At 39.4% G+C, this 72,089-nt stretch overlaps 3 protein-coding genes across 5 annotated transcripts; 2 read left to right on the forward strand and 1 right to left on the reverse strand.

Moving 5' to 3' along the window:
- Positions 1 to 12,071: 12,071 nt before the first annotated feature.
- LOC121853151 (SHC SH2 domain-binding protein 1 homolog B-like) lies at positions 12,072 to 47,553 on the forward strand. Of its 3 annotated transcripts, none has more exons than XM_042347100.1 (14): positions 12,084 to 12,162; positions 12,388 to 12,474; positions 14,327 to 14,518; positions 17,689 to 17,837; positions 22,467 to 22,580; positions 24,144 to 24,238; positions 25,715 to 25,804; positions 29,326 to 29,547; positions 30,331 to 30,493; positions 35,475 to 35,619; positions 36,072 to 36,239; positions 39,219 to 39,391; positions 39,713 to 39,831; positions 43,930 to 47,553. In XM_042347100.1, the coding sequence occupies exons 2-14, from the start codon at positions 12,447 to 12,449 to the stop codon at positions 44,114 to 44,116; spliced, it is 1,845 nt and encodes a 614-aa protein (XP_042203034.1). In that variant the 5' UTR covers positions 12,084 to 12,162; positions 12,388 to 12,446; the 3' UTR covers positions 44,117 to 47,553. The 3 variants fall into 3 exon arrangements, with proteins under 3 accessions (XP_042203036.1, XP_042203034.1, XP_042203035.1); XM_042347101.1 differs by having other exon boundaries at positions 12,104 to 12,162; positions 12,416 to 12,474; XM_042347102.1 differs by lacking the exon at positions 12,388 to 12,474 and having other exon boundaries at positions 12,072 to 12,162.
- A 4,916-nt stretch (positions 47,554 to 52,469) lies between these two features.
- On the forward strand, positions 52,470 to 53,731 carry LOC121853137 (basic proline-rich protein-like). Its single transcript, XM_042347078.1, has 2 exons — positions 52,470 to 52,832; positions 52,979 to 53,731. Exons 1-2 carry the CDS (start codon positions 52,470 to 52,472, stop codon positions 53,729 to 53,731), a joined length of 1,116 nt encoding a protein of 371 aa, XP_042203012.1.
- Positions 53,732 to 65,205: 11,474 nt separating this feature from the next.
- On the reverse strand, positions 65,206 to 70,456 carry LOC121853138 (twisted gastrulation protein homolog 1-A-like). The gene is made up of 5 exons (XM_042347079.1): positions 70,261 to 70,456; positions 68,180 to 68,405; positions 66,726 to 66,926; positions 66,258 to 66,474; positions 65,206 to 65,766 (listed from the first exon to the last, which is right to left on the reverse strand). Exons 2-5 carry the CDS (start codon positions 68,403 to 68,405, stop codon positions 65,625 to 65,627), a joined length of 786 nt encoding a protein of 261 aa, XP_042203013.1. The 5' UTR covers positions 70,261 to 70,456; the 3' UTR covers positions 65,206 to 65,624.
- Positions 70,457 to 72,089: the final 1,633 nt, after the last annotated feature.

Here is a 72,089-nt window from a genome sequence, read left to right on the forward strand (position 1 = left end):
CCTTGATCAACGTTTTGAATTCTCTCCCCATATGCCCTTCTCTTGTCGTTCTCGTTCCTCCTGTGTGCAGCATCGAGAGCTAGGTTACGGTGACATGCGGCCATGGGATAAAAAATCCTGATGTCGAAGAAAGCTCGCTGTCCCCGCGTCCAGAATCCTCGAGCACTGACGTCAACACGGGCTTCATTAGATGTGTTTGAAGTCCTCTGTTAGAAGATCTCACCGTCCAAAGGAAGCGGGGTCGGTTCTACCATGACATCACGGCAGATTTCCTTCAACACATTTGCTGTAAGGTCCCTTACTTCGTCATGCCTCATGTATATGAAGCCCCTTTTCTTGCACACCATGGCGTGATCGACGGCATAGGAAGAGCCACATACGCATCAGGAGGGCAAACCTTCTCCTGGCCAACCGTACCTTAGTAGTAGTAGTAGTAGCAGTAGTAGTAGTAGTAGTAACGTCATTACAAAATATTATGCAGCCAAATATGCAAATTGCTCATACCAAAAAAAAAAGGAATAAAATCAGGATTTCCGGGAACCGCATCACCCATTACCCCCCCTTGACCCCCCTACCACCCCCCCTCCCTCCCCCCTTCCCTGGTAATGCTGATCGCCTGGGTTCTGGGAATAGAAGCGACTGCAAGATACTCCTCTATATAAGCCTTTACATTGCTCCATTTCATGTCATCGAGAGAAATGAAGTTATTTTAACCTGTTCCTTTTGTCTTATGAGATTATATCGGCTGGTGACCCCGCTGATGTGTTGTAGGTTAACTATTTTAGGACGTTGTTTTAGTAACTGGTAGGATAGAGGCCTCGGTAATATGACCCTCAGCAACGACGTCTTGAGGAACACCCACACCCCACCTGAGGAGCATGAACACACGTCAAAGTTAACGTTATGAGGAAGCGTAAGTCAGTGTCAAGTCATCACAGAAACTTAATGAATGAAAAAGATAAATGTTTTTTTTACGTACCGTTGCTAGGTACCGTGCAGTGAGGTACACCAGTAGCCAGGGTGAGCTCAGTGAGAGGTGTGAGTGTCAGGGAGGTTTAGTATAGATTATATTAGTTAACTTTGATCCATTCTCATTTTTCTATGTTATTAAAAACCTAAATTTTTAGTTATAACGAAGCTGGGAGTTAGACCTTCCGAAACGCCAAGAAGACAAGTATTATTTGATGAGGCTATCAGGCAGTCGTTTCCAAAGATAATTATTACTAGTAGTATTAATAGCACCTTTTCGTGGTAGCATTATTACTATTATTCTTACTAGCATTATCATTCTTATCAAGCGATTCAGCCAGTCATTGCCTCGTGACTCCTTTATAAAAAAAATCTTGACACTTTAAATGAAATCTATCTATCTATCTATCTATCTATCTATCTATCTATCTATCTATCTATCTATCTATCTATCTATCTGTCTGTCTGTCTGTCTGTCTGTCTGTCTGTCTGTCTGTCTGTCTGTCTGTCTGTCTGTCTGTCTGTCTGTCTGTCTGTCTGTCTGTCTGTCTGTCTGTCTGTCCGTCCGTCCGTCTGTCTATCTAATTTGCCTATAATTCACCTGCCAATTAATATTCATCAACTCATCGACGAAAATAAGTCAACATTAAATCATTATGTGAGTCTGTTACCCAGGCAATGGAATGGTGTCAACCGGTGTTCACAGGTGTTTACAGGGGCTAGCAGGTGTTGACAGTTGGTTTCCACAGGTAGTCTTCACAGGCTATTGCAAGTGTTAGTAGGTTTTCACAGGTGATATCACATGTTCACAGATGTTAGCAGGTGCTCACAGACGTTAGCAGGTGTTCACGAGTGTTCGTAGGTATTTGCAGGTGTTGACATGGGTCTACAGGTGATAGCACATGTTCACAGGTGGTCTTCATAAATGTTCCAAGGTGTCAGCAGACGTTCACAAGTGTTAGCAGGTGTTCACAGGTGGTCGTCACAGATGTTCACAGGTGTTCGTAGGTGTTCACAGGTGTTAGTAGGTGTTATCAGGTGTTTGCAGGTATTATCAGGTGTTCGCGGGTGTTATCAGATGTTCACAGGTGCTATCAGGTGTTCATGGATGTTATCAGATGTTCATAGGTGTTAGCAGGTGTTCACGGGTGTTTTCAGGTGTTCACTGATGTTATCAGGTTTTCACAGATGTTAGCAGGTGTTCACAGGTGTTAGCATATGTTCACAGGGGTTAGTGGGTGTTCACAAGTGGTCTTGACAGATATTCACAGGTGTTAGCAGGTGTTCACAAGGGTTCACAACCCATGACTCGCCTTTAGTCACACCAACTTCCTAGTACTGTATCAGGAGGCAACCAGGCCCTCGCTCTCAGGGACAGTACGAATATTTTTCACCGCTGTTTCATCATAAAAATAAGTCCTGGAAGCTGGAATCCCTGGAAGTGTGTGCCGGCGTATTGATTTAGTTGACGCGGTCTCCTGGCTGTGTTACTGTGTCTGTCCTCTCACATTTGGACATTCCGTACCCTTGACTTTTAGAGGGACACCCGGGGGCCCTCTTGGCCTTTATATGGATACCCCGGGGCCCTTCTGACCCTTATATGGACACCCTTGGGCCCTTCTGACCCTTATATGGACACCCTTGGGCCCTTCTGTCCCTTATTGGACACCCTTGGGCCCTTCTGTCCCTTATTGGACACCCTTGGGCCCTTCTGACCCTTATTGGACACCCTTGGGCCCTTCTGTCCCTTATTGGACACCCTTGGGCCCTTCTGACCCTTATTGGACACCCTTGGGCCCTTCTGACCCTTATATGGACACCCTTGGGCCCTTCTGACCCTTATATAGACACCTCGGTGGGGCAAATTTGAAATAATTGTCATTAAGGGTGAATGTAATTAATTTCACATATTTATGTAAATGTAATTTACTATTTAACTTTGGTTCAAGTACAGTGACATGATAATGAGGGAATGGTGACAATAAGGGAATAGGAAGAGACATTTAAACTACACACATGTGGAATTTAATATTAAAGGTGGAGAAATACACAACTAACACAACATCCCGGATAAAGATGGAGGCTGCAATGAAACCGTATAATTAAAGACCTGAGCCGAGTTTACTAGACGTTTGATGTACTGACTCGGTAGATGATGCCAGTCTTAGATGTAACAATTTAAATCACTAAAAACAAATGGGAGTTGATATCGACGGTCCTAGCTGATGGTGATGTTCTCGACCGCCACATGTTACGAGAAGTTGGTTAATCCCTTCAGCACTATAGAGGGATAGTAAAGAAAGTCGTGGTGAACAATGACTCTCAATAACCCAACAGAAGCAGGAAATAGTGTCGAGGGTGACATAGTTGTGGAGAATATCCTTAAAATTTTGCCAGATTGTATATGAGCTGTTTTGGTCACACTCAACGTAAACAAAACGCAAACCTGCAGAAGTAGACGCAAGAGAACTCAAGACAAGAGAACTCAAGACAAGAGAACTCAAGACAAGAGAACTCAAGACAAGAGAACTCAAGACAAGAGAGGAGATGAGAACACACAAGCTGAACGCAAAATCAAATTTGTGGTAACAGAACGAAAGAAAGAAATACAAGCCTAGTAATAGAGTTAGAAAAAGGAAAATAACGCCGCCATTTCGACGATTTTCATGCGAACTGTGACGTAAATGGGGGGAAATTCCCAGGGTTCGTACTCTGAGCACCAGTGAGGAGGGAAAGAAAGGAAGAAAGAAAGAAAGAAAGAAAGTGAAAAGTATAATGAAAGTGGGTAGAAACAGAGTGAAAAGAGAAATTGAACGAGAAGAGAGACAGAGAAAAAGGATAAAAGAAAGAAAATATCCCCTTATATTTCGCATCTTAAATGGGTTAATTGTATTATTCTCACATGTGAAGTAAAGTCAAAAATACAACTTAAGAACCTTTCCGAATTCGTATTTGTACCAACGCTTAAGTGAGCCGGAGAGAAGCGTTCACACATCTCTAGCTACGCGAAAATTATCAAACGAAATATGAGGCTTCTAGAATCAGGGAGGCGACACAATTCCTTTTAGTAATTATCACAACAACAGAATCATCGTTGGCAGGTGAGTAAGAAGTAACTGGGATAAATGATTGTGTTCAGGGAAGCTGCGTAAATGGAAAGAGACAATTGGTGAGAGATAGTAAACGAGAAGAGATAACTGAATTAAATAACCTGTTTCGTGTAAAATAAATAAAGAGATTAAGAGAGACAGACATACACAGTAGAGAGATATACAGAAAGAGGAAAAAAAAATCTGGACAAATTCAAACAGAAAACGTTCACTGAAGCTGCTAACACTTAAATGGGAGAAGAGAAAGACACAGATAAATAGAGAAGGGAAGAGAATAACAGCGAGAAATATCTAGACCAAATCATTTATATGTTTTACGTTAGCACAACACTTCCTGGTACGCAGGGAATACACCGGACAGGTAAAGAGAGGGAGAGAGATTAGGAGGGCCGGGTTATACCAGGTGGATGCTTTGTGTGGGAGACAGATTCACCTTTTACTGACCCTTTATGTGAGAGCGCCAACAGTAACGCTAACGGCAGTAAAAATATGACCGTGTTAAAGGAAACTGTTCCACGTATTCTCTCTCTGTGTCAACAACAGGTAAGAGATGAGCAGACCCCCCCCCCTCCCTTCCCCTATCAGTTGTGTTGATGATGGATAACAACAGTTGTTCTGGGAAGCTGGGAACCTGTACGACGGGTGTAGATTCGGGTAAGAGAGATGAGCGGGTCCTTGTCGAAGCTGCCATATTAGAAGCGGCTGAGAGAGAGAGAGAGAGAGAGAGAGAGAGAGAGAGAGAGAGGGAGGAAGAGGAAGGGTGGGGGAGGAAGGGAGGCAGGGAGAAGGGAAACGAAATCGTCAACACTTCAGGTAAAGAGAGGAAGAGTTTACCATGGCAGTGAAAATCAACTGAGAGAGAAGGAAGGAGGTAGAGAAGAATACAAGAGGGATAGGAAAGGGTAGAGGAGAACAAACTGGGAGATAGAAGGAGAGGAAAAAGAAAGAGAAAGAACGAAATAAAGATGAAATGACAGACGATTTAATACAAAAAAAAGAGATGGATAAAGATGACGATACAGAGAAGAGATGTAAAGAATGAATAGCTAAAGACAGAGATATGAAGAGAAATACACACGAAAAAGAGATAGAGAATACAGGCAAAATAGATACAGACAGATAAAAGAGAAAATTTATATATGAATAACTGAGAGAGAAGAAAAATAAAGAGGAGAAAAGATAGTGAGCAAATCAAAAGCAAGAAAGATAGAGAGAGAGGGGGATAAGGTCTGGCCGAGTCACATTATAGGTGCCTCAGGTAAGCGGGTGCCACTACCTGCTGGAGGTTTAGTGGTCAGGTTGATGACGGCAGGACAGTGACAGTGAGTCTAATCATCCTCATACATGGTTAATGAAAGCACCAGGTAGACAGGGTGAGAAATATTTCTGTTTTCTATTGATGTATTTCTGTGTAAAAGTTTAATATATTTATATGTAGTGATTTTTTTTTTTTTTTAGCTTTTTAGCATTAGAGAATTTAGAAAATAATTCCTGATGTTTGTTGTGATATTTCTAACTCATAAAGACGATAAAAACTGGGAAAAATATTGTCTTTCGTAAAATCCGTTCAAATAAAAGTGCGCCAAATAATCCCTCTTCGCTGTGTAGTGAAGAATAATAACAGGACAACGAGAACTTAAGGTGTATTTGGGAAGGTAAACGGTGAATCAAGACACAAATATGAGCATCTACCACCCAAGGAACATAAAAATTATCTACAAGCATTCAGCGAGATTGTGTTTCTGAGAATTAATTAAAAATGTGATAAGTTTGCAGACCGACAGACGACCATAGTAATAGTTGTGAGGGCCAACACACCCATGACTTAGGTAACAGTCGGTATTATAGTCCATGGTGGGCCATCTGGGCCACCTGGGCCATCTTATGCACCTCATTACCAAAATGTCAGTATGAGTTGTTCCATAATTTCCCAGAGCGAAAATTCAATGTTGACAATTATCCTTTTTCTCTTTATTTTATTTTAATATCAATCAATCACTTCAAAGGACCTTTCCATTACCTGAACACAGACTAATTATTGACATTGGTTGTTGTTTCATTATTAAATAGTTAATTTTAAACGGGAACATGTATGTACTACCTAACAAGTTTGTATGTGTAAATAGTACAGTTTCGTTTTGCTTATAATCCAGTTGTTACAAAATCCTGTGTCGAACTATGTAAAATGTGATGATTTTAGTGAGAATAAGTAATGAGGATGAATCTTTATCACTCTTCTATATTATTCTCTATTCTTAACTCTTCTTCTTTACATTATGATCAATTATCTTCTCTACAGGTTTTCATGTGCCATATATTTGTTCTTCTGGCGACTTGTTGTGATGTTACCCCGGAGTAGCAAAGATTGGCCTGAGTCCTCATAAACTGTCTGCCACTGCCACGCTGGGCTGGGCTGGGCTGGGCTGGGGCAAACATTTACCGTCAAACCCAAATTCATGTTAATTATTGGAAATGAACTGATTAAGAAAAGACATCATTTTAAGGCCAGTATCTAGGTTTAGTTCTTAGTGAGAGTTCAATCATGCCTGAAAAGTGTTGATCACTTATTGCAAAAGCTTATACTATATATTTTTCCTTAGTGATGAAGCTTATATAAATTATTTTATTATCTAACTGTTCTGTAGTGTTTTGTGTTTTCGTCATAATACATTTCAAGTTGCAGGGACCTATACTTTGATCCTTGCTGAGTATGTAAGTGGTAAAGGAACACGCATTTGTTCGTTACACTTGTCATTATTAACTTAACTTCAGAACAGGTAAAATATATATAGTGGCGAAGATCTCTCTCTCTCTCTCTCTCTCTCTCTCTCTCTCTCTCTCTCTCTCTCTCTGAGCTAGAGTAGGTGAGACAGGGAGAAGAAAGGGGCTTTCCATCTCTTCCTTTTACGAGCTAAATGTAATACTGCCTCCGCTCATTCTAAAACGTCTCTCAGGAATACAGACACAAAGAAAAAAACGCACATATCTACACACACACGCACACACTCACTCACACACACACTCACACACATTAACAAAAACACACACAAACACACACACACACAGGCAAACACAAGCTGAGTTCGTCATCTTAATGTCCGTGGGATTATATGTCATTATGACCTAGTTATTTCTAGGTCAAGAAGCAAGAGAAGAATGATATCAGGGGAGAAGAGAGTCGGGTTGCAAGGTATAGCTCAGGGCTGACTAAGAATTCATATCATTCAGTGTCAGGATGATCGTCATATTCAATTCCGAGTGACAGCAAAGTTGTAGTAGTAATTTGTGTGTGTGTGTGTGTGTGTGTGTGTGTGTGTGTGTGTGTGTGTGTGTGTGTGTGTGTGTGTGTGTGTAAAGAAGGCGTTTATGGACCAAACATCAGCGTCATTCCACCTTTGACACCCTGAACTAACCAATAAATATGTAAAGAGAAACACTCAGGTGTGATCTATATACATGTTGTTAACTCACCTAACTTTATAATGACACGAATATTACAACATTTCTAAAACAAAAAATGAAAACAAAATTAAGAAGAAAAACAAACAAACAGTTTTAACCCCAATATTTAAAAAGAATTAACAAGCTAGAATATAATGACACCATTAACCAAGAACATAGCATTGCCATTACTGCTAACATGAATTTAAACTCCCTAATAATATTCTGTTAATAGAGAATAAATGTTCGCCTGAAACAAAAATAAGTTTCAATTACTCTTCCGTGAATTATCAAAAAAATAACTAGGTCAATGGAGTGAAAACTGTATAATTTTATGTTCATATTTTTTGTGTCATATATTTTGGTTGACCTCAAATATTTTTGTTTTTTTGTAATATCGTTATGTTTTGTGATAATTACTGTGACGGGACACCTGGAGATGAGGTGATGTCCAGGTGACCTTCATATTGCTCATGTTATAAAACTGAGGGTAGTGTGTGTGTGTGTGTGTGTGTGTAAAGAGTTAGGACAAGAGGAGAGAGCTTCATGTGTTCAAATCCTGCTGTTAGACCTGAAGGTGGCGCTGATGGGGGAAAAAAACGACAAATTAGATTAACTTATCACATACCCCGTCACATTTCCACGTATAGTCCACACCATTTATAAACCACACACACTGGCGGCCTTGCTATCCCTCCGCCACCTCCCGAAAAATACAGTCCAGGTAATTAATCAGTGGTCAGCCAAGGTGTAAAGTGAATGCTTATCCCAGACCACGTTACTATGGATAGGTTTTAGAAACAGAAAGAAAATACACGTATAAAGTTATTTATCCAATGACTGTATGTTTATTTAGCCGAAGTTCATTATGTAACATTACTTATGTGTGTTCTTCCGGCGTCGTGAGTGTTTCTGTCGTTGTTATAATGTTTCCTACTGGTCCCCTGGGTCATAAACGGAGCGTCCTGTTAACAGAGATTAACCCAATCTTGTCCTGTTGACCCTCTCTCACTCCCCCTGCTTCAACCAATCCTCACCTGCTTACCTCACCTGTGACCTTCAACGGTGTGTGCTGAGCCCTTGTTAGCTGAGGCTTACCTGCTCACCAGAAGATTCCTGTAGGTAGGTCGTAATGTAACCTACAGGAAAGAAAGTGCTCATCCACTTGATACAAAATCAAATACTTGAACACCTGGAGGTATTTGAGAGTAAGGGTTGGTGATCACGGTCAGTTTTCACCAACATCTGAGTAAGTTGAATTTTAAGCTTAATGATTCCAATTAAAACACATTATCATTATATTATGTTAAAATCTCTGCAGTGCTTTTATTTGAGAAAACTTGTACGATGTGTCTTACAGAAAGCTGTTAAACACGCTGTGTGTTCGAGAAGCAGCATTATTTCTCTCTCTCTCTCTCTCTCTCTCTCTCTCTCTCTCTCTCTCTCTCTCTCTCTCTCTCTCTCTCTCTCTCTCTCTCTTTCTCTCTCTTTCTTTCTCTCTCTTTCTTTCTTTCTTTCTCTTTCTCTCTCTGTCATCTGGAACGCGGAAGTTCAGAGTAACTTGACTAACAATTCCGTGAACACGATTACCGACGGAGCGTGTGAAGGGATAGCGAACCACAACAGTCTCTCCCTACACCAACAGTTGAAACCGACCACAACCCGCAGCTGCTCCTTCTCATGGGCATACTGCAGGGGCGGATCCAGGGTGTCCTGGGGGTCCGGACCCCTCCTTTTCATCAGAAAATTCCAATTCTTTTTCTTTAATGTAATATTGTACTCAGACATTTTTTTATAGTAAAAAGTAATTACATTTGACATCAGAATATCTCCTAATATCAAGTGTACATGGTCTCCAAATGCCCATGATATTGGTCAGCTGGGTGGGCTCACTGCGCTCGCTAGGTTTTCCCATGTACCTACAAACAATAACTGATTCCTGTGAAATTTGAGAAAGAAAGACTGAGTTTTGTGAATATGGAAGATAAAAAAAAATGTTAATTATCTCTGCTGAAGAAAAGAGAAAACTCAAGAACGACCAAGAACTAGTCAGCAGAGTGAGGCCAATCAAGAAATTATCTGTCAGTTTCCCAACCAGTCACTCGACCAGTCATCCAGTCTTACGGGCTATTATAGAATTCAACATTTAAGGACATAAAAAAAATACACCTGATTATCAAACATTTGTAGAAAACGAGAGGAAATTGGCGGTAAAACTCACTTAATAAAATACATTGTTTATTGCACTTACAAATCTGTAGGCGGGATGTTAATCATATTTCATTTATGTCTCTCTCTTACAGATATCACCTGTCGTAATTGGTTCATCAAGGACAGTAATTGAACCGTATATATCTATTTTCCACGTGCCATTAAGCCAACACCTTTTCAATAGCTGGCTCCACTATTGACCTTCATCTGTGTTAGGTTAGGTTAGATTAGGTTAGATTAGGGTGATTAATCATCTGGGTGAAATAATTTGGATTAATCTTCTTTATATCTTTCTCCTTGATTCATTCTTCTATATTTTATTATCGTATTTGTAGTTAATTTTCTCTTCCACCAACATTACTTTCTGTTTTTCATTCTCCCGTATGTGTTATTCCCTTTCCTTCCTTTTCCACACACACACACACACACACACGCCTCCTAACACCAACAATTTACATTTCTTAATTAATCTCTCCTCCTCCTCTCCTCCTCCTCCTCCTCCTCCTCTATTCCTTATCTTACACTTCCGCTGATAATGTTATCACTGGAGAGCCTGTTGGTGATAAGGAGAGCCGGATGATCATGATTACTTCCACCTCTCCCATGACCGTCCTGACACCGTCCCTTTAAGCTGTTTCTCATGACCCGTGTAAACCCTTCCGGCGTCTCTCTCTCTCTCTCTTTCTCTCTCCTACTGCTGCTTGATAGATAGATAGATAGATAGATAGATAGATAGACAGACAGACAGACGGATAGATAGATAGATAGACAGACAGACAGAGTGACTCATCATGTACAGTCTAAGTATACAAAACACGGTAAACTATTAACCAAATATAGCCTGAGGAAGCCCTTGAGAGTTAATGCCACTGAAATAACTTCGTACTGTTGGGGAGGACCTGATGCGGTCTCTGTTCCTGAGTGCGGACCCACACACCCCTCTTTTCTCCCTCAGGTACTCCCTGCTAATGTCCTGCACCCTGCTGCTGTCGTGGACCCAGCTGCTGTCACGAGCCCTCATCCGCTTCTGCTGACGCAGCCCCTGCTCCTGACCCAGGCCCACACACCCCAGCAGGCGCAGCTGACGACTCTGTACCTGCCGTGAGGGAAGCACAACATTCATCGCCTCCACACACCCTTTTTCTCCCTCTCTTCTCCCACAGATAGTGTGTATTTAGACAGTTGTATCCAGCGACAGGCTCATCCACGCCATCGCCGGTCTCACATGAGGCATGCACCGCCCCTTCTGCCTCACATGTGCTAAGCAACCCTGCAGACAACAAGTCTCCTACACCGCCTGGAGGGAAGGGGGAGTATTGTAGTGGATTTCTCCCCTACAAACGCTGTTTGTCGCTGAGTAGCCGACCCCACCAATTCCCCAGTGTATGCCTCGTGGTCGAGGTCAACCAGCGCCGCCATACATCACGGAGCGGGGGTCAACTACTAAGCCACGCCTACCCCCGCTATTTAAGACCTGACCTGGTGGTGACCTGCCCTCTTTCTACCTACACTAACCAGCCAGCAACACCACACCACCTCCTCCTCCGCCGCTGCCTGGTGGCTCTCGCTCCTCCTCCGCCTGCCTGGCGGTCCTCGCTCCCGCCGGCGAGCATGGCGACCCACAAGCTGTCCTTCTCTGAGCATCCTCACCAACCAGCTCTCTCTACATCACGCTTGTAACCATGCTGCCTTCCCAGCACCAAGCTGCATTGTACATCCAATACAACATGTATATAGAGAGCACATTGTGAGTTTCCTTTCTCCATTCCATCCTGAGTGTGAACCAAACATCTCATACCCCACAGTATGATCTGTTTTGTAAGTCCTCGGTATCTGTCTCCATTACCATCTCCTCACTTTTCTGTTCTGGATTTGATGCCTGCGTTTTGGTTCCTATCTTGTCCGTTGTTTTCTGGCTTGAGTTGGGTGATAAACGTCTGTCCGGCCTCTGCATGCTAAGTGTCCACCGCGGCGACAAAGTGAACAGCCAGAAGACCGAGCTAATGAATAGGGTCATTGACAATTTCGGAAGAGATCCCCGACGGCTCCAATTCCTGTTCCAAGAGTAGTAACCTGCTCTAACTGAATGAACTGTTGAGAAATGTTTGTTATTTTATTCATTTTGTATTTTCCATGTAATTTTTTCAAGTTTTTGATTTTCCAGGGGTGGTCAAATGCCCCCCCCCCCTTGCCCCTCCCTGCGGACGCCCATGATTGTATGGTTGGCTACATTTTTGGCCTTTTTTTTTCACCTTATCGAGCGACTTTTCGGGGTAACTCTCGCTACATTTGGTCAGCATGAGTTGGTAACACTGCACCCGTGCCATTTGGTCAGCATGAGTTGGTAACACTGCACCCCTGCCATTTCAAACAAGGTGGACAGAGAGGACAAGTCTGCTTTATTATTTTACCTCAAACAAAGATTTACCGTGTAAGTATTCAAGGGATCTCTATAAAAGTTAATGTTTGGCTAACCCCACTTATTTTAAGTAGTTATGTGCATCTTGTCACAGGAAATAGAGGAGGATTTTAAACCAGAATTGTATTGTTGTTGCCTTCAGCTGATAGGGGTGTGGTAAAGCCCTGGTGACTACAACTGGGGCTCAGAATATAATCTATGCAATTTGTGTACTAACAATTTGATATTTTGTTACAGGGAATGTATTGTTTTCATGTATTTGTAGTTAATGGATCTGTCGTTGGAGCTGCAAAGAAATGACTGAATTTACTCGGTTTATGGCAAGTAAGTCATTGAGAAAAAAATACTGAATTGTGTCAGATTTCAGCTTGGATATAAAATTGAGAACTGTATATATTATTCATCGCACAAGAACCAGGCATAGTTCAGTAGTAATTGGGGTAAAAGTGGAGCAAACGGTTAACACATGTTCTTTGGGTGATAGTAAGTAATAAAAATGATATGACAATGCAGAGAACCTAATAGAACCTGACCTAACCAATCTTAACCAAACCTACTGGTTCTTACTTAATCTTACCTGTCATCCTAGCCAGGGTTCTTGCAAATTAAACATACTACAGTATTGTACATACTTACTTTGACAGCTGGTACCAATGAAAGCAACTTCTTGAAGCAGCATGGTGTAATTTTACATTTTTTGTGGACGTGAGAGTATGCGTTCTAGCTGACCAGCTTGGTTATTGGGCAAACGACAACACGTACCGACAATGGCAGGTTTTTCGGTGGAATATTTATGCTAAATGGGTAAATTTCTTCACGTGCAAAGTACGTAGAGACATCATTTTAGTGTCATGATCAGTGTTTTGTTGCGTTTTACCCCACAATTTCCCGTATCTTTCATACCCTGCCCACTACAGGTGATTTATGATCTTAGATAGAGAAAAACTAAAAAACAACTTACAATTAACATTAAAAGGTTGCCATATAGTTATTATTACTGAGTATCATCCCAAGAACACCTGTGGAGAAATGAGCGTAATTAAACAACTGGTGTTAGCTGTCTGCTCCACTCTTACCATATCTTGGAGGCCACAACCAACTTAATACTTACTAAGTATTGTAAATTTATGGACATTTCTTTCTTCGCAGTACCATTAAATTTGTGGAAATTATCCTTATAAACAAACCATTCTTATCATGAAGTATCTAAAACCATGCCATTAAACTGTGATCCATGAGTTTTGTTAATTGGTCAAAGTTACAGATTGGCTTACTTGTTAATTCATAAGTACGGTACAGTACTGTATATCAATTCAAGGCATTTGTTTTGAAGCTCCAGTAGTGTTTATAGTAAATTTAGCTAAGTACATCTTAACATTTACTGTAGTGTCATACAGGCTACAGCTCTGAACTGCATAATGATACGAGACAATAAATGAATCAAACCTGCACATTTAATATAGGATCGTTAATAGATGTGGCTGGTTGATTCATGTCTGGCTTTCATCAGAGACACAGTCGTGGACATGTGATGCTAATAAGTCTGTATTCAAGTTTTTAGTGTACTACCAGATTTATTTTCTTTAAAACAAGACAAACTTGATACTGAAAATCCCTTAGTAAAGGGCAACCATCTTCTGCACATTCAACTTGTTGTTTTAGGAAATAAGAAAATTTAGATTAATATTTTAGACCAAACTTCAATATTTTGAGCATTGCCTGTAGCACTTGGCACTCATAAGAGCGATACAACTAACAGAATCAAATCATCTTGGTGTAATGAATATATTTACACAGCCACATGGTAGGTTAGAAGGGAGATCACAGATTTTTAAGGATTATAAGATACATCCTCGGGTATTCCTCTTAAAGGTTTGAGTAATATATTGAAGCTATAATATTTTTTCTAAGACAATACCTGTACCTGTATAGCTAATAATACTGTATTCAAGATCGCACCTTGGTATTCAAAGGCCTTTGCCCATTTTTTTATTTACTCTTTCTATTACCCGGTACAGTGTCTAGTTAACTTTTTTCTCTGATGGCTAAATTATAGAAGAATCATATTTCACAAACATCTAAGTACAAACATCTTGAATTTCATGTTATATATTATAAACCTGATTCATTTCTGCAATTTGAAAAATATAATTACTGATGATCATTGCTATTCCAGAGAGGAAGACTTGGAGTGAGAATCCGAGCTCTATGTTGGAACAAGGCACATCATCAGAAAACAAAATGGCCGAGTCGAACATTGAAGCTGGTACATCATCCAGTGTCGACATATCAGGAAAGGCGCCAGATGTATTCCGTGTTTCCTGGCTGCCGGACGATCATGTTGCTGAACTCACTCGCATCCTCCATGGTAATTATGGCTCAGGGTTTTAGGGCGATTTTGGGTATTTATTTTTCACACATAATATGTATTTTGCAGTGTCTAGAATAAAGGTGATGTACTGACCTTTTCATGGAAAATGTCATGAAGCAAAATTATCGGCATTTAACCCTTTAGAGCGCAGGGGTTTCTCTGACCTGAGTAAAATATCTGCCGTTAGCTAGAATAGAATACCCGGTACCTAAGGGCTACGTTGCACCTCTAAAGGATTTAGAACAATGATGACAGCAGATGGAATGAAGTTACACAGTTTGTTTTCCATCAACAGAGTAGAATGCCTTATGTTAATGTGTTGTCCATATATCTGTTAAATTAGGCTAATGTTTTGCACTTCAAAGACACTGAGGTTTTTTTTTCTTATACTTTGGCATATTGAAACTTTTGACAGGTTGTAGAGGTTTAATTTGTACTGTTCTGTGGTTGACGCTAGATCATCAGATAGCTACAAGTTAATACAAAAAGACAATGTTGTCATAAGTTTTTAGTGAGATTTACAGTACAGGTTGTACCCCTCTAGTCCGGCATTCTGTGGTCCGGAAACTCCCGTGATCCGGAACGATTTTAGTTTGTCCAATAAGTAGATAGGCAGGTTTTTTTTTTTTTTTTTTACTTATCTGAATTATTATTATTATTATTATTATTATTATTATTTTTATTATTATTATTATTATTATTATTATTATTATTATTATTATTATTATTATTATTATTACAGGAGTATTAGATTTTTTGCCCCTCAGGCCCCAATGTGGGTCAGTGACCTATGCCCAGGTGGGCTAATCCCCATAAAAAAAGAACAACAAAGCCGCGGGAAATTAAGGTTTGTTTACATCCGGCAGTTCGGCTGCTCTCTCTCTCTGGTTGTCAATACAGAGTAAAAACATTTAACCCTTCAATATATATGAGCAGTAAATAAGTGTTGCTTTCATATTCTTATGTAGAGTAATGACGAAATGTTTTCATATGTGCACACTTACATACGTGCAGTTTCACTTTTTTTCTTTACCATTAATGGTTAGTTACTTATATTGTTCCATTTATTAACATTAAATAACATTACAGGTACTTGTACTTCAAACAACCATATTAATTTTTTTACATTAATCTTACTACAGCTACAATTAGGGTCTTATTTTCTTCAGTTTTATATGTAGAACCAATCAGTCACTGGTTTTGTAAGCTTTAACAAAAACAATGCCGGCAGCCGTCTCGTCTCCGTGTGTTTTAATATTCCACGTATTATTAATAAATTGTATTGTTAATTTTGCACACACAAACATTAATTCAATAAAAACAAATTCAGAAACATTAATTAAAATATATATGAACAGTAAATAAGTGTTGCTTTCATATTCTTATGTACAGTAATGACGATATGTTTTCACGTGTGCGCACTTACATACGCGATCTCTTTTTGTCTTTACCATTATCGTTAGCTACTTCTATTGTTCCATTTATTAACATTAAATAACATTACTTAAAACAACCATATTAATTTTACTACAGCTACAACCAGGGTCTTATTTTCTTCAGTTTTATATGTAGAACCAGTCAGTCACTGGTTTTGTAATCAACGAAAACAATGCTGTCTCATTTCCTCGTGTTTTAATATTCAACGTATTATTAATGAATTGTATTGCTCATTTTGCACACACAAACATTAATGCAATCAAAAAGACTTTCAGTAACAAACAATAATGAATCTTTTGTACATAAGAGAAATAACGCTGTTTACACGATAGTGCACTTTGTCTGAACGTTGGTGGGCCGTTCAAACCCGTCGAAATTCGAGTTTCCGCCGCCAAAATTTTTAATTGTGTTATTTTTTTTTTGTGTGTTCAAATAGAAAACGTCGAATTAAAAACTCGCGAAATTTGAGAAGCTACTGTACGACATTTAACCCTTCAATATGTCTTCAAAGAGACCATGAAGCAGAGAAAGTGGTGTTAGTGCTTCCAAGCGTAAACACAAGTCACTATCTATCCAGGAAAAGGGTGAATTTCCATGGTCCGGTCCCAGTCAGGTCCCGAGGTTGCCGGACTAGAGAGGTACAACCTGTGTATTGCTGTGCCTGCATATTGGTAGCATATTTGGTATTTAAGTAGAAAATTTTGCACGATTGTTGAAAAACCGAGTACAGGTTAATTAGATAAATAATTGGAATAGCTATGAAAGAAAACACCAAAAAAAATGAAAAAAAATCATATGAGACAATGCAATAGTACATATAACTACAGGGTGTCTCAGAAAAATGTATAAACATTGCCTTAATGGTTTTCAAGGTGATCACATAAATGTTTGTACAGTCTCGTTCAAGATTCTTCGAACACTGCTGGAGACAGCTGGCAGCTCAAGGCCGTTTGTTTACTATAGTACGTAGTATAATATAATACGAAACAACAAAGACCAACCATTAACTTAAGCAACGGGGAACTAATTAATCAATCACCGATCACTTTTACATTCATTCATAATTTTTACTACTGTCTCCAGCAGGGTTCGAAGAATCTTGAACGAGACTGTACATGTTTTTTTTTTTTTACGGGAATTAGCCCACCCGGGCACAGGTCAAACGACCCACAATGGAGCCTGGGGGGGGCGAAAAAAAAAGAATGGAAAGAAATTGAAAATATAGAAAAAAAGGTTATACTGTATTAATCTACACCACGAAGATGCCGGAAAACCAGCTTTTTAAAGTGAGACAGATTGTAAGAGCATGGAAACACAGAAGAAGGCAGAGCATTCCACAGTTTGGCTGTGTGAGGAAAGAAGGAGGTACTATAACGGGTTATTCTCGTGTGACCGACATCCACAGAGAAATGGTGGGCACCGCGGGCAAGACTGATACTAAAGCTGGTTGCCCGGTCAGTGCAAGCGAAAACATGTTGAGGTCGGTTCGTAAGAAATTCGTTAACCGAATTGAAGATCCTTATGGAAAGCAGTTCGTTAACCGAGGCGTTCGTTAAACGAGGGGTCACTGTATGTAGTATTCCACATACACGTAAGTATAAAGACAAAGTTTATGTGATGATCGGACAACGTCCATTTCGGTTAACGTCACGTTTCTAAGAACGTATCTAGGACGTTAACCGGCGCATGACTGTATATAAATTTGTTCTAAATTTTGAATTTTTCCTCAGGGGTGACAGCAGACAGAGTGGAGACATGTTTGGTTCAGTATGTGGAAGAAAGCATTGAACCAGCTGGCTGGAGAGCAATATGGAGACCTTCATCTGATCACTCTGAACTGGTCTTCAACTTCAAACAGCCTGTTGATGTATTTGTGGATGTAAGTCTCAAAGAGCATCATTATGTTTAAATTTCGTCCTAATCTAGAGATGTCACCTTTAATACTGGAAGCTCAGGGTTGGCCAATTTAAACTAATGGTTTAAACCAAACAAAATACTGTAATTTTGTTTTTGTTTTTAATCTATGCCTTTTTCCTTGGTTTTAATTAGTTTTTGGTTGGTTTTTATAACTTACAGACAGATGGTTTTAATGGTTTATAGTAGATTTGGAATAAGAGTATGGTAGGATGAACAGAAAAGCATTGTGGAAGGCAAATCCTCGAAAAACATTTGCTTTGTACAAAGAAATGTATATTCCCTGTGTGTTTGCCCTTAGGATAATTATTCCTTTTACCTGTACTGTACAGTATGTGTGTGTGTAGACACACACACATACTGTACAGTATATACAATACAATACAGTGGGGTATGCTATAACGAATCTAATTGGTTCTAGAACCTTGTTCGTTGTAGCATTCGTTCGTTATAGGATTAATCCGTTCCAGGCCCCCAAATACAACCACTTAACACTGAAAAATATACAGTAATATAAAATTGTAAAAAAGTGCATAAATATGCATCTAAACCCCTGAAATAAAGAATATCATTAATACTTGTAATAAAAAAACAATAAATTAGTAAAAAAATAAAATAAATAAAAATAATTTTTTTTTTAAATAATGTTCGTTGTAGGAGTTTCGTCCGTTATAGCATTTTCAATTTTATAGGTAAAACTGTTCGTTATAGGAATATTCGTAGTAGGATCCGTTCGTTATAGCATACCCCACTATTGTACATATATGCAATCATAAAAAATGTATTAAAAATATTGAGTCTACTCTCAAGTTCACTCCATGCTTTGTTACATGGATGTGAACTACAGTGGTCCCTCGGTTAACAAACTCAATTTGTTCCAGAAGGTCGTTCGTTAACCGAAACCATTGTTTCAATGGGATTTTGGGTAATTGGATCCAGCTCACTGAAAATTACATACAAACTAAAAATAAATGCAGTAAAGTACACTTACTTTGAAGTGTGCAAGTAGACGGCTCCTGGTTGATGATGATGATGATGATGGGAATTAGAAGTGGGGGTGGAGGAGAAGGGAGAAGACACAGAGACTGACGCCTGTATGGTGTGGTGACAGGCTGTTTGGGGCGCTAAAAACTAGTTTCCCTGTACTTGAATTATGTTAAATAATTGTTAAAATGACTAAAAAAAATTTAATATAAGACTTAAAATTATTGAATAGTACAAACTTCTTGATATTTACTAAAATAGTAAGGAATTTAAGCCCTAGAACCGATTACTGTATTGGCGGACTAATACGTCAGCTAGTGTGCAAGCGAAAACATGTTGAGGGGCGCTTGTAAGGAATTCATTAATCGAGGGAATGCTCGTTAACTGAAGTTAAGAATCTCATGGAAGGTAATTCGTTAACCGAAATTTCATTAACCGACGGATCACTGTATAGCCAAGTCCTTGGCTAATAACTATGTGACTGACTCGCCAGTCTTGTATATTGTTACTTGTAATGAAACTATAAAAGTTGTTGAAAAATCATTACTACACTCTAATGTGGCTTAGATATGAAAAAAATATATTGTAATATAAAACTATAAAATAAGAATAATGAAGAGCGTGGGTGTGGATTCTGTGGACTATAACTATAGCCGCACTTCCTCCCAATGTGATGTCAAGACATACAGAGCTGCAGTCACATGTCTGTGAGTCAGCTGGTTGATTGCGTGGCTGAAATGGGTCGCATCGCACAGAGGATGGTTTGAGTGTGGAGGGAGTTATTTTATGTACAGGTAGTCCCGACTTACGACTGCTTGGACTTACGTCCAATGGTACTTACGACCTCCTCTGAACCTTACGACCGTCGGGACATACGACCGTGGCAGTCGTGACCAAAAGTATTTTCAAATGACACGCGCATTTTCTATACCGAAACGTTTCTGTCCCGGGCGAGAGCGTGGCGGGCCCGGGGCCGTGTGGGTACACTCACTCAGTGGAACGCTTAGTTGGTATTTGGCTGTCGTATCCTATACTGATCGCGCTGTGAATTTTCGTTATTATCATATTTAATTGACTTTATAATGACTGGAAAGCGTAAAAGTGAGAGTGCTGGTGGTGCTCCAAAGAGAGGGAGACAGGCAATTACTTTTGAGATGAAAATGAAGATAATAACTCAGCATGAGAATGGAAAAACTGTAGCAACAATCTTAAGTGACCTAGGTTTCTCACACTCGACCATATCCACTATTCTGAAGGACAAGGAACGTATTCGTGATGTAGTGAAAGGAACAACACCTATAAAGGGAACTATAATTTCAAAGAAAAGACAAGGTCCTATTCATGATATGGAAAAATTATTGGTGATATGGATAGAAAACCAGATACAGAAGCGTGTACCCTTAAGCCTTCTAACCATACAGGCTAGAGCAAGAAGCCTGTTCCAAAGCCTGAAGGAGCAGGCAGGAGATGAATGTGATCAAACCTTTACAAGAAGTCATGGGTGGTTTGATAGATTTAAAAAATGCTACAGTCTATACAATGTTAAGGTGAGTGGAGAGTCAGCTAATGCCGATGTTGGTGCTGCCGAAGCTTTTAAGGAGGAGTTAGATGTAGTGATTGTGGAAGGGAATTATTTGCCTGATCAAATATTTAATGTGGATGAGACTGGATTATTGTGGAAGCGCATGCCTGAGCGGACATACATCCACAAAGAGGCGAAAACAATGCCAGGATTCAAGGCATTCAAGGACAGAATTACACTTCTGTTGGGGGGGGAATGCTGCTGGTTTCAAGCTAAAGCCCTTCATGATCTATCATTCAGAGAACCCCAGGGCTTTTAAACATGTCAGCAAGCACACACTGCCAGTGTTTTATCACAGTAATAGGAAAGCCTGGATGACTTTAGCACTGTTGAGGATTGGTTCATGACTTGTTTCATTCCACGAGCCAAGGAGTACTGTCTGCAACAACGGATTCCATTCAAGATTTTGCTGATTTTGGATAATGCTCCGGGACACCCACCACACCTGGACGACATGCACCCTGATGTTAAGGTAGTCTACATTCCACCTAACACTACCTCTATCATCCAACCCATGGATCAAGGTGCTATTGCTGCCTTTAAAGCGTATTATTTACGCACGGCCTTCGCTCAGGCTGTTGCTGCTACTGAAGGTGAGAAAACGCTCAGAGTTTTAGGAGGAGTACAACGTTTTGTCACGTATAAAAACATTAGTGCAGCATGGGATCAGGTTACATAACATTGCATGAATGGAATATGGAAGAAAATCCTGAAAAGATATGTGAACAGTTTCAAAGGATTTAATGAAAATTAAGTTATTTCGGATATTTGTAACAAGATAGTGGAGTTAGGTAAACAGCTGGAGTTAGAAATTGATAATGAAGATGTTGGACAGTTGGTTGAAATTGTAGCAGAAGAGCTCAGTAACAAGGATCTTATTGAACTAGATGCACAGAAAATTGCAGAGGAAGAAGAGAGACAAAATGTAGAAGAAGAACTGGCACCCCCCAAAAAGTTTTCAGTGAAACAAATGGCAGAGGCATTTGCTACAATTAATAATGGAATGCAAATGTTTGATGGCATGGATCAAAATTATGAGCATTATGCCAAAGTTGACAGAATGATCCAAGATGCACTTGCTTGCTACAGAGAAATTTATAATGAAAATAAAAAACAAACTGTGCAGTCTAAATTAGACATCTATTTTAAGAAGTCCCCCAGTGCTGTCTCCTCACGCCCCACCAGTGCTGCTTCTTCACTCCCTCAAGATGATCCAATACCTTCAACCAGCAAGTTTCCACAGTACATAAACCTGTCTGAAGAAAGAGACATTGATGACCCACCCAGCCCTGTCTCCTCCTCTGCTTCATCCAATTAATAGTCTCTCCATGTATCCTGGAAATAGAAAATTATGGAGGCCCTGTGTGCATCCAGCTGACTACATTAAAGTTAAGTGCTCAGTCACACTGTATCCATTCCTCATTATTTATTACTTTTACTGTACTGTATCCATTCCTCATTATTTATTAGTTTTACTGTACTGTATTTCATTGTAGATTTTTTATTTTACGACCTGGATTTGGGTCCCTAACCCCGTCGTAAGTCGGGGAGCACCTGTAATACTATTATTAATATTACTGTATTGTTTATCATAGCAATAAATATGGCAGCTCATCCCCATTGCTCATGGTCTTCAAACTTACGGTACTGTACTAGCGATTTTGGAGTAATTTTTATTATTTCATTTTGGTGTCGTTTAGGTGAATCTACTGGTTGCCTGGAAACCAGATAACTGGGGTTCTCCTGTACATATATAATATACAGTATGATGACATGGGGGAGAAGGTTATTTCACTGTAGTTACAGAACGAAAGGAAGATTAGCAAACAATAAATGGACACGATATATATGAGTTGATGATTTTTACAATGGTTGTAATGGGACTGTTCTTGTAGCGATTAGTACAAGGTTTTATGTGTGTGTGTTTGTTTTCCAAACCATGTGTTTATGTATGCCTGGATAATTATCTCTAGATACACTGCACTACAATGAAAAATTCCTTTTGAGTCGCTTTGTTTTTTTTTTCAGGTAGTTAATGTGAGTCGTGAAGAACTGTTAGCTGATGTAGAAATCGTAAAGCCAGTCAAGAATGATCTTCCTGAGGATGATGTCAAGCTATTACAGCAACAAAAAAATGAACAGGTAAGAAGGTTGTCTCCTACCTAATTAATAAATCTGTATTAAAAAGAAAGACTTTAACATTGACAGGATGTTAAAATTTATCATTTAGATATCGTATATACTCGTGTGTAGTTCGAGTTTTTAAGACCAAATTTTTAGGCAAAAAATTGGGGGTCGACCTCTACATGTGTAATAGTTTTGTTAGGTTGAACCCGTGCATGATGGGAAGGGTGAGGAGCAACTTTTAGCTTCAGACATGAAAAATATTTACCATTTACTGCCAGTAAACAATGGAAACGTAAAATATGTACCAATTAGTAATGAAAAGTTGTGCAGTTCCTTCAGTAAATGAAGCTCACCAACTTACAATAGGCTAAATTACCTTACAACGTGCTTTCAGTAGTCTATGTTGAAGTTCTTAGCACAGGCTAACTTATCATATCATATACGGTATCCAGTTCTCATTGATCTACAAAAAATACCGGTAATAAAAACCTTTTCGATATTTCACACTTAAAATAATACCCGGTAATCTACTTCAACCTCCTATTGTTTACAGCGAAGCATCACGCACCACCAGCTGTATCAGCTAGACGGTACACGTGTTTCTCGAATCGTTTTCAGTTAAAAAACTGTTACATCACATGTATATTTTACCTTAACTGTGCCTGAATGAATATATTCTCGGAAATAAATAGCAGTTTTGCTGAAACGTGATAAATTTTAATGTAAAATAGGATAAAATACATGACTAAAACAAAAGATTTTACCTAACCTTCCGATGTTCAAGAGAAGTTACTCGTTTTTTTAATAGTTTTTGGTTAAAATATTGTTATATTACAATGGAATTCTATTCATACTGTGCTTGATATAATGCATTCACGGAAATGTAATATTTTTGCTGAAATGACGTACGTATTACAGTGGAAATTGGGATAAAATCGTGACGAAAACAATGACTTTCGCTTTCCTTCGTTCAAAAGATGTTTATCGTAATCGCTTTTCGAATGGTTTAGTTAAAAAACTGTTGTATTACAATAATATTCCCTCCTAATTGACTTGAATAAATACTTGAATGGAAATATACAATATTTTTGTTGAAGCTACCTGCGTTTCAGTGTAAAGTGTCATAATAATAAATGGTAAACAATTTGCCTTTGGCACTTGGTGTTTCAGGCACGGCGAGCCTCAGTTTATAGGACGTTGAGTGATTTTACTGAAGGTTTTGTTGTTCCATTACCCTCAAAAATGTGGGTCGACCTATAAATGAGGAATATCATAAATTAATGATTTCTTGGTAAAAAAATCAGGGTCGACCTATAAACGAGGGGGGTATAGAGAATAATTTTAGATGGGGAAAATTTAATGAGAAAACCCAGAAGGCAGAGATTGGGATGGATGGATAGATAGATGATTTAAATTAAAGGCTGGGTCCATGGAGTGATACAAATTTTAGGGGGATTGTTAAAGATAGCCTGAAAACATTTGGAGTGATGGACCATGGTAGCCAGTGCTCATACTTAAAGATGGCACTTTATTTAATTGACCGAATTTCCATTTCACACACACACTTTTATTCTTTAGGTTACTGTGCCGCTGATGGAACTGTATCCACTTGCTGAACAAGAAAATGATGTTCTGGATATTACGACCACTGCTGAGATTCTGGACCAGATTAGGTAATGATTACTCAGATCTTCTTCAGTGATAATTCTCTGATGACCATGTGCAAGATGCCTCAGGTGGTGGGATTTACGAGGGAATACAGTATACTGTATGTAAAAAAGAAATTAGGAGAGATTTTAAAGACCATGTATCGTGTAAGCTTTGACATTGGGGTGATTAAACAAGTCACTAGCTTACTTTCCCAACAAAAGAAATAAAGATAGAGAGTACTGTACAGGGTATTTTTATGTTAGATTTTGGGGATGGAGAGACGTGAGAAATAGTAATGGTATAGTATGTGTTGGAAATAGAATAAAGGTTTATTAAATCTTATGGATGAAGAGAGTAATGTCATGAAAACACAGGTGAGGGGTGAAGAAAAAGTCCAGAGTATTTTCTGTTTCCTGGGACAACAAAATGTATGATCATTGTTCGGTAATTGATGATGGAAAATATCCATTTTTTAGGATTTTGAGTGTCCCTGTGTTATGAGGTATGATGGTGAGCTGTAGGCTTTGTGGCTTTTATGGGTCCCAAGACACTGGCATATAGGGAGGCTGTGTGTGTACAGTATATAGTTTTTACAGGCAATGAGTATATTATATTAGGTATGTGATATATACTCATATAATTTTATGATTATATCGTTTTCTGTGAGTTATCATGCACAGTCAACTATTAAAGTCCATTTGCTTTTCCCCTTGAGCCATGAACCCCGAGATTCAGACTCGTGAATCCTAAGCATTTATGGACAGACTAATACAGGGGGCCCCCCAAATTCACGGGGGTTAGGTTCTCAAAATGGCCGCCTTATCGCCAAATCCGCGACTAACGTTTGCGGACCAGGGGGGCTACATTTTTACTTGTGTACAGAGAAATGTTTATTCCTTTTATGTGTTTGGCCTTAGGACAATTATTTATTTTACCTGTAGAATTGTATTTGTGTGTGTGTGTGTGTATAGTCACACACACACACACACACAAAAAACACATACAATTAAATAATAATTGGAAAATCCTTTCACAGATAATCAGAAACTAATTTATAAAAAATTTGACATTCTACCCTCAAGTTCATGCTCTATTAATAAAGTAATAGTGCACGGACTTGAGGGTAGACTCACATTTTTAATAAATTTGCTTCTGATTATTTGTGAGAGGATTTTCCAATTATTATTTATTTGTATGTGTGTGTGTGTGTCTACACACACACACACACATATTTATAATACAGGTAAAGGAAATTACAGTCTCTAGAATGAATGGCTCCCTGTCCCAGCCGCAAAAATGCTGGCAACTTAAAAACTACCCACAGGCATTCTTGGGTACATCCAGGGTGTCATCCGCGAATAACCGAGAACCGAGAACTTGGAGGGCATACTGTATATCAGTCTACTGCTTCGGGTTCATGAGTCTGAATTTTGAGGTTCATGGTTCAGGAGGAGAGGTGAACGGACTTTAGTTGTTGACTGTATTTGTGTATATTTCAGGTTTTTTTACGAGCACATTTGGCAGGCCTGGGATCTAGAAGAAGAAAACTGCTGCTATGACCACTACCTTATCACTACTCGTCTGAAATTGTATGTTTATGGGAATTATAAACTGATCTATAATGTCACCGATAGTGTATACAGTAATTCATGTTGTCTTATTATTACTGTACAGTAATATTCCTGATAGCCAGAACAATTGGTGCAAAACATTTTGGGTATTGACACAAATTTTCTTATCCGTGGAAAAATATGCAAATTTACAGAATTTTTCCAGGCATTTGTGAATATTTCCAAGTCTAAATTATGCATCTGGCATGGAGCACCATTGCTACAGAGGCTTAACTGCAGTTGGACAGACACAGAGCTGTAGTGTTTACTTATGCAAACACTACTATATACACATACAGTACAGTATGTTGTAAAACGTAGTATACCGTACTACTGGATACACTATACATTACTGTACTACACTATGATCACCTACAGATACTGTCGTCTTGAGTTTGTGATGCAGAAGGTGTTGCTATCTGTCACACTCCTCTTCCTCCATGAAGGAAGGACTGTATACTATACATATACTGTCCACTCTGCTGTGTACAGTACAGTATACATAACTGTATTAACTTTTTCTGCCTTAACAGTATTCTTGGCTAATTGTATTCTGTTACAATAATGTAAAGTACTGCACAACACATGTGAAAACAACAGCAAGTGAGTGAACAAGTTTGTACAGTTGAAGTCCAAAAATCCGGACTGCTTGGGGATTGGGTCGGTCCGGATTTTCTGGATTCTCAGGCAGTACTTTTAAAATTCAAATTTAAGGAGGAATAAAGAAGAGATGAACAGGTACATTTTGATAGTTTATTCATTAGCAAATATTGCATGCTTCATTTATCAAAACGAGCAATTTTAATGAAAAAGCTGTGAATTTAGAATTTTATTCTTTGCCTTTTTTATATCATAAATTGTAGACTTTCCAATGTCGTATGTTTCCATTAGAACAGTATTACTCACACCACGTTCTAGTTTCTTAATTATTTCAAGTTTGTCACTCAATTTCAACGTGTTCTTCTTTCTCTTCACACAACGAAGTTTATCTACTTTAGGAGCCATTTTTATGGGCTTGTACAGTACTCTGTAAATGGAAAGAGTAGGACTCAAAGTATTGTTTTATTACAATGGTATTCTATTCATACTGTGCTTGATATAATGCATTCAATGAAATGTATTATTTTTGCTGAAATGACGTACGTATTACAGTGGAAAGTGGGATAAAATCGTGACGAAAACAATGACTTTCGCTTTCTTTCGTTCAAAAGATGTTACCGTAATCGCTTTTCGAATGGTTTAGTTAAAAACTGGTTTATTACAATAATATTCCCTCCTAATTGACTTGAATAAATACTTGAATGGAAATATACAATATTTTTGTTGAAACTACCCGCGTTTCAGTGTAGTGTCGTAATAATAAATGGTAAACAATTTGCCTTCGGCACTCGTGTTTCAGGCACGGCGAGCCTCAGTTTATAGGACGTAGAGCGTTTTTACTGAAAGTTTTGTTGTTCCATTACCCTCAAAAACGTGGGTCGAATTATGAATGAGGAATATCATAAATTAACTATTTCTTGGGTAAAAAAATCAGGGTCGACCTATAAACGAGGGGGGTATAGACGAGTATATACGGTATGTTGTCACAGTTTGAATGCTCGTTTTAAAGTGGCAACCACGTGGTCGCTTGTTGTTGCTGTGCAGCTGTGGCGCTCATGCATGCGCACATGCACACAAAAGCCCGCTAAATAAAAAAAAAAGCTTTCGAAAAGTCCGGATTCTCGGGTGGTCCGGATTTCTGGCATCCTGATTTTTGGACTTTTACTGTACAATGGCAGCAGACAGTGAACTAGGCACATCATTATACTAGAGTTTCAGGTGATAGACTGTAAAAAGCATCAGCTAATCATATGCATCATCTGCAGTCACATGACAGTACAGTATTAGCCAATCGCAGTGCATGATCACTCTAAGCCTACCCACTCGTGTGCTCAGCACACATCGACTCATGATGCAATAACTCTGAAATTCATTTGAAGGCTGGAACAGAGTGATTTTACTTGGAATACTAAATTTTATTTCTCGGGTACGTATTAGAAAGTTCCGGGGAGCGAAGATTCTGGCTATCGGGGATATTAATGTATCTGGAAGCTCAATGTTAATAAAATTGCATGTGTTAACATGTACAGTACAGTATATGCATAAAGAAATTCTGCAATGCCAATGCAGTTTCTTCAACCTGTCTCTGCTTATGTAGACCCAACACAGGTGTTTTTATCTCACAATATCTATCATAATTTTCCTTGTATCCAGTTAGTGACGTACATGTTCATTTCAGTATTCTTAATCATCACTCTCATTTTCCAGAATGTGTGAGGCATTTACTTTTCTCGACCATATTATATATGTATAGTACAGTAAGGTCTTAAAGTATGCGAGTGTTGCATTCCTGGAATCCCTGCATAAGTGCGTATTTGGCTCCCCCTGTATGTATACATATAACCCCTTTTTTATACTAGGGTAACTGGCGCACAACTTCAGAGTTCGATATACCACTCCTTGACAAGTCCACTACAGGGGGGAGGGTGTATCTTGACTTTTTCTTCAAAAGTTCTCACAATATGTGCTTTTTTTGTTCAATACAGAATGCGACGCCTATCTTTATACCTAGGTACAGTATGTTAATGCCTAGCAATAACTCGCCAGGACAACATACAGGCAATTAAAACATCTAATAATTACTTAATACGTAATATTAGGAGGACACGTTGCTACCTGGCATTTAATTGCAATTCTCAAAACCTCCTCTCGCACCCTCCATCACATGCATTGCTACCGTCATCTCTTGCCCTAGAGCGAGCAGTAAACAAATGTTCACTCTCGAGGGGTGGAGATGGGTGTGATGTCGACGTCGCATTCTGGACTATACAGGTTTAACCTCTCTAGTCCGGCATTCTGTGGTCCGGAAACTCCCGTGGTTCGGAATGATTTCATTTTGTCCAATAGATAGATAGGCAGCTTTTTTTTTTTTTTTTTTTATTACTTTTCTGCATTATTATTATTATTATTATTATTATTATTATTATTATTATTATTATTACTATTACTATTATTATTATTATTATTATTATTATTATTATTACAGGAGTATTAAATTTTTGTCCCTCAGGCCCCAATGTGGGTCAGTGACCTATGCCCGGGTGGGCTAATCCCCATAAAAAAAAAAACCGCCCCGGGAAATTAAGGTTTGTTTACATCCGGCAGTTCGGCTGCACTCTCTCTCTCTGGTTGTCTATACAGAGTACAACATTTAACCCTTCAATATATATGATCAGTAAATAAGTGTTGCTTTCATATTCTTATGTAGAGTAATGACGATATGTTTTCACATGTGCGCACTTACATATGAGCAGTCTCACTTTTTTTCTTTACCATTAATGGTTAGCTACTTTATCAAACAGCTTCATTAGATACTTTATATTGTACCACTGCAATCATTAGCATTTGTTTTAGAGATTTTTAAACAACATTTCATTGCAGTGTTTCTCATTTTTTACCAGGTACCAGGATATAGAGATGGGTCACATTCCTTCAGCTGCTGGCACAGAGATTAGAAATCTTGTCAAGCAAGCCAGCATTGTAGAGAATGAGATTAAGATGATAGAGTCTTTCAATGAAGGGGAAGAGGTTGACCAGGTTGATGTTACCCGTCTCATCCAGCTACACAAGCAGATGGAGCAACTTAAAGCTCGATATGAAATACTTCAGGATCCAGTTTTTAGGTTAGAAACTACCAGAAAGTCTTTTGAAGATAAATGATAGAAACGATGTAATGAGAATTGGGTAACGAGACGACTCTCAAAGCCCCCCAAAAAATCCCTCATCCCTAGAATTTTCCGGGTAACAGAAAAATGTTCTCGGAAGTTCCAGAAATTGCTCATTACAACCTCTCTCAAACCCGGAAAAATGTCCCCTATCCTCGGAATTTTTCGGGTATCTGAGAAATTTTCTTGGAATTTCCAAAAATGCACCAGATTTTTATTTCTCAAATTCGGAGGGAAAAAAAATGCCCTGTCCCCAGAATTTTTCGGCTATCGGGAATATTTTCCGGAAAATGTGCCCCTCGGAAAATTTCAATTTCGGTTATCGGAGAGCTCCAGGTTTGAGGGATTCCGGCTAACGGAGATAGTACTCTATTGTATATAATTTATCAATCTGTATGCAAGATGATGTCTTCTACTATCTGTGAGGGTGAACCTTACAGTTTCATGTCAGTACTTAATACATTCTTATCTACTCTTCAAAATAACAACTTTAATCAGCCTTAGAGAATTTAAAATAGAATTTGTCAGAGGTGTTGATTAGCATTGTTAACACCAGATGGGTACATTTTTCTTGCTGATATAAAAGAAAAATAATGGTTCTTACTGCTTTAAATCTTTCTTGCAATCCATAAAGCCTTCACTTAACCTCCTCCATGTCTGCATTTCCATTGGTTTACTATATGACCGCCTCATGTGTCTGCTGATATAGATGACCTTTGTTGTGCAATATTTCTTTGTCAGAGAACTGTCAAACTACGAGCAACAAATAGAGCGGTGCAGGATGGTGAGCCTGAAGGCAGGGGCCAGAATTGCTAAGTTGAAGGTGGTGGTTGACTCCCTACCCATTGGAGAGTTGGCACTGCACATGGCTAAATTGCCTGACCTCATTAAATGTCTCCCACAGGTGAAGGATTTATTACTTTGTTTATGCCAACTTTTTTTTTCATTGATTAATATCAAGATTATAAATGAATAGAGATAAAACTGGTTTTTCTAATTTTTTGGTATATTTAACATAAAGGATGCCATCAAGTGGCTTTGGTGATGGTGTTATTGGTGGATGATGATAAAATGTGTAGAGTGACAAGGATAAACCAAATGTAATTTTCTAGCTGACTGGCTGAGAAGTGTGATTGTGAATCCTATACATACAGGGAACTTAAAGGGGTCTGAAGCATAGATCAGGTTATGATAGTTATGTAAAGAATGTTTGAGAAATAAATAAGGGAGAGAGTATGCATTAATGAAATGCATTTTGGGTTTATATTTAGCCTGATGACTACAGAGGCAATATTTATGGCTAGTCAATTACATGAGAAATATCGAGAGAAAAAGAGCAAGCTTTACTTTGTATTTTGTAGACTTAAAGAAGGCCTTTGACATGGTACCATTTATGGGAGTGCAGTGAGCAATGAGAGAGTTGTAGGTCGAGGAGTGCCGAGTTTGAGAACTGATGTGAGAGTAAGTGGTCTAGAATATGAGGTGAAAGTAGGGGTCCATCAAGGGTTTGTCTGAAGACCCATTTTATGTGTTTATCGTGATGTTAGGGATCTGTTGTCTGCAATTTGACATCTGTATAATACTGTAGACAAGTTGTCGGTCAGAATTTGTTCATAAGATGGCAGGTCAATGGGTAAAGAAAATGCTTAAATTCACTATAGTAATGATATTTTTAAATAAATTGGGCCAAAAGGTATAAAAAAAAAATTAGGGTAAAATTCGCTAAAAAGTCACATGACTGAGAAAAGCTATGTGATTGGTTGTGACGTCACAGGTTGATTCGAGCCGCCCAGCAGGAGCCTGGAGGCAGCCAACTGTGGTGTATGTGTTGTTACCAGTAGGAATACAGGACTTGTGGCCAAATACAATGTTGATATACACAGGCATACCTGTTCAAGTAGCATCGTGTGTATTTACTTCTGGGTGCCAAAAGGATGCAAAAGACCGATAACTCCAACATGGAAGTTTTCATCACTGTTCTCTATTTCATGTCTGGAAAATGTAATTTTTGTCACTGATGTCTATATTTAATTTTGAGGAAGGACTAGGGACGACCATGGCCAGGGGATGGGCTTAAGATGTAATTTAACATGCTTCAAAGCTGCATGGTGGAGTTCTTGATAATACTCTACAATCGTACAGACATTGAGGTAAATTTCTTTCATCTGCCTTGATAACCCTGGAAGTAGTTGTCCAACCTTCTCAGCTGATCGGCTCTGTAAATAAATATTATTAGATAATTAATTGTGCTTTACTGTGCAACACAGTAATGCTATATTGAATATACGTACAGGTATAAATATTATGAAGCACATTAACTCATTCAATGGTTTTGGTCATCTGGGGAACCTTAAGATTCTAACAATGGGATTAAGTACTTTAAACAATAAGACACATTATCTCTTCGGGATTTCTGTCGCAAAACATTTTTCGATCGCATAAGAAAATACAGGTCATATGTTAGGTTAGGGTATGATGAGTTATATTATAAGTTATAAGGTTAACTAAACATACAACGGTAAGGGGGAGGGGGGGTAGTAACTCAAAACTAGTGATTTCCGATAGAAATGAAGGTATAAATCGTTCATAACACATAGCAAACCATCAGAAAAAACATAGTCTGCATGTGTAAGTACAGTACAGGGATGACCAAAACTTAAAATTTACCCAATACAGTGGTCCCTCGATTAACAAACGGTTCAATTTACGAAATTTTGGTTTACGAATTAGCTCCCATAAGGATTTTCAGTTCCATTAATAAACAAAACTTTGATTAACGAAAGCCTTAGGAGAAACATGCTTTGTTGTGCACATCAACCAATCAGCTGATCAGCTAGTCAGCCAATATAGTAATTGGTTCTATGTTTACATTCGTTTTCAGTGGAGTAAACATCAAGAAAGTTGTGCTCTTGAATATTTTTGCATTTTTTATATTAAAATTATTGGTCACTCTGAAATTTAGTTACATATTGATAATGTGTACAGTACAGGGAACAGTTTTTGTTGCCTTTCAGCTGATCGAATCACCCACCAACGCTTCTCAGTTTAACTTTGTTTACAGTGGAGTAAACATCGAGTTTGTTGGTCTCTTGAATATTTTTGCATTTTTACATTAAAATTATTGGTCATTCTGAAATTTAGTTAACATATTGATAACATACAGTGCAGAAATTATTATGAAACATGAAGAAGGCATTAGAACCAATGCACTCTGTAAAGAATATGGCATGTCATCATCGACTGCCTCTACAATCAGCTGTTTGATATGTAAACAAAGCTGCCGGGAATACGACATACCGTACACACCTCAAAGTAAGTTGAAATACAGTATTCTATTGTTTTTTATTAATTATTGTACAGTATACTGTACAGTACAGTACTGTATTTAGTTTAAATTTAATGTTTTGTTAATTCTATTTCTGGTATACAGTACTTTGTATGTATACTTTCTGTGAGGTGGAACCAATTACTCAATATCCTATTGAAATAATAGTTTCAGTTAACGAAATTTTTGGTTAACAGCCATCTCTGTGGAACCAATTGTGTTAATTAATCGAGGGACCACTGTATAGCCTTTCTCGAATACTTATGGTAGTTAAAGTAACATTTTACCCATTAATTAATATAATTGATGAAATCTCCCAATGCATTCTCAAAACAAAGTCCAGACAATGTCATTACTTCTAAATTGACTCATATCTCATCTAGTACTTATATACTCTGTAAATGCACTGGAAAAAAAAAAGAGAGTCTACCGGATAAGAACACATGGCAGCTGAGCTGGTGTGAACATGGGAGCTTTTTATGTCCATAAGCTGCTCTTCATGGCACATTTCTTCACTTACGAAATGTCCATGACTTAGACCATAAATAACACCCTTAAAACTTAGCTGAACGTGGCATTTAGGGTCTGAAGAGGCCATCCTTTGTACTAACCACTGGCTGCAGCGGTGAGTTTGTTGGAGAACGTCGTCTGCTGGGAAACTGGTTATGTCATTGCCAGTGGTGGGCACAGCTAAGCGAAAAGTTAGCTTCACTAACCGCTAATCCACTAACTAAAAATTTTACTTTGCTACCGCTAAACAGCTAAAAAAATTAGCGGAAGCTAACGCTAACCACTAACTTTTATTATGTGAATTTAGCTTCGTTTTGGGGGGGGGGGGGCTCTAAAACCCTTAAAAACAGACTGAGAGAGCTGAAATTTTCATATGTTGTCTTGTAGCTTAGACATAGAGCTTTCAAAAAAGATATAGCATGCCAAGATCAGATGATGATCAAGGTGTACACAAATAATTAAATGAAGAAATGAAATTAAACTTTATTTTACATTCAAGTTTCAACATACACTTTATAATCTTTATTTACTGTACGAAAAGACACAAAGTATTAAACAAATCCAAAAACTATAGTCCTGTATAGCATAGGTAGCAAATAGCATCATGCCAAGATCAGATGATGATCAACTTATTGAGGTGTACACTGTACACAATTTCACAAATAATTAATTTGCATTCTCATACAACCTATCGGCCTTATTCATTATTCATGTAAATATGCAATACCAACCACATACACATTATACCAGTGCATTTTTATATAACTTATTGTTGGTCTTAGTCATTATACCAGTGCATTTTAATATAACTTATTGTTGGTCTTAGTCATGTAAATAAACAGAAAACTCTAAACTTTAATGAAAAGTAAGTTTTTAGAAAATTTTGTTTGGCGCACACCTTGGATGACATCCTGGTTATGAACTAATGCAGTACTTAGCATAACCAAATATATTGACACAAAAAAATCCTAATTAAATTAACAAATACAGGTAAATGAGAAATGAAATTATACATCAGTTTACATTTATATTCTATGATTCTTTCAACATACACTGACAGTCCTTATATACTGTAAAAAAAAATAGTATTAAACTTTAATAATCAAAAACTTCCATTCACTCCAGCTGCAGTGGCTGGGCCTTCTCCATCGCCTCGACGTGATGCTGGTTGCCCTTCATAAACGTCAGCCTCTCAAAGTTGCCATCTGACAGGGTGGCTCTCTTGGCCCTCAAGATATCTTTGCACGTACTAACACGCAGTTAGCCAAGCGTGCCTGATTGGCTGTTGGAGACACGCGTCGCGGCGTCACACGCTTACAACAGACAGGAACAAACATGTATAAATTTTGTTAGCAGAACTAAATTTAGCGGAAGCTAATTGGTCCGCTAATGGTTTCCACAGTTAGCGAAAACTCTAATCCGCTAACAAAAAAGTTAGCTTCGCTAATTAGCGGAACTGTGCCCACCACTGGTCATTGCAAATGGCGGCCCTGTTTCTAGAGAAATAAACTTATCTCTACTATTATAGCGGGACTTTAAACTTTTATTACAAATTATATATACTGTATCACTCTACGAACGTGGCAGAGTGTATTTCTTGTGTGTAACTACTTAAGTTCAACCAGAATAACACAAACACCAAAAGTTACTCTTTTGGTGGGTGCATGAGATGCACTGGTGTAAATGGTAGATTGCAAGCTATTGCTGACTTGAATGTATGGTACTGCATGTGCAGGTAATCATACATGTAGCCTTAGCAAAACTTGAAAAACTCAACATCAGGAATATATTCATGGACTGTGATGATAAGTTTTACTACCTGGGTGCCACGATCAGTGCTGGAGGTGGTGCTAAACTAGCTCATTTGCAAGAATCAGGAGTAGCTGGAAGAAGTTTAGGAGGCTTTTGCCTTTACTAATGGTGAGAAGACCTTCTATTCATGCAAAAGGAAAGGTACATAGAACAGGTGTGTGATGCATGAATATCTGTCTTAAAGAGGAAAAGTGTTCTTACACAGTGAGAACTTTTATTTGATAACCCATTGTTTCAGTTTCATGATGATGAACCTTGTGAGACATATCCGAGCCTCCAGCTGGCCCTGGACATGACTAAGAAGGAAGATGTTGTAGTGGTGTTACCAGGAATACATTTACTCAGCCACTTGAGACAAATTAGTGAAGGTGGCATGTTAATAGGTAAGCTTTTTTTAAGGGTTCTATGTCCTTATATCCCATTTTTAGCACCTTGTGTATTATAGCACTGTGTCTAGGTATTAAAACCCAAACAAACCCCACAGATTTTTATGAACTGGACTAGAGGTGGTCATGCCAGGGGAAGGAGGCCAATGGCCTGTGTAGGATAAATGGGAATAAACAACTTGTTAACCTGTTATGAAGATATATTGGGAGAATAAGACAAGAAAAATTAAAAAAAAAATGGATGGTAGGAGGGACAGAAAAAAGCTGGTAAGGAGATGAAACGATCTTCTGAGAACTAAAGTGAGGGAGACAAACATCGAGGAAGCAATAGAGCATGTGAGTGATGGGAGAGCATAGCTAAGAATTATTTTTGGCGTTGTCGCAATGATGGGATATGTTATTTTGCATGGACATTGTTATTGATAATAAAGAACAATTAATATTTATAGGTCTTGGAGATGGAGTAGTGATTCAAGGGATGGAGGAAGCCGGAGACATCCTAATGGACACCTCAGGGACATTTTCCTTGCAGAATATAACTGTAAGACCTGCCAGTAATCAAGTGGCAGTTCTTCACCATGAGGGCATCCTAACACTAAACAATGTCACTTTTGAAGGTAATGCCTTATGTGTTACATTTTGTGTGTGTGTGTGTGTCTGTCTTCATGGCTTTAATGTGTAGTGATATTCCATTAGCCAGAACAGTTGGTGCAGAGCACTTCTGTGGATGAGATATTTCTGGGTAACAAGACGACTCTCTCAAACCCGGAAAATATCCCTCATCCCCAGAAATTTTCTGGATACTGGGAAAAGTTTCTCGGAATTTTCCGGAATTTGCACATTATTTCCTCCTTGAAATTTGCTTCCAAACCCGGAAAAAAATTGAGAGTTTCTGGAATTTTCACACAATTTTCCAGAATGACACATTATTTCATCTTCAGAATTTGCTCCCAGACCCAGAAAAAGTGGAGCGAGTTTCCAGAAATCTCAGGAGATGTGCCTGATTTTCAACCTTGGAAAATTATTCATAAACCCGGAATTGAGAAAAAATCCGGAAAAATTTGGAGCAAATTTAGAGTTCTGAGTAATGGAGATATCACTTATCCAGTATTGTATGTTTCACAGTAGCACATATGAATGTATTTTAATTATCGTATCAGTTGTTAGTCTAGTATATACCTCCCTGGATTGTTTAATACTCATGCAAGATAAATGGACCTTCAATCAATTTTGAATGAGTGGTTTCATTTTGGTATTTAAAAAAATTTATACAGTACTATATAACTTTTAATTTTCCAAGACATCAATACCCCCTGTACAGAAAACTTTGATTTAGTTTTCAAATATTTTATATACAGTATAGGATGTCACTGTATCCAAGGATTGGAGAACAAATTCACTATAGTTCTGTAGTATCAAGAGGATGGAACAGCCAGTCTTTTTATTCATAGAGGTGGGTTAGAAATGCAATAGGTTTGCTTGTGTTCTCTCTTTTGGGGAGGGGGGAGGGTGGGTGGCTACATTTTGTAATTACAGTCATGCGCCGGTTAACATCCTAGATACGTTCTTGGAAACGTGATGTTAACCGAAATGGACGTTGTCCGATCATCACATAAACTTTTTATTTATACTTACGTGTATGTGGAATACTATATACGTACATATACACTTTTACTCTTAAATCACTACTGTAATGTGATACATGTGATTAATTTTTATCTCTTGTGCAATATACATGACGTTTATATTAAAATTATTCACTGTTTTACAAGGATTCCAGCAACGCCAGCAGATGGGGGAGAGAGTGGGTGGGAGCGAGCGAGGGGGCGTGGGGGGAGGGGAGGTAGAACGTTTGACAGTTGGCACAGGCCCAGGTCTAACGCCTGGATATTTATCAGTTCTTAGGTGACTAAGCTTTTCTCTTATAAAAAGCCAGTGAAATGACCTGGGTGAATATAATTAACATAGCTGGGATTCTTGTAACATACTGATTAATTTGAATATAAACATGCTATAATTTGCACTAGACAAAACAATTTTAGTACCGTAATCAAATTAGTACATGTGCACTCCAGCTTTGCACTAAGAAATTTATGTAAATCTACCCAAAAATACAGTTGAAAAACTTTTTTATAAAATGTACTACAGTACTGTATGCTAATGTACAACAATTTTTATCTCTTGAGCAAAATATATGACATTTATATTCAAATTATTGGCTGTCTTGCAAGGATTCCAGCAATGCAAATTATAATCTCCTAACTTTAATCTCCTAACTTTAGTCTGAGATATTATATAAGATAAAAACTGTAAGCCTGAAAGCCTGGCTGGGGGGGGGGACTGACGGCTCCGCCACCCAGTGAGGGGGTGGGGGGGTTGAGGTGATAAGTTTGAGGCGAAGGTCTCTGTGTGTTTATTTAACAGTCCTACTAAGCTTCTCTCATTTTAAAATGCCAGTGATATGACCTAGGAAAATATAATTAACATAGCTGGGATTCTTGTAAGATATGATTTATTTGAATATAAACATGTTGTAATTCGCACTAGACATAACAATTTTGGTACCATAATCAAATTAGTACATGTGCAGTCCAGCTTTGCACTAATTTATTTTATGTTTCTTTTAGTATGGTGTGTGAATGTAAATGGGTGAAAATAAATGAAGAAATTTATGTAAATCTACCCAAAAATACAGTTGAAAAACTTTTTATAAAATGTACTACAGTATTGTACACTAATGTACTACATTTTTTATATCTTGAGCAAAATATATGACGTTTATATTCAAATTTATCTCTGTCTTGCAAGAATTTCAGCAATGCAAATTATATTATCCTAAATTTAGTCTGAGATATTATATAATTGAATTTCAATTTCAATTGTTTATTCCTTGATAGAGGAAGCGGGATCCTAGTGCTGTCACTAGGTACCCCTGTACAATGACACCAGAAGCATCTGGCAAGTGTGACAAGTATATACAGTATAAATATTATAAAGGGGCTTACTAAAGCCTAAGGAAGGAAGGATATTCCTTTAACACATAATCAATATTAATTACAAAATATCTGGCCAGTATGGGAAGGATCATTGTGTCTCCGTCAGGGGGTCGTGGAGTGGTGGTCCAGCAGGCGTCACGGAAGCGTTGTGTGTGGGGACATCTTAGGAGGTAATGAATAAGGGTGCGGCTGTCGGGTCTTCTGCATAATGCACAAGAGCGTTGCTCAGGGGATGCGGGCATACCAATCTCCCAAGCAAAGTCATACCCAATGATGATACGGGCAGCAATCACGTCCCCTTTCCGCGACCCTTTCCCGTAGACGTACAAGAGGTCAGGAAGTTTACGGAGGACATCGTACCAGGTGGGCGGGTAGTCCAGGGGGATGGCTGCTTCCCGAGCTTCTCTCTGTTTGCGACGAATTTGGGTCCTAATCTGTAAGAGTGTTCGAGGAACAACGTAGTCAGGTGTGGCCTTGTTGCAGCCAGTCTTGGCAAGGCCATCTGCGCCGGTTAACGTCCAACATTCAGACTCTCTCTCTCTCTCTCTCTTTTCTCTTTTTCTTGTGTGTGCATGTAAGTATCAATGTCTCCATCAACAGGTGGTAGTGGTAGTTTTGTTGGACTTGGAAAGACGAATACCCAGGTTGATGGTGTAATCGCCCGAGGCTGTAGTGGCATAGGGATGGACTTCAGAGAAGGTGCCACAGCTGTTATATCTGGTGCTTCTGTTTATGACTGTGGTATAGGTATTCAACTGAAGGAGGAGGCAAAGGTGAACATGACTTTTTTAAGAAAATTATCTGTTGACACTTTTTGTCATTGGTGTCTTCTAAACTTAAATCATCCATTTGTCTTCTTAATATGAAGGTTGACCACATGCATGTTATTAATTATTGGTTTTAGGTCCATGCTGTAGAATTTCTCTGTATATACAGTACATATTGTACATGTGAACCTATTATGGGTGTCATATTAATTTACATCAGTTGACATATATATTGATTTCAGGTGTCATAAAAGTATTGTTATGTTATATGACCAGTAATTCTGGTATTTTATGAATCTATAAATGTGTCATAATCATGTGTTTCAGGTGTCACTATCAACAAGTACCATTACGAATAACAAGAAACATGGAGTCCTGTTTGTGTGGCCTGTCAGTTCTGATATCTCCAAGTTTAATGACATCCCCAAGGAGGCACTTCTAGAGTGGTAAGTGTTAGAGAAGGCGTCTTCACTTGACCATTAGTCTGTTAAAAAGACAAAACATTAGTTTTTCCTTCATTTCATGTTGTATTATTTTCACTAACTCTTATTGTGTTTATTTTCATAGAATTTTTTCAATATTTTATATACAATATTGTACCTAATTTTATCTAAATTGTTTCACTTAAAATGTTAACAACCATATCACCTGGGTATCTTACTTTTTTATTTTTCTTAAGTTTCATTTTATCTTCCCAGTGTGTATAACTTACACAAATGTGGAAAATGGCTGTAAAACAGTGATGATGATGATTAGTCTAGACTTAGGGATATAGCAGTCATTATGCTTTCTATATGTAATAAACCATAATTATATTTTCTATTTAATTTTATGAAGCTTGGTGCATATAATGTACCCGGGTGCATAAAATGTACCCGATATAATGAATGGCTGATGTGCAGGTTCACATGTCATACCACTCTGATGGTTCCCAGGTCAAGGTAAAGTAAAAAAAAAGCAAACAAACAAACAATTGTGGGAGAGGTAACAGGAATCCTGGTGATCTTGGGTTATTCCTGGCTTTACACATGTGGTGTAACGGGCCGTTTCTTTCTCTATAATTTACCATCCAGATATTCTTTAATGTTAGTATTCTTATTTATTCATATACTTACATGTTCTTTGTAGCATTCTTTTCACTGTGTATCCTGTTTTATATAGTTATCCATCTTCAATTCTTTATATATATATATATATATATATATATATACTTATTCTTATATATTCTTGTTTATATTCTTATATGTCTTTTATCTCTATATACCTTATATTCTTATATATTCTTATATAAGTAACTCTTAAGCTTCTCTGCTTATATTTTCCAAGTCATTGTTCTTCCTTGTCATTTTCTTTCATATACATGTACCATCAATTGTTATGGGATCACTACTCAACCTGTTATTCATCACCAATCATATATTATCACCAATCATATACAACAACAATAATTCTTAGGCCCATTTAACTGTAAGGAGTGCCCCAGGGTAACGCTGGTCTCTCTACAACAAATGAAGATCGCTGTTAGGGGTTGGTTGTAGACCGACACATGCCAAGGGAACTGGTGCCTGATTTGCAGGAAACGGACTTCCCAGTTTAATCCTGTCGAATTAACGGCATCGTTCAACCGGGTTACCGACCCACGGTAGCCGATGAGTATTCAGCTCAACACACTGGAGATACGATGAGGGAGAGTCACGAATGCGTGAATATTTAACTTCAACTATACGAACATACGTCTGGCAACGGTCTAGGCGACACTTACGTTATATTAATCCTTTCGCTGGGTAAATGACAATTTCACTGTTAGAACATGAACACTGATAATCACAAAATTGACTAAGTTAAACTGAATTAATATGGCGGCGTGGAACACTGGTTAACATACCTGGAAAAACGATGAGGGAGAGTCACGAATGCGTGATTCCCTCGTGTAGGGGTATATACGTGCTCCCGCGGGGCAACTCGGGCCCCCACATTCATACCAGAAAGGTTGATCTCACTTACAACAGACCTTCCCTACCATTTTGGATTGCTGTATACTTAATTATGAACTTCAGTGTTCCTCATCAGGGTAATTTCCTATGTCTATTCATATAATCTAATCCGAGATTGAGCTAGCCAGGAAAAAGTGGAAATACACACATTGATAACATTAGTTCTCCCAACATCAGCGAATTTCTAGACAAGGACCCTCTATGGGTATAGGCTGAGATCTTGGAGATAAGAAGTTTGACATGTTCTTTCAGGAGATTAATGGCTTTCTTGAATAGACAACTGACACTAACTAAACTACAAACATCAGATTCTCTGATGTTTGGGCATCAAAATGATCTAATTTCAGTAGTACTCAGAAATGCCTGGCTCTAACCAGGGACAATATCCTTGGATGCTATTCGTACTGGCAGACTCGACACTCACTTACTTAACAAGTGTTACGAACAATAAAGACAGTTAAAGCTTTCAACATCACTCACAAAGGATCTTGTATGCTTTAACTGTAATCAGATATATCTAAGTTGACTCAAAACAATGGTGTTCTCTCTCACCTTCAGATTTACTTTTTAGAGAGGTTGGTTTCAGGAAGCCAGAGAAAATGGGATAACGGCGGACTGAGGCGTTTTGAAGCGATGAGAAAACGGACTCCTCAGATGGAGGAGTCAAACGAAAGCATAGCTACATGTTTTGTGGGCTATTGAGCGTAATATGAATCGTCTGATTTTGGCGTTAACTGACGTGTATGACTGTGGTCATTACAGTGGTACTTCTTATGGTAGGTGGGTAATCTTTGATTACTTCAGGGAGTAGTAATCCTGCCTTGCCAGTTAAGAAGTTGCTTGGAAATCCTACATATAATGCCCATATTAAAGTGGGTTGGCAATCGGTAGGTCATCCAGCTGTAAAATTTTTCAAATTTGCCGGATGGCAACAGGTAATCACAGCTAGCCCACACATTGCAAGATGGCTGTATTACAATGGTGATTATGAAAAAGGAACTGTTGCTTAAATCTATACAATCCTCACAGGAGGGAGAGTCTATGCCATCTTAACATTTTGATGTGCACTAAGAGCCGGGTTAACAGCTGGGAAATGTTTTCAAGCAGGGTAGGAGAGGCATCCACCAGGGAGCAGGTGGGAAGAGGGGGGGAGGGGGGGTATTTTGATATGACAGATGAGAATATAAGCATCATCGGATAAAAGTATTTTGTTTACTCAGAGCAAATATGTGTGCAAAATTATTTATATGAAGGAATATGTCAATGTCTTTAGCTGTTATAAAATTCATACTTACCGGGCCAGAAATATAATTTACATTGCTGGAATTCTTACAATTTGATGATCATTTTGAATATAAACATCATAGATTTTGCATTAGACATACAAATTTTAGATCTACTTTAAGTATTTTGTTTACTGTGAGTAAATATGTTATCTTTTGTGCAAAATATATGACATTTATATTCAAAATATTCCTGGTCTTACAAGGAATCCAGCAATGTCAATTATATTATCCTGACTTTAGTTTGAGGTATTATTTATTACTATACCTTAAAATCTAGTGGTTTTCCCCCAAACATTTCTCAGAGAGGGAAGAGCCAGCGAGTGTGAGAAGAGGGGGAGAGAGTCGAGTCCATTATTTGAATGGACATTAACTTGGCAACTGTATTTCTCTATTTCTCATAAGTATTAATTGTGTGCATGTACCATCATAAATTTAAGATGTTATTTTTACTAGAACATAAGTATTGTGTCGGAAAAAGTGGAGTTTGGGGGTCAACCGGTCTCTATTTCATTTAATCCCATATGTTATGTTGTTCACTTTATGCGTTTCTCGCTTTACGCGGGCCTCCATGGGTTCAATTGACCGCGTAAAGTGAGGGTTCACTGTATATGTATGTACTGATGAAAGAGATAACCAGTAATAACTTTGATAGCCAGAATCCCTCTTTACCGAAATTCTCCGATAGCCGGAATTGAAATTTTCTCGGAAAATTGTTCCCAAAGCTGGAATTTTTGGAAAATTCCAGCTTTGGGAACGTTTTTCCAGGGGGCACATTTCCTGGAAAATTCTGAGAAATTCTCCCAGTACCCAAAAAATTCTGGGACTGGGGGATTTTTATTCTGGGTTTAAGAGGTGAGAATCAGGCATTTCCCAGAAATTCTCGGGATGAGGGATTTTCTTCCGACTTTGAGATATGAAATAATGCATCATTCTGGAAAATTCCAAGAAAATTCCGGGAATGTGGGATTTCTTCCGGCTTTAAGAGAGTCATCTCGTCACCAGGAAATCTCTCATTCCCAGACGTGTTCTGCACCAATTGTTCTGTCTAACAGATATCACTTACATTACTAACTTTCTATCATAAGTCCATAGGCTGACTACATGCTTTGCTAGGAAATAAAGATTTTATAATCACTCCTTCCTTTTCCTCCATTCAGATTCAGGATATTTATTCTGATACCTGTATATAAGTAAAATGACAAGTACAGGTGTTAAATTTATAAGTGGTATTCTGTACTGTTCTTAACTTTTCTCTTCTGATCAGTCTGCTACAAGAGTACATGGGGAGCAGTGTGGAATATAATGCAGAGGATGTAGGTGTGGTAGTGGCCGAGAGCGTCTCCATGGATAATGATCCGCCCTCACCTTCCCTCTCAGATGAATCAAGACCTCGTAGTTCTACTGACTCCATGGACTCGGGCTGTGAATTTATTGAAAACATCGGAGGCTGATTAGTGTTTGTTTTATGCTCACAAACATGTTTAATATATACACTATAGTGTTTTTCCTCAAGACGATTTATAGTTAAAGTAAGTTGAAATAAAATGAATAGTATGTACTGTATATCTGAACAAATGAAATACTGTACATTTATTATTTACATGATATGGTTAATTTTCCTTTGTTGAAAACAATTATGTAATTATGAGTTTTTAATGCAGCCAGATAGAACATATAAAATAGTAATGATAATATTAATACAGTATGATAATAATAGCATTTGTAAAAAAAAAGTATATATTGCTTAAGCTCTTGTACAGTGATGCATGAATAGTTTGTTATTACATAGTGTGTGCACCTTTGTAAACCTGTATGTTGAGGCATGATTGCACTTTTGAGGCTCCAAAATTCTGAAATATTCATTACAGTACTACAGTATCTGTAATTCTCAACTTATATGAATCTCATTCATCTAAATATTCATTTTCCTTCTGTCCCATTTTAACTTCTTTGAACTTTCTTCTTTTCTATCCTCCATTGTGTGTTGAACTCCATGTAAAAGTACAAAAAGTGGCACACTTCCAAGGAAGCTTTATATTTCTTACTCGATAAATTTTAAAGTATAGTACTGTACTGTAATTAAACAGAGATACAGCCCAAGCTTCCAAACCTAAGGTTCACTGTTTCACACCCACAGCATGCCCATTTCACATATCTGTAAGTTATTACCTAATTTTACACTAGTAAATGAAGCAATCAAGTGCATTGCTGGCCACACTGCCTCTTCATGTACTGAAGGATACTGTGTATTATATCCATACTGCCTCAAACAAGCCATCAGGCTAATGGGACCAACTTTTGCTTATCACACTGATTAAGAAGTTGCAGTTTTCATGTTTTTGTTATCCACCCATTTGTAGAGTTTACACCATCTTTTAACGATTGTATTCATTCCTTACTCCTTTTGGTTTTATCTTTTTGTTTTGCCACCTCAATTTAAATTTTTTCTTTGCTTCATTTGCTCCTGTTCCCCACTTGAATACTGAGAGAGACTCCTCCCTTCCTATTTCTCTCACAGTCTCAATGTAGGTATTAGCAGTCTTACCTTACTACAAAGTTAATGTGGAGAATCCTCCTGTCAGTTATTTCCTTGTTTTTAAGTATAGTAATTGGCTTTTGAAGGTGCAGTGATGGGCACATGTTATGGATATGTACATTACTGTATATACAAGGCCAGATTGATTTTATCGTAAGTGCAGTAAAATACCAATTTTATAGAATAGTTCGGGACCAAGTCCATTTTTAAAAATAAATTTTTCTCGAGAATCAATACAAATGAAAGACTTGACTACATTTTGCAAGCTTACATAAGGTTTCACAATGTAATAGCTCCACTTTCTTGTTTGCTGTCAGAGTAAGTCCTCTTATGTTTTGCTGTAAATGATGCTGGGCAATCCATTGATCGTTTTTGGGGGAAGATAATGTTAACACTGAGGTGCAAAACATAGTAATCAAAACACAAGAGTGATGTGAGCTGGCCTGAGTCAACATGTGGGCTGATTCCCACACGGGGAAAGATGGCGGAGGATTTAATTCAACATATCTTCTCAGCAGAACCAAGTGTAGGTAGTGGAACACATCCATTCCCCAAATTTTCCATTTCTATTAAATTACATATACAGTATAAGTTCAGTACAGTACATAAAATTGGTATTTTACTCTTATTGCAGTATTCTGTCCTATGTGGTAGAAGGCAGTTGCCATACAGTATTTTCTCGATATAACAGAATCCGTTAAAGGAATTCCGATTTTAAGAAACGATTTTTTCCATTACTGATTTTCCAATTTAGCGAACTAAATTGAGTAGAATTTCGTTAATTCCACCAAAACGGCTGCAAACAGCACTGCTCGCTTGCTCAGTCTGTGTCCTGTGTGTGTGCTATCTGCCCATTCACTGCTTGTGACTGTTTCTTGCCCTATATGTGCTATGAAATCATGGCAAAAGTGAAGCAAAGGTCTCAGTAAGGAAATGGGTGTGTTTTTTAACGGACTCTACCCAATTTAACGAACTTCCGTTAAATTGGGAAATAATAAATGGAAAAGAATTCACAACTCATTTTAACGGAGAGGAGAGGCTCAAATTAGTTTACTTTAAGATTATTGAATGTTTTATTATATATATTATTGTAAAACAAGGGAAGGATGGTTTATGGTTTTAGATTTTGATTAGACAGCTGAATATTTGGTTGACCATGAATATTTTTTTGTCACGAAGAAAGATAATGAAAAAATAACATGTGACCATCTGCAGTATGTACAAACTCTTGTTATTTGCAGGAGTTAGATTCCAAGGAATGGCATGAATAGGCAAAACTGTGAAGCGCAACTTCTACTACCTTAGTGCACTATGTCAAACAACCGACCAGCTGCGGCAGCCTTCATCCCCACTCTTAACTCTCTTTGTCAGGGTTATATCTGGCTTCTGCCTTTTACATTTTACTCCACTAGCATCACTAGCACTGACACTAGGCAGTGTTTTAGGGGCCATTTCACACAGAAACCCTAAAGTTTTGAGAGTACAACACAAAATGCTGCATGGGGTGACTTGTTGTATTGTGGAAAAAGGCTCGCAGGCTAGCCGCCATAGCCACCATCTGCTTACTGCGAATCGTTGAAACGAATCGAAACCCGCAAATAGCAAGGGTCTACTGCTTTGTTTATTGTATTGGTTTTACATGTTGTCTTAGCTCACCAAAGCCCTTCACTCCATTCTGCTTGGCTGTGTCCTTCCCCACATGATGAATAATAAATAAATAATTAATGGGGGTTTCTGGGGTGAAGTGAGATGATTTTTACTTAGGATTAGGAACTAAGGTATTCTGTCTCCAGAACATTTGCAGAAACAGGAAAATTCTTCCCGATCAGTTTAATTGAATGATTATACAGGATCGTACTTGGCAGAGAAGGAAACTCCCATGTATGCCATTTTATTTTCAAAGAAAGGTAATGAAGTATTGAAACATATTGTAAATTAATTCCTTAGTGTCAGACATTGCTACTCATCTGCCAGTGTTTAGTCTGGAGATGTTCTGTATCCTGTATATTGTTTTTAAAGAATTATTTGTTTCATTCCAATGATTTGAAATGTAACTGAAAGGAGGATATAGACTAAATGCTTGTATATTTTGATCAAGTATTTACAAAATGTTTATTTTTTTGCATTGTTGGTTGTATTTGATTTGTATTTCAATATTGCTTCAATGTGTGTGATTAACATACAGTATACAGTAAATATTTTTTCTTGATGGCTGTGACTATATATGGTAATGAATTAGAAAGGCAAATTGTGATTGAATTAGTTACATATTGGTGAATGAAATTTATGGTAATGTAGTATATATTAGGTTCTTTTCAACACATTCAAGAAAATTATAATATAAACACATTTTTTAGCTTGTTTTAATAGTTATTCCATTGAAGGGTGATGTCTCCATTAGATAATTCATACCTGGCATCAGAATACCTACCATGCAAAAGTAAGTCTGCCCTACAATTTTGCTTCAAAACACAAACAGCATGTACAGTAGCTAAAACAGTATCTGTGAATACTCTGTGTGAAACAATATGAGACCAAGGATGATAGATTGTTCTGCCCACACGTTGGTAGCCCTGTATTCACATGGGTACCGTATATTGATTTGTAGCGACATTTTCCGCCATACTCCTAGTAAGTATATTTGTAATGCCGTCAAATAATTTTTTTCAAGCACTCGGTTACTGATTTAGTTTTGCATAACCATTATACAACAAACATTGTGTAGTGTAAATATATTATTTTTGTGTAGTGTAAATACAGTCATGCGCCGGTTAACGTCCTAGATACATTCTTGGAAACGTGACGTTAACCGAAATGGACGTTGTCCGATCATCACATAAACTTTTTATTTATACTTACGTGTATGTGGAATACTATATACGTACATATACACTTTTACTCTTAAATCACTACTGTAATGTGATACAGGTGATTCATTTTTATCTCTAGTGCAAAATACATGAGTTTATATTAAAATTATTCGCTGTTTTACAAGGATTCCAGCAACGCCAGCAGATGGGGGAGAGAGTGGGTGGGAGCGAGCTAGGGGGCGTGGGGGGAAGGGAGGTAGTACGTTTGACAGTTGGTAGTGAAATGACCTGGGTGAATATAATTAACATAGCTGGGATTCTTGTAACATACTGATAAATTTGAATATAAACATGCTATAATTTGCACAAGACAAAACAATTTTAGTGGTGTAATCAAATTAGTACATGTGCACTCCAGCTTTGCGCAAAGGTCATTTATTTCTATTACGTTTCTTTTAGTATGGTGTGTGCATGTAAATGGATGAAAGTAAATGAAGAAATCTATGTAAATCTACCCTAAAATACAGTTGAAATTTTTTTTATAAAATGTACTACAGTATTGTACATTAATGTACTACATTTTTTATATCTTGAGCAAAATATATGATGCTTATATTCAAATTAATCTCTGTCTTGCAAGGATTTCAGCAATGCAAATTATATTATCCTAACTTTAGTCTGAGATATTATATAATATAAACATAAAGAAATCACCAATCTTTTATTTTGGAACACAGGGTGGTGGGAAGACGGGGGGAGGGAGCGGGAGGTGAGGTGACAGAATGTCTGGCGTTTGTTTGTTTATTTATTTGAGATAAGATTTGACAATTGGCGCTGAAAGCCTGCCTGCGTGTTTATTTATCATTACAGTATTAGCCCGCTTTACGCAGTTTCACTTTCCGCGATTTATCATTTACGCGGTGCCTCGCCAGAACCGGACTTTCACTTTCCGCAGTGCATCTACCCATATACAGTCAGCCCTTAACATACGCGGGGGTTACGTAACAGAGATACCCATGGATGTTAAAAATCTGCGTATATGTCCTGCCCCCCCAAAACCATGGTTCCCCCCATGTCTTTATTTACCGTATATACCTGTGTGTAGTTCAAGTTTGTAAGACCAAATTATTTGGCAAAAAATTGGGGGTCGACCTCTAAACGGGTAATAGTTTCGTTAGGTTGAAAAATTATTTACCAGTAACTACCAGTAAACAATGGAAACGATGCTCCAACGCACCACCAGCTGTGAGTGTCGGTACAGTTGCCAGGGCAGATCTCTTGCGTCATCATAGTAAGCCCAAAGTAACCAAATGCATGGTATGGTAGCACAGGACGATGTAAAACAAAGTATTCATTTATTAAAGTTTTTTATAGATACTGTACATAAATTTTTGTTCATTACATTTGAAACATCAATCTTTGTTAATTAAATTTGAAACAAAAGAAAACTACGATACCTTATTTTCATTAAAATATTACATCACAAGTATATTTTACCTTAACTGTGACTGAATGAATATAGGTATTCTCAGAAATAAATATGGAAATATAATATTTTTGCTGGAATGACGTACATATTACATTGGAAAGACGAAAACAATGACTTTCGCTTTCTTTCGTTATTCAAAAGATTTTACCGTAATTGCTTTTCGAATGGTTTTCAGTTAAAAAACTGTTGTACTCGTACTGTATTACAATAATATTCTATCCTATCATTAGCCTTATAATCCCACAACTGAAAACCATTTGAAAAGCGATTACGTTAACATCTTTTGAACGAAAGAAAGAGAAAGTCATTGCTTTCGTCACAATTTTATCCCACTTTCCACTGTAATACGTACTGTACATCATTTCAGCAAAAATATTACATTTCCATGTTATCAGAAATAAATGGTAGTTTTGTTGAAACGTAATGTACAATATTTAATATTAAAATGCAAAAATAGCTATAAAAACAATTAATACACCCGTAATGTACTGGCTGGCATCTCCACTCGTCCCTGCTCCATCGTCCAAGGTCACCACTCCTCCCAACTCGCTCCCTCCGCTCCTTCCTCACCGTCACTACTGCCGACAACGAACACAAATGTTTTGTGAATAACTGCACCTCCACTTCCTATGTACAGTACTGAACTGTACTGTGCAAGAAAAGCTATTACAAAAAAGAGATAAAAATTTCACTTTACTGTACAGTACCTATCCTCGGCGACAGGACGAGTGTCATCGGGCTCATCGTCACTCAATTCCATAACGGGTGGTGAAGTGGGGGCGACGGTGGATTCAGCTGCTTCCTCACTGCCGCCAGTGATTGATGGTGTTAAATCTCTCCTTCGATGATCAAAGAACATGGTGATGGGGAGTTGTCGTCTCTTTCATTCATTTCTTCCATGATGTTTTTGTATGGAGCGAAAACTTCATCCATCCCTTGCATGAATTTCAGGGCACGCACCATGGAGGGGTCCATACTATAGGCCACGTTTTTCAGTGCCTCAATATTCCTGGTCATCTCCCCCAACTTCTCCAACGTTATTTCTTGGTGCTCTTTCCTCTTCCTCATCCTCTTTCCCTTTTGCCTCCTCTTCCTTGCCTGAGTCTACTAACTCCTGTAGATCCTCCTCGGTCAGCTCAGTGTCGTGCTCTTCAATAAGCTCCCTAATCTCGTCTTCTGCCATGTCCTGGAAGCCTTCAGCAGCCACTTTCCTTGACAGTGCCAGGGTCTTTCTGAATATTTTCATTAAAATCCATCAAAATCATTTTCCTTGTCATCGTCTTAAGAACCAAACAGCTCCTCCCAGTCTTCTCCTTGAACAGGGCTAGAGGGTATGTGTTTTTCGAATCGTTTTCAATTAAAAAAATGTTACATCAAATGTATATTTTACCTAAACTGTGCCTGAATGAATATATTCTCAGAAATAAATAGTAGTTTTGCTGAAACGTGATGTATTTCAATGTAAAATAGGATAAAATACATGACGAAAACAAAAGACTTTACCTAACCTTCCAATGTTCAATTGATGTTACTCGTTTTTTTAATAGTTTTCGGTTAAAATACTGTTATATTACAATGATATTATATTCATACTGTGCTTGATATACTACATTCACGGAAATGTAATATTTTTGCTGAAATGACGTACGTATTACAGAGGAAAGTGACGAAAGCAATGACTCGCTTTCTTTCGTTCAAAAGATGTTACTGTAATCGCTTTTCGAATGGTTTTCAGTTAAAAACACTGTACCATCCGTTAGGCGCAGACGGAAGGTATCAGGACCCACCGACTGGGAAGGGCGTGGAATCCCCCCCCCCTAACCCCCACCCTACTCTCGCCCATCCTGGGAGGTGGAGAATTGTACCATCCGTTAGGCGCCGACGGAAGGTATCAGGACTCACCGACTGGGAAGGGCGTGGAATTGCCCCACTCCCCTCCCATCCCTCACCTAATCCTCGCCTATCCTGGTAGCGCCAAGCCCTTAGGGATCCTAGATGCAGTAGTTTTTGAGATATTTAGAACTCTGGGAGACGTATCGTTTAATATATACACCGCCCATCACAATTCCAGTATCATTGCATTCTGAAGAAGGTAACAGATAATTATATCCAGCAGGAAAACATAAGTTGTGGTGTTGTGTTGACTAACTGCTCTCCTCTCCTATTGGCTGTAATTTGGTTGGTTAAAAGAATAGACCACCAATCATAGTTCAATAAGGAACTCCTAGAACTATGTAATAACGAAACAACGAACAAGCATGCCATAGGGCCCATGGAGACCCTTGGTAGGGTTCCTGAGGGCCCCGAAGTGCCTGGGAAGGACCTTGGGGGCGGCGCTGCACTTGGGAGGGTTCCTGGGGCATCACCCCAGGGAGGGTCCCTGACGGCGGTGCCATCCCCGGGAAGGTCATTAAGAGGCGCCGCCGCCAGTGAGAAAGCCCCTGGGGACACTGCCGCCCCTGGGTGGGTTCCTGGTGGCTCCGCCGCCCCCGGAAGAGTCCCTGGGAGTACAGCCATTCCTGGGGGCGCCGCCACTCCTGGGAGGGTCTCTGGGGATGCTGCCGACCTTGGGAGGGACCTTTGGGGCAGCTTCACCCTTGAGAGGGTCCCTGGAGGCGCAGCCGTCCCTGGGAGAGCTCCTGGGAGAAGCCGCCACCCCTGAGAGGTTCCCTAAAAGCGCTACCTTCTTCGGAATGCGATGATACGTTGCCACTAGGGTTCTTAATAGCGCAAAAACTACTGCACCCATGTTTGGTGCCCCCAGGGGCCTTCCTAGGGGTGGCAGTGACTCCAGGGGTGCTTTCACTGGCGGCGGCGACCCCATGGGCAGCGATGTCCCCACGGGCCCTCCCATGTGAAACAGCGCCTCCAAGGGCCCTCCCAAATGGCGCCCCCACGGACCCTCGTGGCACAACCCAGGGACCATTTCAGGGGCGGCAGAGCCCCCTGGGACCCTTACAGCGGTAAGGATGTGTCCAGGGACTATCCCAGGGGGGGGCGGCGCCCCCAAAAACCCTCACAGGGATGGCAGCGTCCCCAGGTGCCCCTCTCCGGGGCGACGACGCCCTCAGGGATACGCCCAGGGACAACGGAGCTCCCATGGGCTCTTCCAGGGGTGGCAGCGACCCCAGGGGCTCTTTCAATATGGCGGCGCCCCCATAGGTCCTCCCAGTGGTGGTGGCGCCCCCAGTCGCCATCCCAGGGACAGCGGCATCCCCACTACCCAGGGACCCTCACAGGGGTGGCGGAGCCCCAAGGGACTCTCCCAGGGACGGCAGGACCCACAATTACCTTTCCAGGGGCACCGACGCCTCCCGGGACCCTTCCATGGGGTATAGAGTCCCTAGCATCCTCCGAGAGGCGACGGCGCCCCCAGGAACTCTCCAAGGGACGGTGACTCCCCAAGGGACCCTCCCAGGAGCGGCAGAGCCCCCAGCGGCCCTCTTAGGGACGGGTACACCCTCATGGGCGCTCCCAGGGTTGGTGCCCCTCCTACGGCTCTCCCAGGGCTGTTGGCATTCCCAGAGCAATACTCAGGGGTGGCAGCGCACCCAGAGGCCCTACTAGGGATGGTGGCGCCACCATAGGCCAACTCAATGGCGGCGGTACCCCCAGGGAGCCTACCAGAAGCGGTGGTGCCCTCCGGGACACCTTCAAGCAAAGTGGCGCTCCCAAGGACCTTTTCAGGGACCCTCTGAAGGGCGGCGGCGCCCCCAAATACCTTCCCAAGGATGACGTCACCTTCAGGGATCCTCAGCCCACACTCCCAGGGGCCCTATCAAGGGTGGCGACGTCCCCAGGGGCATTCCCAGTGTTCGGTGGCGCCGCCAGGGGCCCTCCCAGGGCAGGTGATGCTCCTAGGTTTCCACTTAGGGGTGGCAGCGCCTTCAAGGGCCCTTTCAGGGGAGTAGCACCCCCAGGGGCCCTCTCGGGGGTGGTGGCGCCAACATGGGCCCACTCAGAGGCGGTGGTGCCCCAACGCACCCTCTCAGATGCGGTGGCGCCCCCAGGGACACTTCAAGGGACAGCAGGACCCCCACGGACATTCCCAGGGACCCTCCCAGGGGCGGCAGTGCCCCCAGAGGCTCTCTCAGGTGTGGTGGCGGCCCCAGGGTCCTTCCAGTCGTGGTGGCGCACCCAGGGATCCTTTCAGGGGCACCGGCGCGCCCAGGGACCCTCACAGGGGCGGCAGCACCCCCAAGGACCCTCCCAGGGAAGGCAGTATCCCTAGGGACCCTTTCCGGGACGGCAACGCCCCCAGGTACACTTCCAGGGACAGTGGCGCTCCCCGGGACCTTTCCAGAGACCCTCCCAAGGTTGGCGGAGCCCCCAGGGACTCTTCCACGGATGCCGACACCTTCTAGGACACTTTTAGGGGCTACGGCGTCCCTTGCATCATCCCAAGAACGTCGGCGCCTCAAGGGACCCTCTTAGGGACGGCGGAGCCCGTGGGGGTCCTCTCAAGAGCGGGAGCACCCCAAGGGGCCCTCCAAGGGATGGTGGCCCCATAAGGGCTCTCCCAGGGGTGGTGGGATTCCCACAGTCCCACTCAGGGGTGTCAGAGCCCCCAGAGGCCCTACCGTCCCTAAAGTCGCCATTTGGGACGGTCCTCAGGGGAGCTGTCGCCCTTGAGAGGGTCCCTGGGAAGGTCCTTGGGAGCACCACTTTCCTTGAAGGTGTCCCTGGGGGCACCACCGCCTATGGAAAGAACCCTAATTTAGCGAAGTAGATTATCATAGAAAACGGGAAATTTGTATCATAAAAAATGGGAAATATCTACTTTCCGGGAAAGTTGGTTATCTACTTTCCCGAAAAGTAGATAGCTTTTCTACTTTTCGGGAAAGTAGATTATCGACTTTTCGGGGAAGCAGATTTTCGAATTTGGGGGGAAATATTACCTAATTTTGCGAAGTAGATTATCATAGAAAACGGGAAATTTGTATCATATTAAATGGGAAATATCTACTATCCGGGAAAGTAGATTATCGACTTTTCGGGGAAGTAGATTTTCGAATTTTGGGGGAAATATTACCTAATTTTGCGAAGTAGATTATCTTAGAAAACGGGAAATTTGTATCATAAAAAATGGGAAATATCTAATTTCCGGGAAAGTTGGTTATCTACTTTCCCGAAAAGTAGATAGATTTTCTACTTTTCGGGAAAGTAGATTATCGACTTTTCGGGGAAGTAGATTTTCGAATTTTGGGGGAAATATTACGTAATTTTGCGAAGTAGATAATCATAGAAAACGGGAAATTTGTATCATAAAAAATGGGAAATATCTACTTTCCGGGAAAGTTGGTTATCTACTTTCCCGAATAGTAGATAGATTTTCTACTTTTCGGGAAAGTAGATTATCGACTTTTCGGGGAAGTAGATTTTCGAATTTTGGGGGAAATATTACCTAATTTTGCGAAGTAGATTATCATAGAAAACGGGAAATTTGTAACATAAAAAATGGGAAATATCTACTTTCCGGGAAAGTTGGTTATCTACTTTCCCGGAAAGTAGATAGATTTTCTACTTTTCGGGAAAGTAGATTATCGACTTTTCGGGGAAGTAGATATTTGAATTTTGGGGGAAATATTACCTAATTTTGCGAAGTAGATTATCATAGAAAACGGGAAATTTGATTCATAAAAAATGGGAAATATCTACTTTCCGGGAAAGTTGGTTATCTACTTTCCCGAAAAGTAGATAGATTTTTCTACTTTTCGGGAAAGTAGATTATCGACTTTTCTCGGAAGTAGATTTTCGAATTTTGGGGGAAATATTACCTAATTTTGCGAAGTAGATTATCATAGAAAACGGGAAATTTGTATCATAAAAAATGGGAAATATCTACTTTCCGGGAAAGTTGGTTATCTACTTTCCCGAAAAGTAGATAGATTTTCTACTTTTCGGGAAAGTAGATTATCGACTTTTCGGGAAATGAATTTTCGAATTTTGGAAATATTACCTAATTTTGCGAAGTAGATTATCATAGAAAACGGGAAATTTGTATCATAAAAAATGGGAAATATCTACTTTCCGGGAAAGTTGGTTATCTACTTTCCGAAAAGTAGATAGATTTTCTACTTTTCGGGAAAGTAGATTATCGACTTTTCGGGGGAAGTAGATTTTCGAATTTTGGGGGAAATATTACCTAATTTTGCGAAGTAGATTATCATAGAAAACGGGAAATTTGTATCATAAAAAATGGGAAATATCTACTTTCCGGGAAAGTTGGTTATCTACTTTCCCGAAAAGTAGATAGATTTTCTACTTTTCGGGAAAGTAGATTATCGACTTTTCGGGGAAGTAGATTTTCGAATTTTGGGGAAATATTACCTAATTTTGCGAAGTAGATTATCATAGAAAACGGGAAATTTGTATCATAAAAAATGGGAAATATCTACTTTCCGGGAAAGTTGGTTATCTACTTTCCCGAAAAGTAGATAGATTTTCTACTTTTCGGGAAAGTAGATTATCGATTTTTCGGGGAAGTAGATTTTCGAATTTTGGGGGAAATATTACCTAATTTAGCGAAGTAGATTATCATAGAAAACGGGAAACTTGTATCATAAAAAATGGGAAATATCTACTTTCCGGGAAAGTTGGTTATCTACTTTCCCGAAAAGTAGAAAATCTGTCTACTTTTCGGGAAAGTAGATCATCGACTTTTCGGGGAAGTAGATGTTCGAATTTTTGGGGAAATATTACGTAATTTTGCGAAGGAGATAATCATAGAAAACGGGAAATTTGTATCATAAAAAATGGGAAATATCTACTTTCCTGGAAAGTTGGTTATCTACTTTCCCGAAAAGTAGATAGATTTTCTACTTTTCGGGAAAGTAGATTATCGACTTTTCGGGGAAGTAGATTTTCGAATTTTGGGGGAAATATTACCTAATTTTGCGAAGTAGATTATCATAGAAAACGGGAAATTTGTATCATAAAAAATGGGAAATATCTACTTTCCGGGAAAGTTGGTTATCTACTTTCCCGAAAAGTAGATAGATTTTCTACTTTTCAGGAAAGTAGATTATCGATTTTTCGGGGGAATAGATTTTCGAATTTTGGGGGAAATATTACCTAATTTTGCGAAGTATATTATCATAGAAAACGGGAAATTTGTATCACAAAAAAAGGAAATATCTACTTTCCGGGAAAGTTGGTAATATTTCCCAAAAACGAAAATCTACTTCCCGAAAAGTCGATAATCTACTTTCCCGAAAGTAGATAAGATTTTCTTTTCGGGAAAGTAGATAACCAACTCCCGGAAAGTAGATATTTCCCATTTTTATGATACAAATTTCGATTTCTGTGATAATCTGCAAAATTAAATATTTCCAAAAATTTCGGAAGTAGATAATCAACTTTCGAAATAGACACTTTATCTGGAATTGAAAACTCAGGAAATGAATACTTTCAGGAAAGTAGATGCTTACTTTTTGTGCTAATTCCGTTTTTCTATGATACTTCCGAAAGTCGATCTACCAAATAAATCTACCTTTCGGAAAACAACCAACCCTACAATTCCATAATATTTCCCCGAAAATTCGAAAATCTACTTTCCCAAAAAGTCGATAAGCCTACTTTCCCGAAAAGTAGAAAATCTATCTACTTTTTGGGAAAGTAGATAACCAACTTTCCCGGAAAGTAGATATTTCCCATTTTTTATGATACAAATTTCCCGTTTTCTATGATAATCTACTTCGCAAAATTAGGTAATATTTCCCCCAAAATTCGAAAATCTACTTCCCCGAAAAGTCGATAATCTACTTTCCCGAAAAGTAGAAAATCTATCTACTTTTCGAGAAAGTAGATAACCAACTTTCCCGGAAAGTAGATATTTCCCATTTTTTATGATACAAATTTCCCGTTTTCTATGATAATCTACTTCGCAAAATTAGGTAATATTTCCCCCAAAATTCGAAAATCTACTTCCCCGAAAAGTCGATAATCTACTTTCCCGAAAAGTAGAAAATCTATCTACTTTTCGGGAAAGTAGATAACCAACTTTCCCGGAAAGTAGATATTTCCCGTTTTTTATGATACAAATTTCCCGTTTTCTATGATAATCTACTTCGCAAAATTAGGTAATATTTCCCCCAAAATTCGAAAATCTACTTCCCGAAAAGTCGATAATCTACTTTCCCGAAAAGTAGAAAATCTATCTACTTTTTGGGAAAATAGATAACCAACTTTCCCGGAAAGTAGATATTTCCCATTTTTTATGATACAAATTTCCCGTTTTCTATGATAATCTACTTCGCAAAATTAGGTAACATTTCCCCCCAAATTCGAAAATCTGCTTCCCCGAAAAGTCGATAATCTACTTTCCCGAAAAGTAGAAAATCTATCTACTTTTAGGGAAAGTAGATAACCAACTTTCCCGGAAAGTAGATATTTCCCCATTTTTAATGATACAAATTTCCCGTTTTTCTATGATAAATCTGCTTCATAAAGTGGGTATTTCCCCAAAATTCGAAAATCTACTTCCCCGAAAGTCGATAATCTCTACTTTCACGAAAAGTGAAAATCATATCTACTTTTCAGGAAAATCAAACTAACTCCTTTCCCGGAAAGTAGATATTTCTCATTTTTTATGATACAAATTTCACGTTTTCTATGATAATCTACTTCTCAAAATTAGGTAATATTTCCCCCAAAAGTTGAAAATCTACTTCCCCGAAAAGTCGATAATCTACTTTCCCGAGAAGTAGAAAATCTATCTACTTTTCGGGAAAGTATATAACCAACTTTCCCGGAAAGTAGATATTTCCCATTTTTTATGATACAAGTTTCACGTTTTCTATGATAATCTACTTCGCAAAATTAGGTAATATTTCCCCCAAAATTCGAAAATCTACTTCCCTGAAAAGTCGATAATCTGCTTTCCCGAAAAGTAGAAAAATCTATCTACTTTTCGGGAAAGTGAATATCCAACTTTCGAAACAGATATTTTCCGTTTTTTATGATACAAATTTCCCGTTTCTATGATAATCTACTTCGCAAAATTAGGTAATATTTCCCCAAAATCGAAAATCTACTTCCCCGAAGTCGATAATCTACTTTCCCGAAAAGTAGAAAATCTATCTACTTTTCGGGAAAGTAGATAACCAACTTTCCCGGAAAGTAGATATTTCCCATTTTTATGATACAAATTTCCCGTTTTCTATGATAATCTACTTCGCAAAATTAGGTAATATTTCCCCAAAATTCGAAAATCTACTTCCCCGAAAAGTCGACAATCTACTTTCGAAAAGTAGAAAAATCTATCTACTTTTCGGGAAAGTAGATAACCAACTTTCCCGGAAAGTAGATATTTCCCGTTTTTTATGATACAAATTTCCCGTTTTCTATGATAATCTACTTCGCAAAATTAGGTAATATTTCCCCAAAATTCGAAAATCTACTTCCCCGAAAAGTCGATAATCTACTTTCCCGAAAAGTAGAAAATCTATCTACTTTTTGGGAAAGTAGATAACCAACTTTCCCGGAAAGTAGATATTTCCCATTTCTTATGATACAAATTTCCCGTTTTCTATGATAATCTACTTCGCAAAATTAGGTAATATTTCCCCCAAAATTCGAAAATCTACTTCCCCGAAAAGTCGATAATCTACTTTCCCGAAAAGTAGAAAATCTATCTACTTTTCGGGAAAGTAGATAACCAACTTTCCCGGAAAGTAGATATTTCCCGTTTTTTATGATACAAATTTCCCGTTTTCTAAGATAATCTACTTCGCAAAATTAGGTAATATTTCCCCCAAAATTCGAAAATCTACTTCCCCGAAAAGTCGATAATCTACTTTCCCGAAAAGTAGAAAATCTATCTACTTTTCGGGAAAGTAGATAACCAACTTTCCCGGACAGTAGATATTTCCCGTTTTTTATTATACAAATTTCCCGTTTTCTATGATAATCTACTTCGCAAAATTAGGTAATATTTCCCCCAAAATTCGAAAATCTACTTCCCCGAAAAGTCGATAATCTACTTTCCCGAAAAGTAGAAAACAACTAGTTAGGCGGAGGTAGAGTCTCAGTCCTTTTCTTCCACCATCATCAAACTTTGTTGCTGTTTCTTCACTTTGTCTTCTTTGCATCTTGAGGTAAAGTGACATAAAAATACTACTCATCTGTGTCGACTACAACACAACACAGACCTTGTTAGTAGAACTGATCCCAAAAGCTGAACATTTTACTGTAATAAGCCTCAGTGTTTCTCACTGCCTGAAGTTGGCACCGTTATACGTTTCCAGCACTGGCGGGGCAGGTGTTAGTACACTACAGAGAACATCTAATATCCTCCCCTGACACATCAAGGCTCACGGGTCAACAAATCACAAATATGTGGTTTACGGACCTGTAATACTCTAGAAACATAAGAACATAAGAAAGTGGGATACTGGAGGAGGCCGACTGGCCCATACAGGGCAGATCCCTTTCACACCCATCCCAGCACTTCCATGTGCCTATCCAACTTCGTCTTGAAGCTCCCTAGCGTCCCCGATCCTACTATAGCACTCGGTAGCCTATTCCACATATCCACAACTCTATTACCAAACCAGTGCTTGCCTATATCCTTTCTGAATCGGAATTTATCTAATTTAAAGCCATTTGTTCTAGTTATTTCGTTATTACTGAGCTTCAGAACATCTTCCATTTTACCCTTGTTTATCCCACTTACCCACTTGTACACCTCTATCATATCTCCCCTAACTCTACGCCTCTCTAATGAATGTAAGCCTAAGCTTTTCAGTCTTTCTTCATATGGAAGGTTTCTAATATTATGGATCATTTTTGTCATTCTTCTTTGTACTCTCTCCAAAGAATCTATGTCCATTCTATAATAAGGACACTAGAACTGAACCGCATAATCCATGTGTGGCCTCACTAATGCTAGGTAAAGTTTCAAGATAACGTCAGCAGTTCTGTTACTCACAGACCTAGATATGAACCCAAGAATCCTGTTTGCCTTGTTGCGAACGCTAATACATTGTTTTCTAGGTTTCAAGTCGTTGCTAACAAATACACCTAGATCTTTTTCATAAACTGAGTTTTCTATTTCCGTGTTACCTAGTTTATACTTAACGTTTGTATTCGTCTTCCCTATCTGTAGTACCTTGCATTTATCAGTATTAAAATTCATTTGCCAGTCTACTGACCACTCATGTAAGGTATCTAGATCTCTTTGAAGGTGTTCAAAGTCACTGTCTGAATTTATCACTCTCCCCATTTTGGTATCATCTGCAAATTTACTAATCCTACTAGTTATGCCTAAATCAAGATCATTAATGAATATAACAAACAGCAGAGGGCCTAATACAGATCCCTGGGGAACTCCGCTTTTGACCGCACCCCATTCTGACTTTAATCCATTTATGCTGACTCTTTGTTTCCTACCAGTTAACCATGACCTAATCCATTTTAATACTGATCCACCTATTCCATGTGCTTCTACCTTCCTTATCAATCTCTCATGAGGGACTCTATCGAATGCTTTACTGAAATCTAAATATGTTATATCATATGACTTATCATTATCTACCGCTTCATATACTTCTGAGAAAAAGCTAACAAATTTGTGAGACAAGAACGTCCCTGGGTGAACCCGTGCTGAGAAGAATGAATTAAGTTGAATGTTTCAAGGTGGCTTCTGATTTTTGTAGCAATAATTGACTCTAGCAACTTGCCTATGATTGACGTGAGACTAATGGGACGGTAATTTGATGCTATTGATTTATCACTCTTTTTGAAAATCGGAACTACATTTGCAAGTTTCCAAGCTTCTGGCACTAGGCCCGATTCTAATGACTTATTAAATAAAACTGCTAATGGATTACTCAACTCATCTCTACATTCTTTTAATATTCTAGCATATACCTCGTCTGGACCAGGCGATTTATGAGGCTTCAGTTTGTTAATTACTTTAAGCACATCGTTACTAGTAATATTGATATTCATCAACATATTTTCTATACTTTCTATTTGTTGCGTTGTTCCTTATGTTGTTTCTTAATTTTTCGAGTTAATACTTACTTGATTGTTGCTGTTTTGACTCGATCGTGTTGAAATTTGGCGGGAAAACAATTAGATCGAACACATGCAAGGAAATACTCGTCATTGTGTCTATTTTTTAATTTCAAGTCATAAGGAGGAAGAATATATTTACAGAGATAGTGTTCTTTAAAGCTGGGTGGGGACGACCCAAAAAATACAACTTGTTCTTGTCTGCCATTGGTCCGCCACCAGCCCCATGATTAATAGAAACAACTTAGATATTATTCTGATAGTTTATTCTTAAACTCACGTGATATAAGACAGGTGGAGCACGTATAAACTTGGTCACACAATTTAAAATACCAATAACACCTGCAAAAGAGCTTCACATGGACACTGTATCACCTAAAAATGGAGAGAAAATTGTGTACATAGTTTAAGTTCACTTTTTAATATACTAATTCACCTAATGTTTACACCGGGGTTATCAGGAGGCACGTGACCCTCCAGAACTCACAACAAAGTTAATATTCCCGCAGGACGAGACACCAGGAAACACACTTATTCATATGATACACATCACTCATATGTATACAACAATACTCTAGTGTTAGTTGGACACAATAAGCCATGGCACTTGTACAGGAATTAATAAACCACAAAACAATATTAGAAAAGATAATATGAAGGACCAAGAATATATTGTTTATTTACAAGTGATAACAATGTCCAACATTGTGCAAACAATGGTTGGGCATTCATTGATAGCTGGCAACGCTTCTATGGCAACGACTACCTGTACAGTCGCGAAGGAGTACACTTGTCTCGTGAGGGGGCAAAGACGTTGTCTGCATCCCCGGAGCGTGAAATTGTCACTCCGAAGGGGGGGGGAGGGGGTTCGCCAGTAGAGAGAGGTCGGGGAAAGTGGGAGTCAAAAAACAAGCTGGTCCTGGGAAGTAAAATTAGTTGCTCAGGACAAGGGGTAAAACAGGACCAGGGAAGGGTAGGTTTAAATGTATATTATACAAACAGTAGGGGCGTTAGAAATAAGACTTCCTGAGAGCGGTTGTATGTACCGAGAATGTAGACGTCATAGCAATCACCGAAACTTGGATGAATCTGGCGAGCAAAATTTTTTTAACAGACTACCACATGGAAGGGTACAACCTTTTTCACAAGGACAGGGAAGGTAGGAAGGGGGGAGGGGTCGCACTCTTCGTCAAGGATACATTAAAATGTTGTACTAATAATTCAATAAAGGGTGAAATAGGAACCGAGTCTGTGTGGGTAGAAATCATGGAAGGAAGAGAAAAACTAATTATGGGAGTGATTTACAGGCCCCCAAGTCTTGGCAAAGAAGCAGCTCAGCCCATATGGCAGGAAATGAGTAGGGCAGCAAAATATAACAACATATGCATTATGGGGGATTTCAACTTCAGAAATATTGACTGGGACAACATTGTAGGTGACTATGAATCTGAAGACTTCCTAGATGCAGTACAGGACAATTTTTTGAAGAAAATATTATCAGAGATATCACAGTAGGGGAAGAACTAGGTAACAGTGATCACAGAGAAATCAGGTTCACCCTAAATTGGGAAACGAAAAACAATGACAATATGGTCAGAGTCCCAAACTTTCGGTTGGCGGATTATCAGGGGTTAAGAAGGTACCTAGGTGAGGTCACCTGGGAACAGTCACGTCAGTCCCCAGTAGGAAGGGGTGAGGTCATAGATGACACAACAATTGATCATGACTATAATATATCCACTAGTATACTACATAAAGCACAAGAACAAAATATACCATACAGAAAAATTAGGTCAAATAAGAATGAGCCAAGGTGGATGGCCAGAAAACTTAAACATGACATAGGAATAAAGAAAGGAATATATAAGAAATTAAAGGGAGGGGAGGAACAGCTCAGAAAAAGGTATAATGAACTATCTAGGAATGTTAAGAAAAATGTAAGGAAAGCAAAGAGAGACTATGAAATCAAAATAGCAAGAGAATCCAAGGCGAATCCCAAGGGATTTTTCCAGGTATATAGGACAAAGGTCAAGGACAAAGTTGGGCCTTTAAAGTCAGGGAGGGGAGAAGTGATAAATGGCAGTGTAGAAATAAGCAAAGCATTGAACAGCTACTTCTTATCAGTTTTCACAGAAGAAATTTGAGATGAAATTCCAGAGGTGGAACTGATATTTAAGGGAAAGGAAGAAGAGAAATTAAAGAATATCACTATCAGAAAAGAGGATGTTCTTAAGAAGATAAATAAACTAAAGAAAACAAAATCCCCAGGGCCAGATGAAATTTTCCCTCGAGTCTTGAAAGAGTGTAGTGAACAGATTAGCGGACCCCTCGTAAACTTATTTACAAAATCATTAGACACTGGAGTTGTGCCAGACTTGTGGAAACAGGCAAATGTAGAACCCATATTCAAAAAGGGAGACAGAGCATCAGCGTCAAATTACCGGCCGATCAGTTTGACGTCAGTAGTGGGAAATTTTTTGAATCAATTATAGCAGATAGCATCCGATCGCATCTAGAGAAAAGCAAATTAATCTACGACTCTCAACATGGGTTTTCAAAGGGAAAATCTTGTCTAAAAAATCTGCTAACGTTTTTTAGGAAAGTCTTCGAGGTAGTAGATAATGACGAAAATTACGATGTTAATTACTTAGACTTTAGCAAAGCATTTGACAGAGTACAGCATCAGAGGCTTCTGAGAAAAATTAAGGCTCATGGTATCGAGGGGAAAGTTTTAAATTGGATAAAATCATGGCTCACCGATAGAACGCAGAGGGTCAGCATAGATGGTGTTAAATCTGAGTGGGGCCGTGTAACCAGTGAGGTTCCCCAGGGGTCAGTACTAGGCCCACTCTTGTTCATAATCTACATACACGATCTAGATACTGGGATCAGCAGTGACATAAGCAAGTTTGCGGATGACACCAAAATAGGGCGGCAAATTAATTCAGGGCAGGATACAAATGCATTACAGGAGGATCTAAATAAACTGCAGGGGTGGTCTGGAAAATGGCAAATGAAATTCAACATCAGCAAGTGCAGCGTACTAAATATTGGAAGAACAAATACTTATAATGTATACAGCCTTAACAACATCAACCTAGAGAAGTCGACTTGTGAAAGAGACCTAGGGGTACTTGTAAGCCCGGACCTACGGCCTAGAAAACAGTGCGTTAATGGTCGAAATAAGGCAAACAGAGTATTGGGTTTTATATCTAGAAGTGTAAGTAACAAGAGTGCAGAGGTCTTATTGCAACTATATCCTGCGCTAGTCAGGCCGCAGCTCGATTATGCGGTTCAGTTCTGGTGCCCCTATTATAGAATGGATATAAATTCACTAAAGTCGGTGCAGCGACGAATGACAAAAATGATTCCGGGACTTAGAAACCTTCCATATCAGGATTGGTTAAAGAAACTTAACTTGCATTCCCTAGAAAGACGAAGAGTGCGGGGAGATATGATAGAAGTATTTAAGTGAGTGAAAGGAATCAATAAAAGGGATATAGATAAAGTTCTATTTTATCCGAGCAGGATAGGACTCGGAGCAACGGATTCAAGTTGGATAAGTTTAGGTTTAGGAGGGAGATAGGAAGAAACTGGCTCACAAATAGGGTGGTGGACGAGTGAAACAAGCTTAGCAACTTTGTAGTAAGTGTGAGAACTCTGGAAAGTTTCAAAAAGAGGCTAGATAGATTCATGGATGATAGAGAGTGGTAGTAACTCTCGACAGGAGCTGCCATGCACAGGCCAACCGGCCTATTGCAGACTCCTTATTTTCTTATGTTCTTAATGTGTTGAGAGCCGCCAGGTATGTTCCGTCTCCCGCGCGTTACAAGTTGTGTTTACCTGGCAGGTGTGAACCACCTCTGGGTTTTGTGTTATTTCCATTTACTTTATGTAATTCATAATTGGTTGATGTTAGCATAAAGAGGATACTTTACGTGGGTCGTGGCAGGTTAGATGACGACTTCAAGGTGGGGGTCGTTATCGGATTCGGCCTTGCCCTCATTGACGACAAGCTGATTGAATTGTGCCAGGTAAACGACCTCTATATGATGGGGTCGTTGTCAGTAACGATGTCTTACTGAACGCTACCTTGTCGACGACGACTACAATGCCGGGTCGTTTTCAGAGATGATGTCCCTTTGGGCGGCCACTTCGTCGAAGTTATCAGCGGAGTTACCAGCCAGGTACTGATCGGTGAGGACCTCGTCGTATTCGTCCTCATCCACCATGGGGCATTGGATGCACCTATGGGGATCAAGAAAATCATTAATGGGGTCCGGTGGCATAAGGAGCGTTAATCGGGGGTCCTGTGGTACATGGGGACATGCTAATGGTGAGTTCTTGAACATGGGGTCACCGGATGCATCTGTAGACATGGGAAGGGGGCATAAATAATGGGATTCTGGGGCATGAAGGTACGTGATGCACCTGTTGGTGTAGGGGAGGCATAAAATGGGGTTCTTGGACATGGAAGTGAGATTATTTGGAATTCTTATGCAATGAACACCACCATGGAGGGCATAATATGATATAAATAGGGTCTGTGTCACGGGGAAGGCAAAAATGGGTATTACTAGGTGACGAGAAAAGTGTGAAGTATTCTTGGTTGATAGAAACACTTGTGAGTTGTTTCTACATGTCTGGATAAGTGTTCCAGGCTGTTACTAGCATGTGTGGAGGAATTCCAGTGTGTGTGTGTGTGTGTGTGTGTGTGTGTGTGTGTGTGTGGGACTAACCTGCTTTCGTTGACACCGTAGTTGATACAAGGGCTGCCTACACACTCGCAGCACCCGTCAAAGAACCAGCGATAAGCGGTGGCGCCCGTGGTAGTGCAGGTGGCCTTACATTTGCTTCCAGACATACACTGCGACATGTACATCACCGTGCAGTTGACCGTCACCATAAAAAATAAACATTTTGAGATAAATTTCATGAGACTCTGGGAGGCTGGATCTTGTGTTGGAAGGCAAGTCGCATAATTGCTGAATGTCAAAAAATTACAATTACCTTTTCATAAGTGATAATATAACATCAATAATACAAACGTCAGGACCGTTTCTCCAAACACCTTTTTCTGTCCCCTGGTGAGACACTTATTGTGGTCTTGTAGGCAAATCGCACCATTTCCCCCAATCCAACAACAATTCTCTCTCTCTCTCTCTCTCTCTCTCTCTCTCTCTCTCTCTCAGTAAGCATCTACTCACCCAACTTGTACTTGTTCTTATCCAGGGTTGTGGTGTCTATATCGGAGAGGGCCAAGTCGATAGGGAAGGTCATGGCGGTCCAGCGTAGGAGAGGGTCCTTGTCTCCTGTGAGGGCCTGGAACAGCTGCTGGAAGGGCTCAGGTAAGTCACCCACCTGAGAGTCTGTCTTGTCCAACACCTGGCTCCTAGGTTCACACATACCTGGTGAGGAGGAGGAGGTGACAGTCTAATAACTTACTTTGGTGATGAGGATGATGATGGTGATGGTGAAGGTGAAGGTGATGATGATGATGGTGATAATGAAGGTGAAGATAGTGATTGTGATGATGATGATGATGATGGTGAAGCTGGTGAAGGTGATGGTGATGATGGTGATGATGATGATGAAAGTGATGATAATGATGATGGTGAAGGTGAGTATGATGATTATGATGGTGGTGATAATGATGATGATAATGATTATGGTGATAATGATGATGAGGAGGATGAAGGTGACGATGAAAATTATGAGGATGATGATGATGGTGATTATGATGATGAAGATGATGAAAGTGATGATGATGAATGTGAAAATGGTGATTGTGATGAAGATGATGATGAAAGTGATGATGAGTATGCTGTTGCTGCTGATGATGATGATGATGAAAGTGATGATGATGATGATGATGATGGTGATGATGATGACGGTGAAGATGGTGATTGTGATGATGATGGCGATGATGATACTAAGGGTGAGGAAACATGATAGATATACTAATGATAATAATGATGTTTTATAGTGAGCGATAGTGATAATGATATTGATGATGATGAAGGTGATGATGATGATGATGACGAAGGTGACGATAATGATGATGGTGATGATGATGATGATGACGAAGGTGACTATAATGATGATGGTGATGATGATGATGATGTTGCTTGATGGTGGTGATGATGAAGGTGATGATGATGATGATTATGAAGGTAATAATAATGACAAAATAAAGATGATAATGATGAGTCTGAAACAAACACATACACAGCAAACAATTACTGACCAAGTCATCATATCCCAGATGTAAACTTTCTCTTCAAAGTGTTTTTTACGTCTAGCAGTGTACAGTAAGCCTGTCATAGTTATTGTTCCCTAACACTCAGTATACAGTACTGACCTAGGCAGTAGCAACACTCAGTATACTGACCTTCGCAGTAGCAACACTCAGTATACTGACCTAGACAGGAACAACACTCAGTGTAATGACATAGAAATGAACAACAATCAGTATGCTGACCTAGACAGGAACAATACTCAGTATGCTGACCTAGAGAGGAACAACACTCAGTATACTGACCTAGACAGGAACAACACACGGTATACTAACCTAAACGGGTACAACACTCAGTATACTGACCAAGACAGGAACAACACTCAGTATACTGACCTAGACAGGAACAACACTCAGTATACTGACCTAGACAGGAGCAACACTCAGTGTACAGGTAGCCCAGACACTTGGCACAGTCTCTGCAACACGTGCAGTTGTTGGTGGGGGAGTTGCTAAGGTCACACTTGCACGCCTGAGTCAACATGCACTTGCTGACCATGCTGGCACACACCACCTCGTTGCACGCCCACGTAACCTGCACGCCCACGAACGCCACGGCCAAGCTCACCCATACTACCGTGCACCATCGCATCTGTGAAGGAGGGAGGGAGGGCGGGTGTGGTAAATGAGGATTTATGTACAGTACAGTATGTTAGGAGTTTGACAGAAAGTTGCCTGTGAACTATTATTGAGACGCAACAGTTGCCTCTCAATAATAGTTCACAGGCAACTTTCTGTCAAACTCCTAACATACATATGCTGTATTTAGGCAAAACAAAATATTTCAAGTGTAATAAACTTCTTTCACACTCACCTGGTTGTTTATTGCCTCTCCAATCGCTTTTCATATTTTATCTTTATGCAGATTATCACTGTATTTCTTGTTAGTCATGTCAAATAACTCTTCATACCCACGCACAACTTCTATCAGCCTTTCGTCCATGATGCCAAACACTGAACTAAATACGTCATAAGGAGGCGGCAACTGCAGATGGTCAGGTACCGTACGGGGTGAACGGTAATAAAGTCACAGGAAAAAAAGTCACAGAAAAAATTCACAGGAAAAAAGTCACATTTAAGGGAATAAAACTAGAAAATATTTTAAAACAGTTATGAACTGACAATACATGACTTTTACATATTGACAACACAATTTATATATGATGCACGTAGGTTAGGTTAGGTTAGGTGACTTTTCTCTGACTTTTTTTCCTGTGACTTTTTTACCTGGATTCCCGTACGGGTCCTCGTTCACGCGAGCCGTCTGCAACCCGTCAGGCTGGCGCCAAGCCGCTGTCAAACCGGCCAGGATTTCTTGGCCGCCTGCCGCCGTCAGCATGACCGGTCGTGTGATCAGTTACATTAAAATGCATTTAAGAAATGGTGACGGCGTCTAGCCGACGGCTTGACGGTCGGAACAGAAACGGGTCGTGTGAATCGGCCCACGTCCCCTTCAAACCCTCTCCTAAATAGCACCACAAATTAATGTTGACCAATCAATCAGAGTACCGTCCTCATATCTGAAGGTTGGCGACCTGGACCTCCACTCTAAACGTTCTTGGGCTGTTTTGACCAATCCTCTAATCTAAAATTGTGGGTCTCTCTGGGGACCCAGTTTGTTATTTCATTTATCCATCCTAGTCTCTGCCTTCCCTTTAACTTTCCTACCCTCAATTTTGCCCATTAATGTATATGTTATTATTACCTCATCCCTAATTATATGACCAAAGTTTCTCATTTCTCTTTTTCTGTACATTTCAAGTATTTCTCTTGAAGTTTTTGCAAGTCTTAGTACTTCTTTATTTGCTTTCCTGTCAGTGTAGCTTATTCTTTGCATTTGTCTATAACACCACATTTTAAGGCCTCCAACGTGTCAGAATTGGTTATCGTGACAGAGATAAGGTGCGGAAAGGTGAGGGAGGTGTAGGGTGGTGTGGGGGGCGTGAGGGAGGTCTGAGGCTGATGAGGGTGATGTTGGCGAGATGAGGGCAGTGTGGGGATGGGGAGGAAGCAAGGGAAGGAAGGGAGGTGTGGGGATGTTAAGGAGGTGAGGGAGGTGTGGAGGACGTGCTTGGGAGGTGTGAATGTGGTGTTGGAGGTGTGAAGGTGGTGTGGGGGTGTGTGAAAGTGGTGTGGGGGGTGTGAAGGTGGTGAGGCAAGTGTGCGGGTAGTGAGGGAGTGGCGCGGGTAGTGAGGGAGTGGTGGGGGTCGTTGGTGAGACAAGTGGCGGTGTAAGAGCCGCTCACCACCTCCACTGGCCTCTACCTTCCTGAGGTATGCTTTTATTTTAGCCACATTATCTGCGCGTGTGTCTGGCTGGTTTATCGCCTATGGAGAGCTTCAAGAGGAGAAGTAAGAGAATAAAAAAGAGGAGGAGGAGGAGGAGGGCACTCAAACACCAGTTCCGGGGAGGGATAACACTACACGGAAAGGTGTGTCCTACTTACCTTGGGTGGCGTGAGTGAGGAAGGTGTGGGTGCTGGAAAAATCACTAGAGGTTTTGGAGGCTATGACAGTCTTGGGAGGCCACTGAGGAGGCGCTTGGGTGTGTATGGTGTACCTGGATGGATGTAAACACGGAGGACATCACCTGGCAGAGCGCCACCTGAGGAGAAGCGCTGTATCGTCTGGCTCTCCAGACCACAGGTGAAGCAAGGTGCTGAAGGGCATCATCAGTTCCCGCTTCGCGCCACTATATAATTTTTCGTCCATTTGTGTCGCCTCTTGCCAAGACATTAATCATAAGATTGCGCTGTACACTGTTCTCAAAGAAGATAAATTACTTCCAGAGTAAGAAGCCTAAAGATTATATATGAGGTAACACTGTTAATAAAAGCAAAACAACAGTATGGCAGCGGAAGGGGGAGCACTAGGCTAGGACTAACACCAACCAATCACAACACGACTTCCAATGCCCAGTGACGTCATGAAGCCAGAATGAATGAGTTGCATTTAAAGTAGAATTGCGATGCAGATTGTCATTTCTTCGCAGTGTAAAAGTAACGTTCACTAAATGAGTAAATGAGAATATTATTCTTTTTATGTTTATTTCTGACATATTTAGTAAATACGGTATATCAAAAGTTACAAGTTGGAAATTGTTGAAGTTTAGAAAAATTAGAGTAACAACAATTGGTAAAGAGATACATCATTAAGTACTTTGCTTTTATTTTTCTTAACTGATGTATAACTAAAACACGAGACAAGATTGGAACAAAACAGTCAGTTACCGTGGAGCTCAGGGATAACGACCGAGGAATGATCAATAATCTGAATAAATATTTATCAACAGTTTTCACCACCGTAAATTTAAACATGATACCCGAGGCACCGACTATATACAGAGATAGTGAAGAAAATAGATTAAGTGAGATAGTAGTGACTGGTAACGATGTTAGCAAGCAAATAGACAAGCTAAAGCCTAATAAGTCACCTGGTCCCGATGATATATTTGCCAGAGTATTAAAGAAATATCAAGAAGGGCTTAGTATGCTTTTAGCAAAGTTGTTTAACTTGTCCTTAAAAACGGGTGTAGTGCCAGAATCCTGGAGGATAGCGAATGTGATACCGATTTTCAAGAAGGGAGAGGCTCATGGCATTGCAGGAGATATTCTAAAATGGATTAGGGTGTGGTTACAGGACAGGAAACAGCGAGTGAGCATTAACGGCACTAAATCCGATTGGAGCAACGTCACTAGTGGAGTAACCCAAGGCTCAGTACTTGGATCATTATTGTTTATTATATACATAAACGACACAAATATCGGCATAGACAGCAACAAAAGTAAATTTGCTGATGACGCTAAAATAGGACGTAATTAAATCTGACGAGGTCTCCACAAAACTACAGGAAGATCTAAACTAATTTTTCGAATGGACTGAAAAATTGCAGATGAAATTCAATGTGGACAAATGTAAAGTACTCAGTATAGGAGATGTAACAATGGAAACCAGATACCAGATGAACAACGATGTTATTGAGAAATCCGAATGTGAGAAAGATTTAGGAGTAATGATAAGTAGGAATCTTAAGCCAAGTAAACAGTGTGTATTTGCTCGAAACAAGGCTAATAAAGTACTTGGGTTCATACAAAGGAGTGTTAGTTACAAGACTAGCGAGGTTATCGTAAAACTATATCTTGCGCTTGTGAGACCTCATTTGGAGTACACAGTTCAATTCTAGTCACCGTATTACAGAATGGATATAGAATCCCTAGAAATAATTCACCGGAGAATGACAAGACTAATCCCGGGCATTAGGAACCTTGAGTACAAA

The sequence above is a fragment of the Homarus americanus genome, unplaced genomic scaffold (assembly GCF_018991925.1).
Source record: "Homarus americanus isolate GMGI-L3 unplaced genomic scaffold, GMGI_Hamer_2.0 scaffold32871, whole genome shotgun sequence".
NCBI classification, from domain to species: domain Eukaryota; kingdom Metazoa; phylum Arthropoda; class Malacostraca; order Decapoda; family Nephropidae; genus Homarus; species Homarus americanus.

Coding starts and splice junctions, on each gene's coding strand:
- LOC121853137 (XM_042347078.1), top strand. CDS start 52,470: ATGTGTCCAGGGACTATCCCAGGGGGGGGCGGCGCCCCCAAAAACCCT. Junction 52,833..52,978: donor TCCCGGGACCCTTCCATGGG/GTATAGAGTCCC, acceptor GGGCGCTCCCAG/GGTTGGTGCCCCTCCTACGG.
- LOC121853151 (XM_042347100.1), top strand. CDS start 12,447: ATGACTGAATTTACTCGGTTTATGGCAA. Junction 17,838..22,466: donor CTGTTGATGTATTTGTGGAT/GTAAGTCTCAAA, acceptor TTTTTTTTTCAG/GTAGTTAATGTGAGTCGTGA. Junction 39,832..43,929: donor AAGGAGGCACTTCTAGAGTG/GTAAGTGTTAGA, acceptor TCTTCTGATCAG/TCTGCTACAAGAGTACATGG.
- LOC121853138 (XM_042347079.1), bottom strand. CDS start 68,405: ATGCGATGGTGCACGGTAGTATGGGTGAGCTTGGCCGTGGCGTTCGTG. Junction 66,927..68,179: donor TGAGTGTTGCTCCTGTCTAG/GTCAGTATACTG, acceptor CCTCCTCACCAG/GTATGTGTGAACCTAGGAGC. Junction 65,767..66,257: donor TACGGTGTCAACGAAAGCAG/GTTAGTCCCACA, acceptor TGATCCCCATAG/GTGCATCCAATGCCCCATGG.